The 72,089-nt window shown below is 45.7% G+C and overlaps 1 protein-coding gene across 1 annotated transcript; it reads left to right on the plus strand.

Moving 5' to 3' along the window:
• The first annotated feature begins 9,350 nt into the window (after window positions 1-9,350).
• On the plus strand, window positions 9,351-37,082 carry GPR19 (G protein-coupled receptor 19). Its single transcript, XM_068272892.1, has 2 exons — window positions 9,351-9,566; window positions 34,679-37,082. The coding sequence occupies exon 2, from the start codon at window positions 34,701-34,703 to the stop codon at window positions 35,943-35,945; it is 1,245 nt and encodes a 414-aa protein (XP_068128993.1). The 5' UTR covers window positions 9,351-9,566; window positions 34,679-34,700; the 3' UTR covers window positions 35,946-37,082.
• The last annotated feature ends 35,007 nt before the right edge of the window (window positions 37,083-72,089 follow it).

The raw sequence follows: 72,089 nt of genomic DNA on the forward strand, positions 1-72,089 counted from the left end.
TTCGATTTTGATTGGAAAGCCTTTTGCGATTTTTACATCGCAAAAAGCGAAAATGTCTTGAATGCTTGTCTCGATTCAATGTACCTTCTGATTGATTCCGATGAATGTGACAAGGATGATGTGGATCTGGTGATCTATGTATGGCAAACGATTTTGGATGAGTTGCACACACACCAACCAATTGATTCCAATAAAGAGACATCGTTGTCGGATGATTGTTCCTGCCTTTCTGGGGTAAAGCATGTGAGTCTTGACTTTGTGCAATCTGAAATGAATGAGTGTGCCGCTGTGGTTGATTCCTGTGCGAATTCTGAAGGATTCGCTCCTGACAGTGTGCAGTTTGAATCTGTGCGATCTGATGCCTGTTTCTCGGATGTTCCTGCAGATTGTGATCGGCATGAGTCTGCCGGTTTCCTCAAGGATGTGTGGGATCCTTTGTCATTTAGAAACAGATCTTTGAGATCTTCCGTCTGTGACCCTGCTATGGGAAAATTTCTCGACTATGCAGCGTCAAAAGTAAAATTATTATGCCTAATAAAGTTTATCCTGTTGATGTCGCTATTTCTTCTGCAAATGAGTCTCTGTCTCACCCTGTTAACACCTGTAAGGGCCCGTTGCCTGGGGACAGTTGCTCCAGTGTTTCGGTCCTAGATGCCTTGCAGTCTGCTCCGCAGATCACGGAGATTTGCGCTAGGGAAGCGTCAGTTTCACAACCTAAAGCGATCTTGGATTCGCAAATTTTGCGCTCTGTCTCCTTGGATTCGACATCGTTAGCCGAGTCTAAGAGTGAGACAGCACTTTGGTTTTGCGAATCTGACTCTGAAGCGTCTTTGCTGGGTCCAGAGAGGGTTTCTCTGAGCCTGCCCTGTACTATGAATAACAAAATGATGTCCAATCACACTGACATTTGGCAGTCCCTTTCTTGCTTTGAAGAAAGTTCTGACTCTCCACCCTGTACTCTGGATGAGTCAATATTGCCTTGTACAATATCTCCTGCCCTGCCCCTAGAGGCTCGTCTAGGTATTGCTGCTATTTGTACCTGTCTTTCTGCAGTTTTGGAGTTGCAAGCTAGTTTGACTGCTACGCAGAATTCTGGGTGCAGCGAGATTAAAGTTAGGGAGTCAGTGTGTGGTTCAGTGAATATTCCTGTATGTTCCACTCATGATGATGAAATTCAGTCTCAGTTTATGGTGGAACCTTCCCTGGGACATCTGCCCTGTTCTCAAAATAAAGTTCCAGTTTTGCCCTGTAACATGGATAGTACATAATCCTTCTTAGAAAACTTGAAAAATGATGTTTCTGAGGTTTTGTTTGATGTTCTGGAGGTCTCCGAGTTCCTCCCAAAGGGTGCAGAACTTGTAGGAGATGTCTCCTGCCCCCCAAGTCCTTCTGAGGTGTTACCCTCTTCCGTAGGCATTGCTGCCTTGCTGGCTACCTTTTCAGCTCTGATGGAGCTTCACTCATATGTAGTCAATGATGATATTTTTGTCACAGAAATTTCTGAATTTGTATCCGAGTCTTCTTTTGAAAGTCCAGTGCCTGTGACCTCCACTCATGATGATTCTCTGTCCGGTACTGGTTTTGGTCTTGTCGTGCCGGACTCTGAGGTTGGCAGTTCCCCGACGTCCTGAGGTTTCTCCTGTGCTGGTGTACCCCAGTGTGCTCTGTGACCCAGAAAGCCCAAGTGTGCCTCGGTTACCAGCGTACTCAGATGCTTCCTTGGTGGAGACATGCTCTGATATGGCCTGCCTGCTTGCATGCCCAGAAGTGGTCCCTGAAAGTCTTGATCTTGATGGGTGTCCTCGTAATTCTGAATCCGGAATTGTCATTGGTTCCATGGGCGTTCTTGGTAATTCTCCATGTGAGCCTGGTGATTGTTCTGCCCTCTTGGGATCTCTGTGGAGCTTCAAAAGCTTCTGGGAGATTCCGGGAGAAATTTTGATTGGTACACTGGATAAGATCAACGGTGGCTTTTGTGTTGTAAGGGACACTTCGAACAGGTATTGTGGCAGGTTTGGTATTTTCGGACGCTCCTTGGAAGGTGGTGGGTATTGTCTGGAGGGTGTCGATGGCTTCTTCTCTGGCGTTCACAGTCCTGATGGGTGTTATACTGAGACTGGTAGTACTGATGGGCATGTTTCGGTGGCTTCTGTTTACGATGAGGTCGGTTTCGGGTGGACTGACTCTGGAATTGGACCTTGTCGGGCTGCCCCGACCTTCATGAGTCTTCAGTTTGAGTCTGTTGCTAATAGCAGTTTTGAGGGTCGTCTGGAATTCGACCCTGGAGGGGGGGGGGGGGGTACTGTGATGGTTTGCTCAGCTGCCTGTGCAGGCAGGCAGCCCTTTGACCATTGTGTAGGTTTGCATGCTGCAGGACTCTGGAAAGAAGAGTTTCTGTCAGTTTTGCAGCTTGTGCTTGCAGAGGAATTTGCATACGCTGTCATGCAAATTGCCTGGCCACATTCATTGGAGGCGTGTACTATAAGTACTATGTCTTTCCCACAATGCTTCGCTGGTCATAAGGATTTCGTCCTATGTAACACTCCTGGTGGGGTGTCAGCCTTGCTCTCTGTTTGAACATTAGCTTAGAGTAATTCCTGAATCTGCGCTAGGCAGATTTCCCTAGTGCAGTTAGGATTGTATTATCTGTATTGCCTGTTCTGTCTTGTCTTGCCTGTTGCCATTGTCCAGTCCCTACGGTGGTCGACAGGAAATGGTTCTGATCTCTGTTCTTGGAGTATAGCTGGTGCAGTGGTTGCTACCAGCTATCTCTTCTGTTCTGTCTCCTGGGATCGCGCTGGCTACTTTTCGCTAGCGCTGGGGATCCTTCTGTTCTGCCTCTCCTGGGATCGCGCTAGCTACTTTTCGCTAGCGCTGGGGATCCTTCTGTTCTGTCTCCTGGGATCGCGCTAGCTACTTTTCGCTAGCGCTGGGGATCCTTCTGTTCTGTCTTCTGGGATCGCGCTGGCCACTCTTTGCTAGCGCTGGGGATCCTTCTGTTCTGCTACTCTGTACCTGGATCGCGCTAGCCACTTTTCACTAGTGCTGTGGATCCTATCTCTCGCTTGTCCCTGTTTTCGTGTGTCTGTCTTGTCTGCTACGCTTGCTGGAGGCTCGGTGAGGTAACCGTTAAGCAAGCGCTCGCGTCCTCTGTTTCATGTTTGTCTGTTAATGGTTAGTTAGGCGTGCTTGTCTCGTGGAGACCGCGCATAACCGCGTGCACTGTTGCGAATGAGTGCGGTGTTCACGGTTAGCTAGCGTTTGTTATTTTCCGTATCTCCTCATTGTTTTATGTGCTGTGCCTTTGCTACCCTCGTATTCTATTCTGATCTGCCTTGTGTCACGTCTGGCGATCGCACCTCTCGCGATCGCGTTCCTATTTCATATCTGCTGTTGTGTGTGCGCGGTCGCGGGGTGGCGACTGGATTGGCGCACACACATACAACCTGTCCCTTTGCTCATTTTCATTTGCAATCGCCTCTCTTGCGATTGCGTTCTGCGCTTCGTACAATTCCTGTCTGGCATTTGTGGAGGTACAGAGGATTGGTTCCTCTGCACTCCCCAGCGCCATCTGCCGACAGGAATTTCCCTTTACAGGTGCGTAGCACCTTCTGCTGGGTGCCTGCAATTACACGCTTGTGGAGGATTTCCGCTGTGTCAGCGCACGCGTTGTGCACTGATCATGGAGAAAGTTCCACAATCGTTACAAGGTCATAACAAATAATACAATTCAATATTCCTAATGTTAAGGTGTGAACTCCTTGATGTCAACACCTTTGTAAACTATGCTAGAACACAGAAACAGACAAGGCCTGAGTGCTACCACGTAGTGATCGCAACGACAGACAACCAGAGAATGACCAGCACCCAGTATATATACTATAGCGCTCTCCAGCGCCACCCTAAGTGCTGGACCAATGAAAAGTGGTGGAGATGTCAGCTGACCAGCTTGGTCAGCTGACCTTCTTCTGGCTGTCATATAAACTCTGCCTCTCAGCGCGCGCGCGTCATTCTGAACCTGTGTGGACTATCAGTCCCAGCCACACCAGTCACGTTTTGCAATGTCTCTGCTGGCCTGCACGCGGGGTGAGACGCACGCTATCTGCACATGCGGTGGCCTCCCCGCACCTGGTCAGACCGTCAGTAGCAGGCCTGTGCTCGCAAACCGCCGCGTCAGATGCGGCGGTTTTTCCGCGTTCCGCTATGCCAGCCGCGGAAACAGCCGCCTCATCCTGCGTCCATGCGGCGGCTTTTCCGCGTTTCTTCACAGCGGGATAACATTTCACTAGAAAATTAACGCAATGCGGGCAAACATTTCCCCAGAAAAGAAACGCAATGCGGGCAAACATTTCACCAGAAAATAAACGCAATGCGGGCAAACATTTCACTAGAAAGTAAACGCAATGCGGGCAAACATTTCATCAGAAAAGAAACGCAATGTGGGCAAACATTTCACCAGAAAAGAAACGCAATGCGGGCAAACATTTCACCAGAGAAGAAACGCAATGCGGGCAAACATTTCACCAGAAAAGAAACGCAATGCGGGCAAACATTTCACCAGAAAAGAAACGCAATGCGGGCAAACATTTCACCAGAAAAGAAACGCAATGCCTGCAAACATTTCACCAGAAAAGAAACGCAATGCCTGCAAACATTTCACCAGAAAAGAAACGCAATGCGGGCAAACATTTCACCAGAACATAAACGCAATGCGGGCAAACATTTCACCAGAAAAGAAACAATGCGGGCAAACATTTCCCCAGAAAATAAACAAAATTGCGGGCAAACATTTCACCAGAAAAAAAACGTAATGGGAGCACATTACACCTGGAAAAGAAACGCAATGCGGGCAAACATTTCACTTGGAAAAGAAAGCATTTACTCACCTGGCAGAAGTCTCCAGCCTCTGGCGCGCTGCTCCCGGGACCACCTTCCTCCTGCTCGTCTCCCGCGCTGACAGGGCGACGGCAAGATGGCGCCCGAAGCCCTGTACTGGAGACACAAATAGTCTCCAGTACAGGGCTTCGGCAGCCATCTTGCCGTAGCCCTGCTCGCCTGCCGGTGTCGGAACAGACACCGGAAGGAGGAGGCTGGAGCGGGGCTGCGGGCAATGAACTGGCACGGCGTCTATAGACGCCGCTGCCAGTTCATGAGTATAGAGTGGCCAGAGTCCCGAGGCCGGGACGTCCCGCTGCTGAAAGCGGACCGTTTCCCGGGACCTCATGCAGCCTGGGACAGCGGACCTCGAATCCAGGACGCGTCCCGGGCAATCCGGGACTTCTGGTCACTCTACTGGCTAACCTATACTGGTGCACCACCTATGCCTGGCTAACCTATACTTCAGCACCACCTATGCCTGGCTAACCTATTCTAGGGAACCCATGCTTGTTGCCTATACCGGGGGCACCTATACCTGGCTACCTATACTGAGGCACCACCTATGCCTGACTACCTATACTGGGGGCACCTATGCCTAGCTATTTATACTGGGGGCATCTATACCTGGGTAACCTATCCTTGAGCACCACCTATAGCTGGCTACCTATACTTGGGAAACTTATACCTGGCTACCTATACTGGGGCACCTATACTAGGCTACCTATATTGCGGGCACCTATACCTGGCTATCCATACTGTGGGCACCTATACCTGGCTACCTATACTGCAGACACCTAGACCTGGCTAACCTATACTGTGGCACATATACCTGGCTAACCTATACTGGGGCACTAATACATGGCTAGCCTATACTAGGACACCTATACCTGGCTGCCTATGCTGGGTGGACCTATACCTGGATACCTATAGTTGGGGTACCTATACCTGGCTAGAACAGGGCAGGGGGACAAGAGTTGACACACTGACAGAGGGGGACAAGAGATGACAAACGGGGACAAAAGAGGCACAGGGGGAACAGAGGGGACAAAAAAGGCACAGGGGGAAATGAGGTGAAACAAAGGGGGAAAAAGAGGCACGGGGGAACTGAGGTGACATAGAGGGGGACAAAAAAGGCACAGGGGGAACAGAGGAGGACAAAAGAGAACAGGTTCAGGTTAAGAATGGACCTACAGTCCCTATCTCATTTGTTAACTAGGGACCTCCTGTATTTCGCTAGTTTATTAGATACCTCTTGCTAGTACTGAGTATGACCCCTTTTGCCATCAGAACTGCCCTAATTATCAATGGCATTTGGTCCATATTGACATGATAGCATCATGCAGTTGGCTTCAGCTCCACCCACATCATGTCATGGCCATGCCCATTTTTGCTGCATTACCTTCTTTGGTGGCAAGGCCACAACCTTTTTTCACTGCAGAGCTCCCTTCTGGGGGAGGCCTCTGATTATGGGCTGCTTGGGGACACAAAAACCTTAGCTGCGCCCCTGTGTGAGGCTGAGTGAGGCTGTTGTTTCTCAAACTTGGGGGGGAATTTCAGCATACAAATTATAAATGATTTGGTGAGAGGTAAGGGTGGAGTCAGTGTAAAGTCCCAAGAGGAGTAATTTGGGGTCCACCACCATTCTCTCCCCATCACCTCTTTTATAGTGTGGGCCAGCTCAGACCAATAGTCCAAGAAGGACTGGACAACTCCAGAGCATATGAAAGAAACCCCCTATCTCCCGTTTGCATTTTGGACATGTATCAGGCTTGTCTGGGAAATACACATGTAATTTTTGTCTGGTATGATGTGCCCGGTATACCAACTTCAGATGTGCATTTACTGTATGTATCATCAGCAGCAGAGATTATAACCCTGCTCATATTCCCCAAGACATCTACCCACTCCTCATCAGATAGAGGCCCGGCATCCGAAGACCACTTAGTGCGGGCATTGTCAAGTCTGGAGGTTGATTGAGAAACCAGTCACAGATCAGTGATAACAAAGTAATCAGATTGACAGGATCGAAACGAAAAATGGATCTATTTTATTAATCTGAGTGGATTGGATAGATTTTTGGCCGTTAGTGGCCCCAAATGATCATTTCCGATTGTTCATATGAAAAATCGTTCCTTCGGCAAATTGTATCATTAGTGTCCAACTTGAGGGAGACAGTTAAAGGAGTACTGTTAGGGGATGGGGGGGGGGGGGAGAGTTGAACTTACCTGGGGCTTCTAACGGACCCCAGCAGACGTCCTGTGCCCGCCAGCCACTCACTGATGTTCCGGTCCCCGCCGCTGGTTCACTTCCGAAATTTGCGACTTTAAAGTCACAGACCACTGCGCCTGTGCGGCCATGTCCTGGCTCCCGCTGACGTCACCAGGAGCAAACTGCGGCCTTGTTCACATTATAAATCGCAGGCGCTGAGTGATTTATACTGTGATTTTTGAGCTTTTCCCTGCGATTTGTGCTTAGAAAAGCACTTTTGCTCAGCAATGGGTTTTTTTTCACTTCCTGACATCAGTAAGAAAGTGAACTCTTTAACCAGGAAATTAATAAACACAATGTATTTATTCATAAAAGCGCTCGGGAAATCGCTATACAAAGCGCTTTGCGATTTCCCTATACCTTCCATTGAGCCAATGCGCTCAGAAAATGGTACATGTAGCGTGTTTGCGATTTCAATGAAATCGAAACACTTACATGTGAACCCTGTCATAGGAAATCATTTCACAAGCACTTTTAGGGCAATTTGCTAAATCGCTAGCGCTTAAAATAATCAGCAACTGCTGATAGTGTCAACAAGCCCTTACAGTACTCCTTTAAGGCCTCGTTCACATCTAAAATCGTAATCGCAAATGCAAGCGTTTTTTTCCCCCTCCTGGTGCTCTACTGTGCGCTGTGTTCCAGTGTGGTTTTTAAATTCACTCCCTGGCGCAAGTCAGGAAGTGACCTCTATAACCTGGAAAAGAATAAACATGTATTTATTCTTAAAAAGCGAACGTTATCGCTGCACAAAGCCTTTTGTGAGCGTTTACGTTTTTTCCTATACCTTCCATTGAGGCAAAATCGCCTCAAAAATGGTACAGGCATCGCTTTGCTGAGCGGATCGGAAACGAACCGCTCAGATGTGAACTCTCTCATTGGGAGTCATTGCACAAGAGTTTTTAGGGCGATTTTGAAAATCACCTGCGCTTGAATAAAGGCCAAAAACGCCCCTAGTGTAAACGAACCCTGAGTATCTATTTCATTTTGGCACATGTGAGCTTAGTGCAGGGCGAGCCAAATTTGGCGGCTTGCTCTTCTCCAAAATAACAATATCACATTTTTCAAGATTGTGATCTTGCATTCTACCTTGCATTTTCATTCAGTATAAGGCCCGTTCACATCTGAGCGGGAATTGCGCGATTCCCGCTCACCGCAAGTGTTTTTTAAAACTGTGTAGCAAATGTTATCCAATGGCAGTGTTCTCACTACCGTGATCGTGGGCGTTTTGGGAATAGCGATAATCGCAAACATGTTACCTGCAGCATTTTGGTGGCGATTCTTGAGCGATCGCGATTAGTATGTATAGAACCGCTAATTGCGATCGTTCCCAAAACACTACTGTGTAAAGAGATTTTTCTGCGTTAATCGCAGAAAAATCACTCCCGCAAACCGCGATTTTAGATGCAAACTTAATCTCAGAATGAGATTATCTTAATCTTAGAATCTCAGTCGCCATCACTCCGAGCGCTGCAGTGTGAATTATTCCATAGACGTTGTACTACCATAGGGCTTTTCCTATCTCCAGCAATTTGCAGCACTACTAAAATCGTGCTGAAAATTCTTTAATTTGAAAGGGCCCTAGTGACTGTACCTTGCATTCTCCTTCGTATCGAAGTTTCTTGGTCTGTCTTACATAACTCCCAACTGTCCCTCTTTCGGAGGGACAGTCCCTCTTTGGGAGCCCTGTCCCTCTGTCCCTCTATCTTCCTCATTTGTCCCTCTTTCAGTCTCTTTCTGTGTAAATATATATATATGTATCTACTAAAAATGTGTTTGATTGACTGTAAACTTTATTACCATCCTTTAAATTGATATATTACTAATTTTAAAATGTTAATATGAAGGAAAATGAACCAGGATAGGAAGGACCAGTGTGGTGTGAATTATAAAACAACATAGTTTTCTTATGAAATCTTTATGGTATGCGTTATGGTATTTGGGAGGGGGGGCAGGGGTGTGGCTTACATGTCCCTCTTTCTCATCTCAAAAAGTTGGGAGGTATGGTCTTATGACTCCTCCGTATGGTCTGAGGACCTCCTACTTTACTAGCAGTACCCAAAAATAATATCGGGGGCGGAGTAGGGGCAGGAAAGTAGCCAGGGAATCCAAGGGACAGGCGGGGCTTGTTGCACAGGGGTGGGGTATTACGAAAGATGCTACTGAAGGGCGGAGTTTGCTAGGCTGCGCTAACTTTAGGGAGGACGAACACTGGAGGCTAGATTCCGCCTTTTGTGACCGGGCGGGAGGGGGTGGAATTCGCTGGGACAGCCCCGATCTTTGTTGCAGTCGTGCTATGTGCAGCTGGGGAGCGCTAATCGTAGCGTTGAGAAATGGAGGCGAGTTGATCGCGGTGGATGCAGTCTGGGGGGTTACGCTCCCCCCTCGCTTAGGAGGAGGACATGAGACGTCGAGGCCGCCAGGTTAGAGCCCGATCCGTCATCATTCTCTCATTCTGCGTTTATCAACCCCAATATAATACTCTTATCATCGGTTTCAGCATCTCTGTAGTGATAATTCTCATCATTACGTGTATCACCCTAATCATTACAGTCTCCATCATCATCATTCTCTCTCCATCTCTCTGAGCATCCTCATTCCTATTATCATCTCCGTATCTAACATCATTTCTGTCTCTTTCACCAGTTTTCCTCATCATCTCTATCCATATCATCCTTCCTCACCATTATTATTTATTATCCTCATCTCCATCCTTATCATCATCAGCATAATGTACTATCACCCTCGTTATGATTCTTTATCTTACCCTATTTACCAGCGCATCCCAATTACTAACACAGTTATCATCCTCATCATCTCCACTGCCCTCATCATCATCATCTCCATCCTCATCATCATGCCTTCAATCATCATCCTCCTCATCTCCCTGAGCATCCGTCATTTCTTTCACTCTTCTTGTTATAGCCATCATTCACCATGATTATACCTCGTTACCCTTATATTTACCATCCCCAATCCCCATCATCATCACCCTTATTCTCTCCATGTCCATTATTTATCATCTCTGTCATCTCCATCCCCATGATCATCATCACCACCTATGCGATCTCCTTTCCCATGTTTTCATCAGCTTCTATCATCTCCATCACTCACCATCCCCTTCCACTTTATCATCTCCATCCCCATAAGTGCAACACACACACACAGACATAAATCTCACATTTGAAGTGTATTATTTATTATATTACTAATATGCATGGTCTACTATCAGAGATTCATGTATATGGGTGATTTTTGGGCCCAGTGCTGTGCTGGAATAACGCTTTGTATATCTGACCTGTACAGAGAATTATATGGCATTTACTGTGCCCAAGTTTATATAGCACATGAGACCTATAAGCCAGAGATCTCAGTGCATGGGAGGTGGGATGCTTGTAGTTGATCTACATTGAGGCCCAGGGAACATTTTGCATACAAAATATAGAGAGGACATAATGCTATGGAAGATGTGAAGTATTTTGTGTAGTATAGGGGATATCTCTTGGGTTACAGGCCATCATCCCCACAATGCATGATATGGGATAACCACCATGGAAATGCTCATCTTGTACAGTGTGTAAAGTTTGGGAGCCCCAGTGGAATGTGGGATACCCTCTGTATAGTGTTAAATATAGGGAAGTGCTAATGAAAGGTATGGTTCTTTCTGAGTGGTGTAAAATATAGAGCCACACCCAATGAGAAGTGGGGAACACTCTGTAGTTACTAGAACAGGGGATGCTGGACATCCCCTGCATAGTTTATAGTATAGGTAAAGCATTATAGAAGGTGGGGTACTCTCTGTGCAATGTACAGTATAGGGATAGCTCATGGAAGGTGGGTTGCGTAATGTAGGCCCCCCATTAGGCATGGTTCCCTTTGCAGTTTGTATAGCATAAAGGAAACTCCAGTGGAAGATGTGCCTACATTTTGCACAGTTTACCTCCATAGAAGGGAGTGTGGTCCTTGCACAGTGTATTGCATGGGGGCCTCCATGGAATCTAAGCCTCCACTGCACAATGTATTATACAGCGTAGACCTGACATAGGCCGGAGACGTCTCTCATGTAGTCAGACACGTTAGTGCAATGGGGCAGTGTGCTTAGACGATCCCTAGACCTTTGAGATGGAGGGTCACGTCTGAGAACTTTGGGGGTATTTGTTACCCTGGCAATAGTAATGGAGCCTGCAGACACTCTATGTACTCCCCAAACACAGAATTGTTCCCCCAGAATCCTAGAAATGGATATGGAGCTGTAATTGTGCTTCCCTCATGAGATGAATACATAGGAGAGATGATAGTTTCCCAGTAGACAGCTGCTACAGCCAGTAATTAATAATACAGAGGAATTAACAGGCCTAATTGCACTGCCTGGCTGTAGGAGAGTATTCTATATTGTTATGTAATTAAAGGTCACTTCACCTAAATTTGATATCTCATGCAGTGGTGTACCTAGGGTATTTGACACCCCTTGCTGATTATCCCCAGACACCCCCCCCCCCCCCCAAAAAAAAAGCAAAGGATAAGTAGTGAGCGTGACAGCGAGACAGTGGTAGGATTAGATTGTGAGCTCCTCTGAGGACAGTCAGACACATGGCTATGTACTCTGTAAAGTGCTGCAGAAGATGTCAGTGCTATTATTACTATTATTTTATTATTTAGTATTTATATAGTGCTGACATCTTACGCAGCGCTGTACAGAGTATATATTGTCTTGTCACTAACCGTCCCTCAGACAGGCTCACAATCTAATCCCTACCATAGTCATATGTCTGTATCGTGTAGTTTATGTATTGTAGTCTAGGGCCAATTTTAGGGGGGAAGCCAATTAACTTATTTGTATGTTTTTGGGATGTGGGAGGAAACCTGAGTGCCCGGAGGAAACCCACACAGGCGCGGGGAGAACATACAGACTCCTTGCAGATGTTGACCTGGCTGGGATTCGAACCGGGGACCCAGCGCTGCAAGGCGAGAGCGCTAACCACTACGCCCCCGTGCTGCCCATAAATACATAATTATAATATGGAAGTACATTAGAATATGGCTATGGTAGGATTAGATTGTGAGCTCCTCTGAGGCAAAGTGGGTGTAGCCATATCTAGATGTGGGTGGAGTCACAACTATATAGCCAGATGTGGGTACCAACCCCCCAGTATAGGTGGCCAGATGTCCCATAAGTATGTAGGGTGCCCCCAGTATAGGTAGTAAGGTGTCGCCATTATAGGTGGTAATGTGTACCCAGTATAGGTAGTAAGGTGCCCCCCCCCCAGTATAGGTAGTAAGGTGACCCCCATTATAGGTAGTAAGGTGACCCGCAGTATAGGTGGTAAGGTGCCCCCGGTATAGGTGGTAAGGTGCCCCCCCAGTATAGGTGGTAAGGTGCTCCCAGTATACAGTGATGTGAAAAACTATTTGCCCCCTTCCTGATTTCTTATTCTTTTGCATGTTTGTCACACTTAAATGTTTCTGCTCATCAAAAACCGTTAACTATTAGTCAAAGATAACATAATTGAACACAAAATGCAGTTTTAAATGATGGTTTTTATTATTTAGTGAGAAAAAAAACTCAAAACCTACATGGCCCTGTGTGAAAAATAAATTGCCCCCTGAACCTAATAACTGGTTTGGCCACCCTTAGCAGCAATAACTGCAATCAAGTGTTTGCAATAACTTGCAACGAGTCTTTTACTGCGCTCTGGAGGAATTTTGGCCCACTCATCTAGGTTTTTCTAGCATGAACCGCCTTTTTAAGGTCATGCCACAACATCTCAATAGGAATCAGGTCAGGACTTTGACTAGGCTACTCCAAAGTCTTCATTTTGTTTTTCTTCAGCCATTCAGAGGTGGATTTGCTGGTGTGTTTTGGGTCATTGTCCTGCAGGAGCACCCAAGATCGCTTCAGCTTGAGTTGACGAACAGATGGCCGGACATTCTCCTTCAGGATTTTTTGGTAGACAGTAGAATTCATGGTTCCATCTATCACAGCAAGCCTTCCAGGACCTGAAGCTGCAAAACAACCCCAGGCCATCACACTGCCACCACCATATTTTACTGTTGGTATGATGTTCTTTTGCTGAAATGCTGTGTTACTTCTACGCCAGATGTAACGGGACACGCACCTTCCAAAAAGTTCAACTTTTGTCTCGTCTGTCCACAAGGTATTTTCCCAAAAGTCTTGGCAATCATTGAGATGTTTTTTAGCAAAATTGAGACGAGCCTTAATGTTCTTTTTGCTTAAAAGTGGTTTGCGCCTTGGATATCTGCCATGCAGGCCGTTTTTGCCCAGTCTCTTTCTTATGGTGGAGTCGTAAACACTGACCTTAATTGAGGCAAGTGAGGCCTACAGTTCTTTAGATGTTGTCCTGGGGTCTTTAGTGGCCTCTCGGATGAGTTTTCTGTTCCATGTTTTTGCCATTTGTGGATAATGGCTCTCACTGTGGTTCGCTGGAGTCCCAAAGCTTTAGAAATGGCTTTATAACCTTTACCAGACTGATAGATCTCAATTACTTTTGTTCTCATTTGTTCCTGAATTTCTTTGGATCTAGGCATGTCGTCTAGCTTTTGAGGTGCTTTTGGTCTACTTCTCTGTGTCAGATAGCTCCTATTTAAGTGATTTCTTGATTGAAACAGGTGTAGCAGTAATCAGGCCTGGGGGTGACTACAGAAATTTAACTCAGGTGTGATAAACCACAGTTAAGTTATTTTTTAACAAGGGGGGCAATCACTTTTTCACACAGGGCCATGTAGATTTGGAGTTTTTTTTTCTCACTAAATAATAAAAACCATCATTTAAAACTGCATTTTGTGTTCAATTATGTTATCTTTGACTAATAGTTAACGGTTTTTGATGAGCAGAAGCATTTAAGTGTGACAAACATGCAAAAGAATAAGAAATCAGGAAGGGGGCAAATAGTTTTTCACATCACTGTAGCTGGTAAAATGCCCCAGTATAGGTAGTAGGGTGTCCCCAGGCAGTGGTTGACTGGGTGGGTTGGTAGGTAGGTAGCAGTGTGTGGGGTTTTAGGTAGGTGGGTAGCAGTGTATGAGTTTTGGTAGGTAGGTAGGTAGCAGTGTGTGGGTAGGTAGGTAGCGGTATGGGGGGCTAGATTCCTCTGATAATGAGATCTCTGTATTCTGAAGTCCCCATCTTTGCACACCTGCCGCATCCACCCAGGCCTCTCCCTTCTGATGGATTCCTTAGGTTTTTTTGTAGACTCTGATGAAGAGACTTCTGCATTGTGAATTTGCACTTCTTTACTTCTGCTTTGCTCATTGCCAGGGACTCCCCTTGCTATGTTTTTAACTTATTTAATGTAATGCAATAAAGGTAGTTGGCATACCCATCAGCAACTGTCAGACACACTACAGTCTGCATGGCTCTACATACCACTAACCACCATTCAGCATCTTACTCCCGTGGCATCTAGCTGCTGTCTGTGCTGCCAGAGGTGGTTATTCTGGATATTGGCAGGTGGTCATAATAAGGTGATGTGACTGTGTACAAATGTAAGATATCTCCAATTTAAAAATTGTGCAAGAATTCATAAAATTAGGAGCTGCATGTGAACTCTCCTGCTCCTCACTGTAAGTATCAGTGCTGGGGCAGAGCCCTGACCTCCAATGTAAGCAGGGTGACTAATCTGGCCTAATAAATTAATGTCTTCATTAGCAGATTGTCTTGAAGAGAATCTGTACTGTCCGATTCGTACAATAAAAAACATACAGTACCTATCGAGTCACTGTGATCTCCTGGATCCCTCTTTGCCGTTTCCGCCGATCCCAGCCGCGATCCTGGCTTTTAATCACCAGTTTTAGGCAGTGTTTACAAACAAAAAACATGGGCGCTAACCAGGAAGTATATATATACATATATATATATATAGACACACACACATACATACACACACACAAACTAATATGTGTGTATGTAAGTATATTGTAGGGGTCATCGGGCCTGGGTGCTGGACTGGAGGTACATTTCCCCGTTATTTGGACTGTGGTCCTTTTAAAAATGAGATATGTACCTGGAAGGGAGTCCGGGTATTGTTTGGCAGGAAGCCAGTTGCTGCCTTTGTTGTTTTTTCCAAGGCCGAACTCCCAGAATGAGAGGGAAGGAAGGGCGGGCCTTCCCATTCCACCCAGGTGCACACCTGATTTTCTGTAGAGGTGAAGGGAAGCTCTAACCTATTTGCATATCACAAAGCAGCTCACATGCAGTAAGGGTGGAGTTGATGTGGAGGAGCATGTGTGCTGCTGAGCTATGCATCGCCAACTAACGCAGCTCCCCGGCCTTTTGGCTAGGGAGAGTGCGGAATTTTTATCACTCCGGCCGCAAGGTCGGGGCCAGCTTGCTGGCACCGGGGACTTCGGTTCCCACCCGGCTCCCTCTCGGGGGAGCCACCCGGACCATGTGGGATGCCACATGGCCAGGCCCTTTGGGTAACCACTGGGCACAGTTGGGGTCCTCCTCGGAGGACTCCAAGATCCTTCAACCCCTCGGGTGTTGGAGGATGCCACCCCCTGAGCCTATGGCAAAGGGGGAAGGTTCCCTTCGGGGAACAACCGGAAGGGCCCTGCTGTATTGTGGGGCCCGTGGCTACTCGTGCACGTTTTGTGGGGGTGCTTTAGGGCACTCACGCTTTTTCCGTGCACGGGGCTAATCGCCTGGCTAACCGGGACTCCTGTTGCATGCAACAGGAGCCAAGACAAGCTTATAAAAAAAAAAAAATGTGTACTGCTGAGCTCCTGACAAGTCTGTTTGGGAGACATTGCTGAGCGAGCCAAACCATACTTTGGACTGCTGTTTGTATGGCTTTGGCTTAAATGAACTGTATCTGAATAAGCTGGACTATCACTACTGCTATATGGACTACAAAGCTGATGCAAGCTTTGCCATGTATTTTCCAATTTATGCTGGAGTAAAGCTGTTTATGTTATTGCTGCAAAATAAACAGACTTTTGTTTTATACAACTGTGTACTGCAGAGCTGGGACAAGGTCCACCTGCACCCAAGGCTGAGACACCAAAGTGCGCCCCTCCATCCCTCCCACCCCAGCTGTCACACACTGAGTGCCACTTTACTAAGAGGCGTGCATAACTTGTACCTATTACAACAGAGGCAGACCATTCCTCCCTGGGTCGACAAAGAAAAGAAGATTAGATATATTACAGAGACAATGCAACTAGAAAAGGCTGCAGTAATCCAGACCACATTAGAACAGGTATAGAAACTTATAGGATAGAATATATAAGGCTGAAAATGTTGTTACAGACTCACTTTAAAGGGTATTTGAACTGACATATGACATCATGAGATTAACATGGTTACATATAATACAAAGCCTACTTAGAACCTACCTGTGGCCACTTTTTATTTTTTCTGCATCAGTAGAGTTACACACCTTTAGGGATGAAGGTTTGGCTAAGCGAATGGATTCATGAACAAACGGTCACGCTGGGATTTGTGTGTCCGCGAACCCTTGCTCGCAGGTCTGCACTCCATGAAGTGCAAAAAGTTCATCCATCAAACTGCCGGGCCGCCTGATTCCTGGCTGGCATCTCTCTGCCCCTTCCTCTATCCGCTCGCACTCAGGAAATGGGCTGACTTTACCAACCGTGGACACACTGGTGCAGAGGGTGCTGAATGGGTGGTGTGTAGGAGAGCAACCTTCTGTTTAGCTGTATGCTCAGTGAACTCAGACAGATTACTGATCTTCTGCACACTGTCCATCTTAGCCTGCCCATTCAGCTCTCTCTGCTTCCTTTGGCATGTCTTGAGCAGTGATATCAGCCCATCTCACTTGCCAGAAGTGTGAGCAGGCCAGTAGAGGCGCAGAGGGGTGCCAGTCGGTAGTTTAGAGCTCCAGCACTGTGAGGGGTAAACTTCTTGCAGTGTGCTTCATGTTTGGAGAATGCTTGCTCTTGGGTTCACCATTTGGCTGTCAAACCCACCCCACAAGGAGTTAGCCCATCTCTACACACCTTAGATTTTCCTCGCCCAAAATGTCATTCATGAAAAGATGATGTGTATACAGGTGTCCCCTTATGCTGTCGGCCTCCTTCATCTCCCTGAATGATCAGGTCTAAACATATCTGGTCACAGGAATGTGAAATGTTATCTAGCTTTAACTTCAGAATTTTAGAGAACAGGCTTTATCGAGACCCCTAAGTGTCTAAGTTAGTAGAAACTAAACTGGATCTTCTGATAGGGAAATTATAGTTTCATTATACAACTGCTATGGACATGTATCACTGTCATACATCTATTTTTGCAGTTTAAAGTGGACCTGGACTCTTGCACAGGGCAGAAGGAAAACATTGAGAAATGCATCCTGTATGTACCGTACTTAGAGAGTTTAGGCGGTCTAATTCCTCCTCATCTGTGACTAAGCACAAATGCATGATCTCTCAGCTGTGTCAGTCTAGGAATCTGGGTTGCCTTGGCAGAGCAGTTAATTTGTAAACACAGGATGTTATGGCCCATACTCACGGGCTGCAAAAGTGGCCTGTCGCCAGCACACGTGAGTGTGTGCGCGACAGGCCGGCGACAGCTCGTCGCCAGGTCCCTCCGCATACACACGGCGGAGGGACCTGGCAACTAATGCGACGGAAGCTGTCGCTGTTGTCCCCCCCCCCCCGCCGGAAGCGCCATCTATTTGCTATTATGTTGCTGTCGCTAGTCCGCGTACTCACGCGGACTAGCGACAGTTGCGGCGGAGATGCGGCGGCGACTGTCGCCAGGCGATTGACTGCGCCAATCGCCTGGCGACATCAGCGACGGGCGACAGTTCGGGGTGCGCGCCCGTGCAACGCCGCATACTCACGAGCGACCTGTCGCCGCAACACGCGCCCGCCGCATGTTGCGGCCACAATTGTAGCTCGTATGTATGGGCCATAAAACCCATGTCTGCTTCTATAAAAGCAGGAAGTAAACACACTGCAGATTTATTGCGGGACTTTTATCAGCTGTAAAAATAAGTTTTTTGTTTAAAGGCTATTATGCTGTTGCTTATCTTTTAGAGCAGAGAGGAAGTTCTGAGTTCAGGTCCGCTTTAATATTACTAAAAATTATCTTCCTATTTAAATCTGTAGCCAGCAAATAATTTGCATTGTCCAGAATTCTGAAGCAGTGCTTGAGATTTTTTTCAAAAATTTGGAAGAAGCCTATGGATTTCAATAGGCTGAGATTCTGGATCTGTACTTGTATGCATGAAATCGGGCAGAAACAGCCCTACTGGAAACGTCCCTTACAGTATACATAATTAGCTGTACAGAGCAGGAGCCATTGTTATTAATTTTCAACAATTGCACCAATACAGCTACTTTGACACTCCTGTTTACCGATGATTATTAAACATTTTGTGGAGTGATCTTATAAGAAGTGCATTTCACCCAGAATAGAATGTACTATAAATGACGTTCTCCTATGATGCTGTCACTTACAGTAGCCAGTAAAAGTCTGACCAGTCTTTTGGACTAGTGTTGGATGTCGGTCAAGCTGCCTACTCAATCTGCTTTATTTTCGCAGTTGGACTGAGAAAATGCCGTTAATGAAATGCTTTTGAAATAATAGAACCCTGATAATTCCCCATGATGGACTAGTCCAAAACCTGTCAGATGTTTACTGCTTACTGTAAGCTACAGGAGCATAGGAGAAAAGTAATGTATAGTACATTTTAATCTATGAGAAAAGTACTTCCAATAGGTATGTGTACACTTGTATTTAAATTTTTAGATTATTTTTGCAATAGTAGTACTTTAAGGCAGTCCCTGGTACTGCATAGATGAGGTAAAGGCTGGTACAGACAATGCAATTTTCTCATCAGATGGAATAGTCCAACTTCTCCAGGATAGTACTTCAATACGTGCCATTGCCAGAAGGTTTGATGTGCCTCCCTGCATGTCTTATAGCCCGTACTCACGGGCTGCAAAAGTGGCCTGTCGCCAGCACACGTGAGCGTGTGGGCGACAGGCCGGCGACAGCTCCTCGCCAGGTCCCTTTCCGTACACATGCGGAAGAGGGACCAGCGGCGCGACGGAAGCTGTCGCCGACGTTCCTCCTCCCCCCGCCGGAAGCTCCGCATACCTCAATGGAGGTTGCTGTCGCTAGTCCGCGTACTCACGCGGACTAGCGACAGTTGCGGCGGCGACTGCCACCAGGCGATTGACCGCGCCAATCGCCTGGCGACATCAGCGACGGGCGACAGTTCGGGGTGCGCGCCCGTGCGACGGCGCATACTCACGGGCGACAATTGTAGCCCGTGAGTATGGGCCATAAATGGCATGGAGTAGATAACAGGAGACAGGCAGCTACTCTATTAGCATGACCTGTATCTGCTCCTTGATGCTATGTACACACTATGAGATTTTCTGGCAGATTTACTGTCAAATCGATTATTTCCAACATGTCCGATCTGCTTTACAATCGATTTCCGAGCATCTTCCGATTGATTTCCGACTGTTTTCTGTTCACTCCAATAGGAAATCGATTGGAAAATGCTCGGAAATCGATTGTAAAGCATATTGAACATATTGGAAATAATCGATCTGACAGTAAATCTGCCAGAAAATATAATAGTGTGTACCTAGCATGAGGCCTTGGGGAACAGGATGTGCACTGCCAGAGCCCTACACAATTACCTCTAGCAGGCCTCTGGTGTGAATGTCCTTGACCAAACAATCAGAAATAGACTTCACAAGGGAAGACAGAGTGTGATGAATAGAGGAAAAGCCGCCGCATGTTCTGATTCCGCGTCTGATGCGGCGGTTTGTCCGCGTCAGCATGTGTCTGGGTTGTCTGGAACTGGTGGTGCACATGGGAGGAATGGCGTGGGGGCCGCCGCGTGTTCTGACGGTAAGGCGGCGGATTCCGTGTCCAGTGCGGCGGTTTCCCCGCAGCAACATGTGTCTGGGCTGTCTGGACCTAGTAGTGCACACAGATGGAGAGCTACACGCGCGCTGCAAGACAAGCTCTTTATACCAATAGGAGGAAGATCAGCTGATCAGGGCGGTCAGCTGATCCCTGCTCAGTCAGTGATTGGTTGATGGGAGCTGGGCGGCGCTGTGGAGCGCTTTACTATATATATCTCCTGCTGTTCAGTTGCTGGTTGTCTGGCGTTGCGAATGCCTATGTGTTAGCACTCAGACCTTAGTCAGATCCTTCAGTGTGGTGGAACCAGGAGGACCTGGGAATCCACACTTAGCCAGTTACTGTATATCATCTGTGTTATTCTCTAGCATAGTTCCAGGGTGTTGAGATCACGGCCCTCACACCCCAGACTAGGAATACGATATATCATCTGTGTTATTCTCTAGCATAGTTCAAGGGTGTTGAGATCACGGCCCTCACACCCCAGACTAGGAATACTGTATATCATCTGTGTTATTCTCTAGCATAGTTCCAGGGTGTTGAGATCACGGACCTCACACCTCAGACTAGGCCTTGTTCTGATATCTGTTATGACCTGCAGCGTTCCTGACTATTCTTCTGATCTCTGATTTGGTACTTTGCATATCTGATACTCTGTTGCCGACCCGGCCTGTCTGACCTTCTGGCTGTCACCCCCCGCAGGGTGTACAGCCTTTCCGCAGGGGTCCCCTGCTCTACAGAGGGGACACTGCTCCTTATCAGGGACTCCCTCTCCAGGTGTCCTTGACTGCAGTAGAGTCTTCTCTACTTATTGGACCACCTGCTACCCCGGTGGTCCAAAGGTTACTGTTGCACCAAAACACTTACACACTCAGGTGTCAAGAGGTTAGACATATTTGATTATTGGCGATTCTGCAGATCCCCAATAATCAGGTATATCTGTATTCTTGGGGTTACTGCAGATCGCCAAGAATCAGATTCTCTCTCTGGTTGCTGACACCTATCGTTTCACAGAGAAGCCTGACATTATCTAAGGGGCCCTGTGTTCACTGCCTGGCACCATTTATTGGATTGGCATTTGCCATAGAATGCCAGAATTGCAAAAATCTGGAGGAAACAGAAAGGATCTGGCACTATAGTTTTTAATACTGCAACAGTTGAACATGTGCTGACAAATTGTAGTGTCAAAAACACACAACAGAGAACAGAGACAGTTTCTGTCACTAATTTGTGATGTTTTTGATCAAGTATGATCGTTCTCTGTTATGTGTGTTTTTGACACTACAATTTGCCAGCACATGTTCAACTGTTGCAATATTAAAAACTATAGTGCCAGATCCTTTCTGTTTCCTCCAGATTTTTGCATAGACTTTGTCCACGATCTTGAGCACATAGTTAGTCTGGGTGTTTGAAACCGCTTTTTTACAGCATACCCCGAGTGCCTGCCAGCTCTTCCATTTACAGAATACCAGAATTGGCAGGTCTGTGCTTTTCTCAGATGGGAGCAGGTTCACCTTGAGCATATGTGACATATGTGAAAGTGTCTGGCGAAGTCATGGAGAATGTTATGCTGCTTTTAACATCATTCATCATAACTGGTTTGGTGTTGGGTGATGATCTGGGGAGGCATATCCATGCAGGGACAGACAGACCTCTGCAGGCTAGGCAATGGCACCTTTTCTGCCATTAGGTATCAGGAAGAAAATCTTGGACCCATTGTCAGACCCTATGCTGTTGCAATTCCTCCTCTTACCGTGTTTCCCCGAAAATAAGACACTGTTTTATATAAATTTTTCATAAAAATATCTGCTAGGGCCTATTTTCGGGGAGGTCTTATATTTGTGGTGGTAGCCATATCCCTCTTTAGTCAGATCCCCCAGTATATAGCCAGATCCCCTCAGTACATAGCCAGATCCCCTCAGTACATAGCCAGATCCCCCTCCCCCCACGCATATAGCCAGATCCCCTAAGTTTATAGCCAGATCCCCTAGCTAGTAGTAGCAGATAACCATCCCCCGCCACCATGCAGCCGCTGCTGCGGCCGATTTACCTCCCCTGCTTCTGCCCCTCTCCTCCAGAAACTCAGATCTCCCTGCGGGCTGTGGCTAGCGTTGTGCATAATTCAGCCTGGGCTCCAATCAGCGGTGAAGGCAGCTAAAGTTATACGGTAACAGCGCTGCCCTCTACAGGAAGTAAACAGAGATCACTTCCTGTACACGGGCTCTGTTACTGTTCAAGTTTAGCTGCTTTCACTGCAGAGGCATCTAAATTATGCACAGCGTTAGCCACAGCCTGCAGGGGGATCCAAATTTCTGGAAGAGAGGGGCAGAAGACGTAAATCAGCCACAGCGGCAGAGCGTGTGGGGGAGGGGGGAGGCGTACGAGAGGAACCGGCGCAGGAGACTTGGGCGCAGGATACAGCCGATATATGGATGATCCTGCTGCTGCACAAGTCCCGGCCGTATTAAATACTATTCTCCTTCCAGACCGCCATGGATGGTAGGGAATGAAATAATTTGGTTTATAGCAATTGCTGGAGGCCGAATTATAGTGTTTTATAAGTAACTTCAGCTCCGTCTTCTGACAGCGCTGAAGTTACTCACTGCTGCGCCCAAGTCTCCTGCGTTGGACTGAAAGTGTTCAGGGAGGGGGGGGCGAGTCTTATTTTAGGGGACGTCTTATATTTCAAGTGTGCTTGAAATATAAGATAGGTCTTATTTTAGGGGGCTGTCTTATTTTAGGGAAAAGACGGTATCAGGAAAGTTTGTTCAATAAGATACAAGTATTTTCAGCTCTATTTACTTTTCAGTGAAGTGCTGAAGTTCCACTTCTCCAACTCTACAGATAAAGCACTGGTTTATTAACCCATGCAATAAAAAATAATAAAAACGAAAACACAGGCAAAAGCTCTAAGTAGGAGTGGTACTATATATTTATCTCACTATGGGCCTGATGCACTAACTAGCAGTAATATTGCCATGCAGAAACAGTGCTAATAGCGTAACTCTCTCTGCATGGCAGTATCACCTCTAGTTAGTGCATCAGGCCCATTTCACATGCCACTGCAGATACGCTTTAACAATTTGCAAGGATTAATGACAAGCAATATTTCATATTGATTTCTTTGTTTTTACAATTCCTTGATATCACCGTTTATAGGGAGAGACGATTTGACAATTTACCGTATGCAGATAAGATGAAATGTATGCTTTTGGCCACAATTACATTGGGACGTTGCGTTGTGTTCCCTGTGTAGCAAGAATGCACCGCAATGGAACAAAAAAGGTGTACAACACATTATGGCTGCTTTGCATCGCTTACAGTGAAGCAAACAGTCAATGAAAAGTATGCTTCTTTGCACCTGTTAACATTCACGTTTTGCGGTAATGCATTGCATGCAATGTATTACCATACTGCACAGAGGATGGGAGATCTTAGAGTGGTGTTGCGGAGTTGCTGTTTGAGGAAAGTACCTGCTGGGATTGGATCAGGCCAAAACATGGGATTGGGTTAATCATAAATACCTTTGGCTGCTTCTTGGTAAGTATGGTTTAATTTCCTGACTGAGGCCTCTTACACACTGTAAATTGCAAATCCGATTTGTGATTCCGATTTTCCCTGGATGTTATCAACAAAAGAAGAAAAACGTAGAAAAAAACGCAGCTTGCAGGACCAAATCGGAATCACGTGAAATTGTGTCACAACTGGAATCGCCTGTAGTGTGCAAGAGGCCTGAAAACCTGGGAAAAGCAGGTTAATGGTTGGATTGATCACTAAGGATGAGTGGGCAGAAAATTCAGTTTTGCCTGAGTAAACACTGATCATTAGTTTACACAGGCCTTGGAACTGGGTGTAACTCACCCTGGCTGCCACTTCTGGTGCCAGCATTCCATGCTTCTCTACATTCTCCTGATACTTCTTACTTTACAGCTGGAAGGAGGAAGTATTGATAGCGGAAAAGGATGTAGAGGAGGGAATAACGCTGCCACCATAATGTATAGTCTCCATGATCTTTTAGTAATGCATTGGAATCAGGTTCCAAAGTCAACCAGGTCAGATGTGAAGAATTTTAGATGCGGATGATGAGGGCTTTACTCGCCAGGATTTATTCTCAGTGCTTGAAATCCTTGGCATTACAGGGGCATTAAAGCCCCCCCCCCCCAAGAAAAGTAACCATACAGTACAATTGTATAGGAATAAGAAAAGATCAATAGTGCTCAATAGCAATATAAAAAAATAAGCCACTTATTAAGTATGAATCAAAAAACAATTTGATCCCGTTAATTTTCCTCATAGGTGAGGAAATTTTCTACAACCCTGTATGGCTGCAGAAATGTCTTGGATAATCCTGTATGCCGGGAATACACAATGAGTTTTTTCGGCAGATTTACTGGGCAATCGTTTTTTCGTTCAATTCTCTGATTGATTTTCTGATCGTTTTTCTGAACAATTTCCGTTCACTTCTATGAAAAAATTGTTAAAAAAAATAATGAAAATCAGATCAAAACTGTCCTAAAGTATCTAGTGAGTCATCTATCTGTTGAAAAACCGCATGATGTATTCCCTAGCGTTAGAGAATCACTGAAATTTGGTACGCTGCAAAGATTCACTGAAATCTGATACTCTGCAGACATTACCTTAGGTTTGGTACTTTAAAGGGATTTCCTGAAACCTGGTACTGTACAAGAATACTCTCATATTTTGTACTCTGAGGAATGATACTCTGCAGAGATTTCGGGCCATATTCTATTGCTGAACTCGCCAGCACTAAGCACTGGCAAGTTCTTAACTTAGGCGATGGGGGCATCGCCTAATCTAATTAAACTTTAGACCCCCCAGGCGGAAAAGAACTCGCTTGGGCGATATAATTGCCCAGCGAGTTCTTACCACGGAATCCAATTACCCTTATCATGTCTCCGGGAAGCGATGCTTCCCAGCAGACATGAGCGTTAGCTTAGACCTGCAAAAAGGAGGTCTAAACTAGCTAACGCACGTCGTCGCCGCAGCATCTGGGGGTCTCCTTTAATAAGGAGACCCCCAGAGCTCCCCGTCGGGTCGCCGTACAGTTTAGAAGCCCCCGTGCATCTGCAAGCTACTTATCACCTTGAATAGGATATGGCCCTTCCTGAGATCTGGTAGAACACAGTGATTAACCAAGTTCTAAAACTCAAATCTAAAGGCATTCAGCAAGATCTGTTACCCTACAGGGATCTCCTGAGATCTCATAATGTACAGTCTAATAGTCTCATAGTGTACGTAAAGTTTTATGAAGATCTGTTGCTCTGCAAGGTTTCACCACGACCAGGTTCTCTGTAGAAATTGCTGGTATACACGGTGCAACTTGCTTTCAGAGTGACAGGTCACACAGGTTTTTTTCAACTTGACTGATCAGCTCCCGATCGATTTTGTAAAGTAATGATCTGAATATTTAAGTGTGCATAAATTCACAAGGGTCGAAATAATAATGTGGTGAATTCACATTACTCTGTTATTCAAATATAAGCATGCTTCACCTATTCTCCACATTATGAAATAACATAATTAGCCATATTTTGATTGTTTTTCTGAACAATTTTTCATAGAAGTGAACGGAAATTGTTCAGAAAAACGATCAGAGAATTGAACGGAAAAACGATCGGCCAGTAAATCTGCCGAAAAAACGAATTGTGTATTCCTGGCATAAAAGGAAAATGCAGTACTTTTGAATACAAGGAGAAAATAGTGTTATGATTTATGTCTTCCCACATTCTGGCATCCTCAGTACTCCTGTATTAATAGTGTTTTTAAATAGCTCATAAACAACGCAGTTAGAATGGGTAAATGATTTTGACTGAAGTGATCTGAGGACCTCCAGGCTAAATATTGTTTACATGTACATTCCATTACCATCAGCCTGTGCATGCTGATGGCTGTACACCAACACTACTGCAGTGCTACCCCTTTGACGAACAGCTTTCCCTGCTTCTCTCTGGAATCCTCACTAGAGTGATACCTGAATATGTGTGTGACAGTATTGCTAAGGTATCTGCTTTCTACTATGCTTACCTGGGCTGAGATCTCTGATCTTCAGACCTGATGTGTTAATAACAGACATCAAAGTGTTTCTTGGACTAAAAGTTTGAGTATTCAAGACTATAAATATGCATTCTCTGGCCGATTGTAAATATATTATGAATCAAGCTAGTTGGACTCTCTTGTATGATTGAGGGTATCTGTGCATTAATCAAAAGTCGTTTATATGAATACTGAAGGTTAGGAGGCAAATCTACAGCAGTGCTGGTGTACAGTGGAAGGAAGTGTACAGACTGCTTGTAAAGGGGAATGCATATAAGTGATAGGCAGCTTAGGGATTTTCAAATGTCTTCAGAAAACCCTGTAATGGATCATAGTTGCATTATTAGTGTGAAGGCTGCAGGGTATTGATCAAGCTTAAAGAGACCCAGAGATGAAAAGATAACATATTTATACATACCTGGGGCTTCCTCCAGCCCCATCAGCCTGGATCGCCCCCACGCCGCCTTTCTTTGCTGCCTCTGTCTGCCGGTACCGGGTCCCGTCATTTCGGCCAGTCGACGCAAGCGCAGTACGCTCCCTCCGTACTGCGCAGGCGCATGCGTACAAAGCCAGAGGGAGCCCCTGTGCATGCGGAAGACTGGCCGCATCCAGCAAAAGTGACGGGACCCGATACCGGCGTTCGAGGTAGCGGAGGACGGCGGCGTGGGAGCGATCCAATCTTATGGGGCTGGAGGAAGCCCCAGGTATGTATAACATCTTTTTTTTTTTTTTTTAATTTTTAGCATAGGTTCGTCTCTGGTTCCCTTTAATCATGTCATAACATCTATTATAGTTTAGTCATAAATGAAAATAGAGGTCTGAGGTACGCATTTAACCTCCTTGGCGGTAATCCCGAGCTGAGCTCGGGGTATGCCGCCGGAGGTCGCCGCTCAGGCCCTGCTGGGCCGATTTCAATTCTGTAAAAAGCAGCACACGCAGCCGGCACTTTGCCAGCCGCGTGTGCTGCCCGATCGCCGCCGCTCCGCGGCGATCCGCCGCGTGCAGCGGCGAAAGAGGGTCCCCCCAGCCGCCCGAGCCCAGCGCAGCCGGAACAAACAGTTCCGGCCGGCGCTAGGGGCTGGATCGGGCGGCTCTGACGTCAGGACGTCGACTGACGTCCATGACGTCACTCCGCTCGTCGCCATGGCGACGAGGAAAGCGAAACAAGATAGGCCGCTCATTGCGGCCTATCTTGTTACTTTCGATTGCCGGAGGCGATCGAAAGTACGCTTCCGGAGCGCCCTCTAGTGGGCTTTCATGCAGCCAACTTTCAGTTGGCTGCATGAAATATTTTTTTTTTTAATTTAAAAAAAACCCTCCCGCAGCCTCCCTGGCAAAATAAATAAACCGCCAGGGAGGTTAATAATTGCTCTTACTGCTGTTTCTGTGTGCACAGAGCTTGAAGAAAGTTGTATCTTATCACCTGAAACGCTGTTTTGATGAGCTGAATGATGTTCCAGCTGATCTATTAAAGTAAACTTTTGGGGCACATTCACAATGATGTTCTGCCAGCGTCAAAGTAGCCTACATGCATAGGTAAAAGAGATTGGTGTTAGGCTCAGGAGAGGAGAGGTTAGTGATAGGCACAGGAGAGGGAAGGTTAGTGTAATGCACAGGAGAGGGAGGTTAGTGTTAAGCACAGGAGAGGGGTGGCTAGTGTTAGGCACAGGAGAGGGGAGGTTAGTGTTAGGCAAAGGAGAGGGGAGGCTAGTGTTAGGCACAGGAGAGGGGAGGTTAGTATAAGGCACAGGAGAGGGGAGGTTAGTGTAAGGCACAGGAGAAGGAGGCTAGTGTTAGGCACAGGAGAGTGAGGTTAGTGTTAGGCAGAGGAGTGGGGAGGCTAGTGTTAGGCACAGGATAGGGGTGGCTAGTGTTAGGCAGAGGAGAGGGGAGGTTAGTGTTAGGCACAGGAGAGTGGAGGCTAGTGTAGGGCACAGGAGAGGGGAGGTTAGTGTTAGGCACAGGAGAGGGGAGGCTAGTGTTAGGTACAGGAGGGGAGTTTAGTGTTAGGCACAGGAGAGGGGAGGTTAGTGTTAGGCAGAGGAACGAGTAGTGATACGCAGAGGAGGGGGGGGGGTGTTAGTGTTAGGCAGAGGAGAGGGGAGGTTAGTGTTAGACACAGGAGAAATTAGTGCAACACAGAGGAGGGAGGGTGTTAGTGTTAGGCAAAGGAGAGGGGAGGTTAGTGTTAGGCATAGGAGAGATTAGTGTTATGCAGAGGAGAGGGGGGGGGGTGTTAGTGTTTGGCAGAGGAGAGGGGAGGTTAGTGCTAGGAACAGCAGAGGGCAGGTTAGTGATAGCCACAGGAGAGGGGAGGTTGGTGTTAGGCACAGGAGAGAGGAGGTTAGTGTTAGGCATAGGAGAGATTAGTGTTATGCAGAGGAGAGGGGGGGGTGTTAGTGTTTGGCAGAGGAGAGGGGAGGTTAGTGCTAGGAACAGCAGAGGGGAGGTTAGTGATAGCCACAGGAGAGGGGAGGTTAGTGTTAGGCACAGGAGAGGGGAGGTTAGTGTTAGGCACAGGAGAGAGGAGGTTAGTGTTAGGCACAGGAGAGGGGAGGTTAGTGTTAGGCACAGGAGAGAGGAGGTTAGTGTAAGGCACAGGATAGGGGGGTTAGTGTTAGGCAAAGAAGAGGGGAGGTTAGTGTCAGGCACAAGAGAGGTGGGGCTAGTGTAGGGCACAGGAGAGGGGAGGTTAGTGTTAGGCACTGGAGAGGGAAGGCTAGTGTTAGGTACAGGAGAGGGGAGGTTAGTGTTAGGCACAGGAGAGGGGAGGTTAGTGTTAGGCACCTGAGAAATGAGTGCAACACAGAGGAGGGAGGGTGTTAGGCAAAGGAGAGGGGATGTTAGTGTTAGGCATAGGAGAGATTAGTGTTATGCAGAGGAGGGGGTGTTAGTGTTAGGCAGAGGAGAGGGGAGGTTAGTGTAAGACGCAGGAGAAATTAGTGCAACGCAGGGGAGGGTGTTAGTGCTAGGAACAGCAGAGGGCAGGTTAGTTATAGCCACAGGAGAGGGGAGGTTAATGTTAGGCACAGGAGAGGGGAGGTTAGTGTAAGGCACAGGAGAGGGGAGGTTAGTGTTAGGGACAGGAGAGGGGAGGTTAGTGTAAGGCACAGGAGAGGGGAGGTTAGTGTTAGGCACAGAAGAGGGGAAGTTAGTGTCAGGCACAGGAGAGGGGGGGGGGGCTAGTGTAAGGCACAGGAGAGAGGGGAGGTTAGTGTAAGGCACAGGAGAGGGGAGGTTAGTGTTAGGCACAGAAGAGGGGAAGTTAGTGTCAGGCACAGGAGAGGGGGGGGGGGGGGCTAGTGTAAGGCACAGGAGAGAGGGGAGGTTAGTGTTAGGCACAGGAGAGAGGAGGCTAGTGTAAGGCACAGGAGAGGGGAGGTTAGTGTAAGGCACAGGAGAGGGAAGGCTAGTGTTAGGCACAGGAGAGGGGAGGCTAGTGTTAGGCACACGGGAGAAGAGGTTAGTGTTAGGCAGAGGAGAGGGGAGGTTATTGTAAGGCACAGGAGAGGGAGGCTAGTTTTAGGCATAGGAGAGGGGGGCTAGTGTTATACACAGGAGAGGGGTGGCTAGCGTTAGGCAGAGGAGAGGGGAGGTTAGTGTTAGACAGAGGAGAGGGGAGGTTAGTGTTAGGCATAGGAGAGGGGAGGTTAGTGTTAGGCAGAGGAGAGGGGAGGTTAGTGTTAGGCACAGAAGAGGAGAGGTTAATGTTAGGCAAAAGACAGGAAAGTCAGTGTAATGTATGTTAGTTCAATGATGTAGGCCACTTTGTTGGAGCACCGGCTCCTTACTTTTTACCCCATCACAATTGGCCCTCATGAGTCCAGTTTGCAACCACCAAAGTGAGACACAGCGCTGACCAGCGAAAAAATACAGAATGAATGTTAGCCAGTTCCACCCAGGGCAGGATTTTTAAATATATTTTTGTTTGTTTTTTGGGGAAGTTTTTTTTGCAGGTGCAGGTGTCCAATCACCTTATTCACTATATTTTTGTGATGGAGACAGTGTTTTATTTTTTGTTGTTGTCTTTTCTTAAGACTTATAAATCATTCAATGCCTTTCCTTTTAAAAGCACATTTGTGTTGTTTACATCTATCTGTGGGCATCTCCTGCTGCTGAAGCATTGACGCTCCCTTTGTTTTGGCTGCTAGGACTGACGTCACTGGCATGCCTGTTCAGGTCTGTAGAGCTGTGGGGGTTAATCAGCACAAGCTGGATACAGAGGGTCTTTTGGGCTAACTGTTTCAACCTCCATTCCTTCCTCCATCCTCCCCACCCTTCATCTTTATCCATACAGTCTCCAAGGTCGCATAATGACCATTGCACCGTGCTGCATTCAGGCAGCGCCATGGCAACCTGGACGTCATAGATGCAGGGTGTGTGCAGAGGACGAGCGCAGCACAGGACAGCATCCCCCGGAATAAGACTCTGTTTGCAGTCTTTTTCAGCAATTAATAAGTCAAGTACAATTGTGTTTTCTTGACAGAGCGGCATTCGCTTCCATCATTTGCTTCCATCACAGACTGAGAAATAAACAAACACACACATTTATCTATCATTATACGGTAGGAAATTATGTAGAGCCATGCACATCATTCCTTGAGGCGCTAATAGCCAACTGTACAATCCATATCGGCTGTTTTATCGCACATATACAGCTTAAACATAGAATCATTTATCCAACTGTACATCCAGATCTGCTGGATTATTTATAGAAAAGATAGAGCCTAGCTAAAGAGCTTTTTATGCAACTCTAGATTCAGAGATCCTGGTTGATACATAGCACAGAAACAGCCTAAATGTAAAGATTGAGTAATTTATCCATCTGTACAAACAGATTTATAGCACAGATGTGGAACTGATATGCAGCTCAAATGTGGAAGCATTTATCCACATGTACATCCATATCAGCTGGTTTATAGCACAGATACAACCTGAACATAGACCCATTTATCCAGCTCTACATCTGGATCTGCTGGTTTATAGCACAGATACAACCGGTTATTAGAGAGCATTGATCAATCAATCCAATATGAGTGGATGGATGTAGCTCTGTAGTTCACAATCAAGGAACTATGATCCACCTCCAATCGATAGAACTTGTTTTCTCTCTATGTCCTCCTCCGCAGTAATTGTTTCAAAGATTTAAAGTAAAAGTGGTGATCTAGTGTGGTACACATGTGTGGTCAGTGTATCAAACAGTGACCAAGCATTTATCCTGAATAGAAAACATGATTCCTTTTTTTGTAGAGGGCTCAGACTTCCTTCAAACAACTAAACAGCAATACATACCATACTCTCATAATGATCCATTCTTGTCATCTACCCTAATCACCTTTTCACTATCCTGGATACAGTATTTATCAAAAATCTCTCCCTTCCTTTACTTTACTTTCTCCAACAATCCAATTGGGACTCGCATGTACTTTAGACCTTTAGTGATAAATGTTCAATAATAGCAATGATTTTTAAAGATACATTTCTTAAAGAAAACCTGTGAGCTTGGAAAAATTAAAAATAAGATACTTACCTCAGGAGAGGGAAGCCTCTGGATCCCCCAGAGGCTTCTCCAGACCCTTCCTGAACGCAGGGGAACCCCTGGAACTTTGCGGCTGTACTCTTGCATGCGTCGTAGTACGGACCCACTCAGGCTTCATTGGAAAAAGCTAAAGTTGATTGGGACCGTGCTGATGCACAAGGGCAGGGCAGCTAGCGCCTGCACAGTAGCAGCTATCTGCCTGGCGTGCAGCAGAAAAAGCTGAGCCTGATCAGATCCGTGCTATTGCGCAAGCCCGGGCCATCAACAAGGCTTGTTAACGGTTTTCAGGTGGTCCTAGAGCTGGAATGGTCCAGTGGAGGAGGATGGGGAAAGCCCCTGAATTATCCAGAGGCTTCTCTCTACTGAGGTAAATACCCATTTGAGACACTTTTCTTCACTACAGGCACACTTTAATGGACATCTATCTCAAAAAACAATTTTTTTCTTAGTAATATTTGCCTTAATTCTCTAAAATATTCTAGTCCTTTTCTATGTAAAAACTGTTGTACTTGGTAACTCTGCTCCTCTCCCACAGTGGTGAGATGTTCCTGCTGTACTTTGCATTTCTACTCCTCCCACAGTGGTGGGATGTTCCTGCAGCACTTCGCAACTCTGCTTCTCCCACAATGGTGAAATGTTTCTGCTGTACTTTGTAACTCTGCCCCTCCCACAATGGTGAAATGTTTCTGCTGTACTTTGTAACTCTGCCCCTCCCACAATGGTGAAATGTTTCTGCTGTACTTTGTAACTCTGCCCCTCCCACAATGGTGAAATGTTTCTGCTGTACTTTGTAACTCTGCCCCTCCCACAATGGTGAAATGTTTCTGCTGTACTTTGCAACTCTGCTCCTCCAACAGTGTTCTCCCCAGGCTCTTTTAGCACGGTGCTCCACCCGGCTAGTTTTGATGAGCACCCGGCTGTCATCGGCTCACCTCTTCCTATGCTGTAAGGAGAGTTGCGCACAGAAGTAACAGCCCAGCATTTTCTCATATTTCCCCACCCGGATACTTTTTCATGCCACCGGGCTACTATTTCATACCACCCAGCAGGAAAAAAATTCTAGGGAGAACACTGTGTTCATGGTGTACTTTGTATCTCTGCCCCTCCCACACTGCTGTTATGTTCTTGCTGTAGTTTATATCTCTGCTCCTCCTACAATCATTTTAATAATACAAATTCTAACATTTGTATAGCACTTTTCTCCTGTCAGACTCAAAGAACTTAAGAGTTGCAGCCACTAAGGACGTGCTCAGTAGAGCATCCTGCAGTGTTATGGAGTCTTGCCCAAGGACTCCTTACTAATTGGGTGCTGGCTTACTGAATAAGAAGAGCAGTGCCCTTAGCCGGTACACTATCCAGCCACAAGGTTGGATATGCAACATGCAGCAGATCACTGCAGCGTGTATTGTACTTGTGGGGGGACACCTGGAGCTGATCTAAATTGGACCATAAGACGCATTTACTACTCCCCCCCCCCCCACACACACACACACTTTTTGGGGAGAAAAAGTGCATCTTAAGGCCTGAAAAATATGGTAAATTAAAAAAAAAACAGATTTGGCGAGATGGAAACATTGTAAAATGTATCTTTTTAACAAAGCAGTGAAAATGTAACATCATTTAGGGCTTGCATACATAAAAAGACATCATGAGTAGATATAATAAAATTAAAAATAACCACAGTTGGAGTGATCCTGTCTGCAGCATGTCTGCTCTCTGCAGCAGTACACTGCAACACAGCCGAGCCAGTGTGAACTGTCCCTGCAGTAGTTTGTGTCTCTACTTTTCTACAGTGGTGAGAGACACGTGGGGGAGACATTCCTGCAGTAGTCTGTGTCTCCTCTTACAGAATGTTGATTTTCCCTGCAGTAGTTTGTGTATTCATCCCAACCACAATGGTGAGTTTACCTGCAGTAGTTTTTGACTCTTTCCCTCGCACTATGTAAGTTTTCCATGCAGAAGCTTGTGCCTGCTTTCCTCCCACAATGGTGAGACTACCATGTAGAAGTTTGTGTCTCCTCCCCCTCAAAGAATGGTGAGATTTTCCTGCAGTAGCTGGAGTCTCCTCTCCTCACAGAATGGTGAGTTTCCCTGCAGTGGTTGGAGTCCCCTCCCCTTGCAGAATGGTGAGTTTCCCTGCAGTGGTTGGAATCCCCGCCCCTCGCAGAATGGTGAGTTTCCCTGCAGTTGTCTGTGTCCCTTGCCCTCACACAATGGAGAGACCTCTGTACAGCAGTTTTTCTCTCTTCTCCCACAATTGTGTGGCTTTGCTGCAATAGTTTGGGTCCCCTCCCCCTCCCACACTGATGTGTTATTCCTGCAGACTCAGGTGTTGTGTTGTTTCCATTCCCACAATGGTGAGACTTCCCTCAGCAGTTTCTGTATTCTCTCCACAGTGGCTAAATTTTCCTGCAGTTAATTTTAGTAATTATATAGGAGATATTTTGCAATGATCAGTAAAGGACACCTATTCATTTTTTTTTCTTTTTTATCTATTTTTTTTTATCCATCACTTCTTTCTTTCTGACTACCAATCCTAAAACTTCCCTCATATATCCTCTTCTCTGCACCATCTCCTTCTATCCAATGTTCTCTTTTTTTTACGTGTATCCTAATCTTTACACATTGCTAATATCCTCTTATGTATGTCCATATGCACTAATTTTCCAATGTTCTCTCTTCCGTCCCACATATCTGCCAATGCCCTCTCTTCTTTCATTTCCTCTTCCTCTGTTTATTTTCACAGTTATCCAATGCCCCTTTTTCATTTCTGCCCTTAATTCTCCCCATCTTGCAATGGCCACCCCATCTTTACTGTTTTTCTAGTATCCTCTCCTCTATTATCCAATATCCTCTTTTCCTCTAGAACTTCATCTCCACCCATTCACTATTATCCAATATACTGTCTTCTTTACTTTCATCTTTATCCGATATCTACATTTTTTGTTTCTTCATCTCTACTCATTCTTTGATGTTTTCTCACCTTCTTTTTCTCTGTCACTTTATTTTAACCTTTCCTCAAATGTTATTGTGCTCTCTTATATTCTCATCACCTCTTCTATTGCCACATTTTCCAGGCCTCTGAGCTCTTAGCTGAAGATGGTATTTGTTCATGGAATGGACACTCGGAGATCTCATCCCATCCTACCAACTGTCCTCTATCTGATGCCAAATAACAGTTTAACTACCTGCCTCATGTCTGGTGGAGAGCCGTGGATCCCTGGGCTTTTTAGAGATGGCACCACAAGAAAGAACAGCACAGTGCCAACCCAGCTTCTTTTACCTGCCGAAATAGCAGCAGCTGGCTTAGCCTTTGGCATTATATGGATCCTGTCTGTTTTTGGTAATGCCTTGGTTTGCCTTGTTATCCATCGAAGTCGAAGGACTCAGTCGACAACAAATTATTTTGTGGTTTCTCTAGCATGTGCAGACTTGCTGCTAAGCTTGGGCAGTGCCCCTTTCACACTTGTACAAGTAACTTCAGGACGGTGGGCTTTGGGCAGTGCCATGTGTAAACTGACTCGTTATTTTCACTACCTGACCCCTGGAGTGCAAATTTATGTCCTCCTTTCCATCTGTCTTGACCGTTTCTACACCATATTGTATCCGTTGAGCTTTAAAGTTTCCCGGGAAAAAGCCAAGAGAATGATTGTGGCCTCATGGCTTTTTGATGCTGCTTTTGTCTCGCCGGCCTTCTTCTTTTATGACAGTGTGGATGGGCACTGCAACTTTTTTCCACCCCCATCCTGGGATGGTGCAGTGTATGGAGTGGCCCACCTTCTAGTTGGATTTCTTGTGCCATCTGTGTTGATAATTCTATTTTACCAGAAGGTAGTAAAATATATTTGGCGCATTGGCACGGACAGGCTCAGTGTCAGAAGGACCATGAACATCGTGCCCAGGACCAAAGTCAAAACCATCAAAATGTTTCTCATGCTCAATGCTATCTTCTTGGTGTCATGGTTGCCATTTTACATTGTACAGTTGTGGCACCCAGATGAGAGAGACCGTCGGCAGTGCTGCCTGGCTTACCTGGCCATATCTTGGCTCTCTTTTGGGTCTTCAGCTGCAAAGCCAACTTTATACTCTGTGTACAATGCCAATTTTCGAAGAGGCATGAAGGAGACTTTCTGCATGTCCTCCATGAAGTGTTACAGGAGCAATGCCTACACCATCACCACCTGCTCCCGTATGGCCAAAAGGAACTATGTTGGCATTTGTGAAATGCCCATCCCTGGCAAAACTGCCATTAAAGAATCAGTGTATGACTCCTTCGACCGCCAGGCCAGGGAGAAAAAGCTAGCTTGGCCTCTTGATTCCAATCCTCCCAACACTTTTGTCTAATTGGACTTTGCACAAAACAGCGTAAAATATCAACTGTGATCAATGATCAGGCACAACACCAATACAGAGGGCTCTGGATGGAGAAAAAGAGTTTATGGGGAAAAAAATACCTGCAGCTGCGGTTTGTATGGAATCAAAATAACATATATTACTAAACTGGCTGGAATATATTTTGTAAAAAAAAAAAGTAATAAAAAAAAGAAAGAAAGAAGAAAAGAAATAAATAAATTAAGCAATATTTATTTTGACACAATAGCGGGAACTCGGAAGTGAATCTTCTCCTTCTAATGTCTGGAAACAGCCTGGCTTCTCAGTGTGTAAATAAAATCTGTCATTTTGGAGAAGTCACGCTTGGCCAGACATTCAACAAGGGTGAAGTCATCACATCATGTGATCTGTGTTATAATGCTGCATTTTCTATAAATGTGTGTTTTCAGTGTTTTTTTTTCATGGTGCATGACCCTTTTTAAAGGGTCAATAAACCTTCAAGACCAAGGTTTTTGTAAACGTATTACTACAAAAAAAACAGTCAGAAGTTGTTTTTCTTTTTTAGGTGGAGTTTGTTAGAAGCATCTGCTGGATTCTTATGTCTTTTGGGATTTCTGGCAGTGAAATCCTCTCAAATCCTTTCCATCAATGCATTCTCCTGACAACTGAAGTGAGAGGTATATGGAGGCTGCCATATTTATTTCATTTTAAACAATTCCAGTTGCCTGGTAGTCCTGCTGATCTATTTGGCTGCAGTAGTGTCTGAATAACACCAGAAACCAGCATGCAGCTAATCTTATCAGATATGACAAATAATGTCAGAAACCCCTGATCTGCTGCATGCTTGTTTAGGGTCTATGGCTAAAAGTATTAGAGGCAGAGGATCAGCAGGACAGCCAGGCAACTGGTATTGTTTATAAGGAAATAAATATCGCAGCCTCCAAATTCCTCTCTCTTCATGTTCCCTTTAAAGTGTACCTGAGATGAAAGTAGTCTCAGGTTTAATACTTACCTGGGGCTTCCTCCAGCCCTCTTGAGGCCGCTCGGTTCCTCACCATCTCCCTGGGCCGCTCCTGCCCCCCGTTGGACAGCCCAGTACTCTGGCCAAGTTGCACTTAGTCGAGCATTAGTCGCATGACCGGGAGCGTTCTGTGACAAAGCGCAACTTGGCAAGAGTACTGGGCCGTCCGACTGGGGACAGAAGTTGCCTGGGGAGAAAGTGAGGTACCAAGCGGTCTCAAGGGGGCTGGAGAAAGCCCCAGGTAAGTATAAAGGTAAAGGTAAGGTAGTACAGACTACCCAACAAGCTCATGGTGAACCAGAACTCATTGGATTGTGTAAAGGGCCTACAAAGGACCAAAAGGCCCTCTAACTAAAATGTTAAGCAAAACAAAAGGTTGCCTTCTTAAAACAGAAGGAATTTGTGATAATTCAGGTTGGAGTGAGCTTGAGATGTCTCCCAGTGCAACACTGCTGAATATATGCAAATTATCCTTTGTTGTCCCTGTAAGCTAGCCACACCTCCAGAACTGCTAGAATGTAATGATGTATCAGCTTGTTAATTGTACAGAGCCACAATAATCCAACATGCACACAGACTGTTTCGGATTGGTTGAGCCTCATCAGTGCATGGCATGGATTAGGTGTGGCTAGCTCACAGGGACAACAAAGGATAATTCGCATATTCAGCAGTGATGCATCGTGGGAAACATCGTAAACTTTCTCCAACCTGAATTATCGCAAATACCTTCTGTTTTAAGAAGGCAAACTTTTGTTTTGCTTAAAGAGAATCTGTAACTAAAAACAATCCCCTGGGGGGTACTCACCTCCATAGGGGGAAGCCTCTGGATCCGATCGAGGCTTCCCCTGTCCTTCTGTGTCCCACGGCGGTCTCGCTGTGCTCCTCCGAAAAGGGATGTAAATATTTACCTTCCCGGCTCTAGCGCAGGTGTAGTAGTGGTTCTCCACTTGGAAATAGGCAGAAATAGCCGATCTGTGTCGGTCCGCTCTACTGCACAGGCGCAAGTCTCCTTAGGCTATTTCTGAGCGGAGAGCCGCAACAGCGACCCCGCTGGAGCCAGAAAAGGTAAATATTGTACAGCCTGACAAATTGTTGGCTGTGCGTTCTGTGGCTGCAGCGAGACCACCGTGGGACACAAGAGGATGGGGGAAGCCCCAACAGGATTTGGAGGCTTCCTCTACTGAGGTGAGTACCCCCCAGGGAACTTTTTTTAGTTACAGAGTCTCTTTAACATTTTAGTTAGAGGGCTTTTTGGTCCTTTGTAGCTTCCTTACATACTCCAATGAGTTCTGGTTCACCATGAGCTTGTTGGGTACTCTGTAAACATGAGGAGAGCATAACTGTCCTATTTCTGTGTCTGGAGACACCTCCTCCCTGGCAGCCTTCATGCTGGTAGGTTCCTCTGTGCTTTGCTCCTAAGGGCCCGTTTCCACTCAGTGGGAATTCTCAACGTAACCAATGAATGTCGAGGGAGTAATTTCCATTGTATGCAAATTTTCACATGCGGTACGATGCAGAAAATATATGGATGGCATACTGCAGATTTCCGCACCACGCTTCTGTGTCTCCGATTGTTAGACGCATACAAAAAATAGCATCAACATTCGCATTAAAAAGCAAAAATTTACATATTGGAAAACAGTAGGCAAAATGTAATATCCTAGTGGAAATAGACCTTTACCAATGTCTGCAATCTTCTGTGCATAGATTGTAGCCACACCCTCTATTTCCAGACACTCCTTCATTCAGTATAATGCAGAGAGGAGTGGTGACTGGAAACTGGAGCCTGATCTATACACAGAGTCATTGCACAGCATGAACTGACCTCTCAATTTCACTACATGAAGATTGTCAGGAAATAGGTATACCGTAAGTGATGACTTGAAAATCCCCCTGGCATGCTCATTAGCTTCATCCTTGGGGTGAAATTTGCAAGCGCTGTAAAAACAGCACAGGTGATTTGGGCGAAGCCGGCACCATCGTAGGCCGTAACAGGAACTATGGCTATAGCGGCACTATACCAAACACAAATTACTACAAAAACACTATAATTCAGCCACCAGCAATAGCTGGAAGCCAAATTACATTTTTCCCCCACTCTCCATGGCGGCCTGGAGGGGAATAGTAATAAACGCTGCTGTGACTTGTGCAGGAGCAGGGTGAGCCGTTTATCGGCTTTACACTGCGCCCAAATCTACCGGAGGCTGAATCATAGGTATGTGAAATTTGGGCTTAGTAAATCATGCTCAGTGATTTGTTAACCCTAATTTCCTCTGATGCCCCCCCAACACACACACACACAACCTGAGATCCACTTTACATTTGGCAGCACATTGTTTGCGTATTCTTGAGATAAAGTAATGAGCCAATTACAAAAACAAGTTGGTAAAATTCTGTTCTGATTTAAAAAAAAATGGCTTTTACGACCCTCTACTTTAGACCAGCTTTTTTTTTTTTCTAGTGGAAGCGGGGTCTCCCTTAAAGTTGTAAATTGAATTATGTCTTTTGATTTGATCACATCATTGGTGAGAAAAGGGCTAAATTTCAATAAAATTCTTCTGTGCGATGGACTTTTCTTTGTGATTCTGGGGGTGCAGCACATGGGGGGGGGGGGGTGAGTGTGGCAGATTGGTTTTCCCTATATGCTTTCTGTCCTTGTCTCTACTGCAGGGGGGATGGGACACAGTGACAGGGGGGACGGTGTGGTGACAGCTGGAGTGTGTAGGTGGGGTTCTGCAGAAATGCTGTAAAGCTCAAGTCTATTTTTAAATGTAGCTGAATGCAGATGTACAACGAAGGCTGAGGAAGAATTACGGTAGCTCCAGCTCTATAATATTTTCTGATATTTTTACTTGCATCCAGTCAGCTTTGCCTTTAAATATTTTTTTTAAATCTGTACAAAAAAAACAAAAAAACAAATACAAATAAAAACTATTTCTGAAAGCATAACTGAAATAATAAAAAAAAAAGTTTAGATACCCAGCAGTACTAGTAGTAGTAGTCCAAAGGCTTCCCACATCCTCCTTCAGCCCTTCGTTTGAGGGCCCATTTGACAAAAGTTTGTTGAATAGGTTTCTTGTAGTCACAATACCAGGTGTGAATGAACACATCCAGACTGTTTATGCTCGAGTAAGGCCTGCGTATGCCAGAACCACTAAAACCAAGTGCTCCTGCAGGGAGGAAAAAGCTGTGCAAGAGCGGGCCTCATTCTACTGGGCCCAGTGCAGACTTACGCATGTCCAGTCCTGGAGTGAGGCCAGAAAATAAATAAGGACCTTTGCGCTGGAATGGTGGCCTCTAGGAGGATCTGGGAAGCTTCTGGGTCACACTGGTCAAATACAAGGCCTGCAGGCCGAATGTGGCTCTCCTTGGCATGTTATGTGGCCCTTGAGAGTTTTAAATGTGCATCATTGTACTAGTAAAGAATGACAGCACACTGCCTCTCCATCCAGAGGATGACAGTGTTTCTGGATAAAACACCGTCAAGTTTGAGCCTGGGTGCAGCAACAATCCATGGGACCTCCTGTGAAATGAACATGGGGCCCACTCCTTGGATCCAACTCCCCACATAACAGAGTAGTAGAGCAGTATAGTATTTATCAGCAACAATGCTGCGTCCTGTCAGTTATGTTCTTCCCAGCAGCTGCACACTCTATGCTTCTATACCTCCAACTTCCGATAACATGACATGCAGTTGGAGCCAGATGTATGCAGGATAAAGCGCGTGGCTGTCAGAAAGATTAGAGACCGAATGCAGCACTGGAGCAGTTGATTAATTAACTACTCCACTGCATCGCTCTGCAGAATGGGGAGGAGAAAGCAAACCTCACTCGGGTACCTGCTGAGTAGAGACAGGCTGTTAATTAATTGCATGTGAAAATAACTACAGAGGAGGTAACTTAAAGTGAATGGGAAGCCATACTGAAATAAAAAAGTCAGATACTCACCTAAGGAAAGGGAGGCTCTGGGTCCCATAGAGCATTCCCTCTCTCGGGCCCTGCTGTTGTGCTGGCTCCCCCGTAGCAGTATTCGACCGTTTCGGTCCTGCTGTTTCCCCGCTGAAGGGAGGCTTCAGAAACACTTTGGGAACCCGAGTGCTCCCGAAGACGGGCCGCTCTATACTGCGCATGCACGAGCGCCCTCTATGACGCAATAGCGTGTGCGCAGTATGGAGCCGCCTGTCTTCAGGAGGACTCGGCTCCCGAAGACTTCCGAAGTCCCCCCGGCGGGGGATTTGAACGGGGGAGCCAGCGCAGCACTGAGGGCACCAGGAGAGGAGAGGGAAGGCTCATGAGGACCCGAGCCTTCCCTCTCCTTAGGTGAGTATCTGACTTTTTTTATTTAGTACGAATTCCCATTGGCTTTAAGGACAGAAGTGATAAGATAACTCTCTCACTGTGAAAACTTATCTCTACACCTTAATAAGGCAAGTTCGATGTGTGGAGGTAAGTTTTCTTTTGCCTTATTATCTCCAGCATGATCTTAGTAATTGAGGCCATTATGGCCTCAATTCACTAAGACCATGCTGGAGATTGGCCTCAATTTACTAAGCTTATCTCCTGTTTTTAATAAAGTTTCTAGCGTTATCACCATGGTAATGAGGCATTTAGTATTCAGGAAACATTTTACCTCAAGCAAACCTAAAGGTAACTCTTCTATCTTTACGTTAACTCTTCAATCATTAAAATAACTCCAGAATTCTAAAGTTAAAGACAGGCTGTCAATTAACTGTGTGTGAAAATAACTACAGAGGAGGTAACTTAACTACATAGGAAGTATCTTAACTACAGAGGAGACAACTTAAAGGATACCACAACTGACATGTGGCATAATGAGATAGACATGGGTATGTACAGTGCCTAGCACACAAATAACTATGCTGTGTTTCTTTTTTTCTTTCTCTGCCTGAAAGAGGTAAATATCAGGTATGTAAGTGGCTGACTCAGTCCTGACTCAGACAGGAAGTGACTACAGTGTGACCTTCACTGATAAGAAATTCCAACTATAAAACACTTTCCTAGAAGAAAATGGCTTCTGAGAGCAAGAAAGAGATAAAAAAGGGGGAAATTCTTATCAGTGAGGGTCACACTGTAGTCACTTCCTGTCTGAGTCAGGACTGAGTCAGCCACTTACATACCTGATATTTACCTCTTTCAGACAGAGCAAGAAAAAAAGGAACACAGCATAGTTATTTGTGTGCTAGGCACTGTACATACCCATGTCTATCTCATTATGCCACATGTCAGTTGTGGTATCCTTTAAGGAATGAAGAGATAAGATAACTCTCTCACTGTGCAGCGGCAAGTTATCTCTTGCCTTATTATCTCCAGCATGATCTTAGTGAATTGAGGCCAATAAGGCAAGAGAAAACTTGCCACCACAGTGAGAGAGTTATCTTATCTCTTCATTCCTTAAGTTACCTCCTCTGTAGTTGTTACCTCCTCTGAAGTTATTTTCACATGCAGTCTTTAGCTTAAAGAGAACCAGAGACGAATAAAATAACATTTATACATACCTGGGGCTTCCTCCAGCCCCATCAGCCTGGGTCGCTCCCACGCCGCCTTTCTCCGCTGCCTCTGTCCGCCGGTACCGGGTCCCGTCATTTCGGCCAGTCAACGCAAGCGCAGTGCGCTCCCTCCGTACTGCACAGGCGCATGCGTAAAGAGCTGAAGGGAGCCCCTGTGCATGCGGAAAACCGGCGGACGTGACGGGACCCAGTACTGACGATAGAGGCAGAGGAGGATGGCGGCGTGGGAGAGATCCAAGCTTATGGGGCTGGAGGAAGCCCCAGGTATATATAACATCTTTTTTTCATTCTTAAACGTCGTTCATCTCTGGTTCCCTTTAAGAATTCTGGAGTTATTTTAAAGACAGAAGAGTTAACTTTAGGTTTGCCTGAGGTAAAATGTTTCCTGAATACTACATGCCTTATCACCATGGTGATAACTCTAGAAACTTTATTAAAGACAGGAGATAAGCTTAGTGAATTGAGGCCATTGTCAATGATCTTGAGGGACACTTGTATTTGCTCCTGCACACATTTTGGGCAACAAAAATCCTGTGTGTTTATGCAGCTTAAAGAGAAACCATAACCAAGAATTGAACTTCATCCCAATCAGTAGCTGATACCCCCTTTCCCATAAGAAATCGTTTCCTTTTTTCCAACGTATCATCAGGGTGCTCTGTATGGCTGATATTGTGGTGAAACCCCTCCCACAGTGTGATGTCAGCGCCTCACAGCACTGAGGTACTGACATCACACTGTGGGAGCCTTGTTGCATTGTGGGAAATAACAGCTCTTTCCAACTGCCAAAAAAGCAAGCAGCATCTCCTTCCAGTGACATCACCTACCAGCAGTAAAAATGGCACCATGTGATAAATATCTGAATGTAAAGATTGAAAGATTTTACAATGGGCAAACACTGACTAAATCATTTATACATAATTATTGTAAGCACCTTTTTTTTATTACATTTCACTGTAGTACCTCTTTAACATTTTAAAGGTCTATTACTTCTACAATTGATAAATATTGAACCGCCAACTAAATTTCTTGTTTTCAGAAACCAAGTTGTGTCTCCCCATAAAAGTTCCAGTGAACTTGTCCCTTACCCCATAATGGTCTTTGCAGGTGGGCGGAGCTAAGAACACTCCTCGTCACAACAGCCACTCATATATTCATATTTTTTCCATATTCAATCTGTTTACTGAATTCTCCCTTGCGAGTTTTTGACAAAGTGTAATGACTGGTGTTTGCTCTGTATCGTGGCAACCAGCAGCTTTGTGAATGGAGACTGGAGAGATATGATGATTCCGTATCCTGGCGACAATCTGCCTCTTGCTGCTCCATCCCCCATCACAATTCATGTGTGTCGCTGGTTACTTTCATTAGAAAATAGCTCAAGCTTTAATCTTAAAATATTAATTCAGCCAAATTTCAGCTGCTACTTTCAGTCCAGCACAGGAAAAACAAAACCGGAATCTAAATGGTTGGCATGGGCAATGCCCACAAAGGCATATGTTGGCTATTTTAACATGAACTGTATGAAGAAAGTGGCCAGATAATGTCTATTTAGACATTTTCAGGAAAACTAAAAGTTAAACTGTATGCTCCTGTAATGCAGAGACTGATGCAAATCAATTATTTCTGTACATAAATAAGAGACTATGTCAACTATATACAGTAAATATAAAATAATAAGTGTGTGATTATGGAGAAGACACTAAAGTGTATGCTCTTCTATGCAGAAAGAGATCAGTGATCTCAGTACAGCACTGTGGAATATGGCAGAGCTATGTAAAGATGTGAACAAATTTGTTCGGACCCCTCCATAAAAAAAACAACAACAACCCACTACAGCCTCTGAAATTACTTGAAATGTACACCTATCAGTTTTTTATTATGAATTTAACCTCTTCCAGACCTTGGTAATTGAAATATGTGTACTTTTAACTGCCTCTTTTCCCAGCCAGGGCATAGACTTTAATTAATTGGTGCCTTGCGGTCCTGATGCACTCACCGCCACTGCAGTCCGCTCGTTTTACTGTCCTAATGACAGCTGGGCTTTGTACGCCCGTCAGGAGACAATTTCATTTGCTCCAGACCCTGTGATCACTGAACCTATCGCAACTTGAAATCCAGCAAAAAAGTATTTTATGGCTGTAATTACTTATCAGTGAGGGTTATGCTATAGTCTGGCCCAATCCGACTAGGCCCCGACCCAGATAGAAACTGTCACTTGCATACCTGATGTTTAACTCTTTCAGGCAGAGAAAGAAGAAAAGGAACACAGCCTAAATATTTGTGTGCTTGGCATTATACATACCGTACTCATGTCTATCTCATCATGTCACATGTCACCACGGTTGTCCTTTAACCACTTAACCTCTGCCACGCTTATCTACGCCCCTTTAAACTTCACCTGAGTCACAGGGGCGTAGATAGGCAACTCCTGTTTATTTTGCTGCTGTGCGCGATTGCGTTCGCGTGCACGCGGATGTGCATACGCGTCGGGCACCCGCTGGTCCGTCATTGGCTGATGTGAACATGTGTTCACAAAGCCAATGACGGTCCTCATTCATGCAGAATGTGTGTAAACATTGCATCAGTCTCTATGCTGTTACAGTTACTGAGATCACTCGTGAGAGGATCTCAGATAACTAACACAGCATTAGTGACTGATCAGCATCAGTGAGGTTTTTTTTAATAAATTATACCCCCATTAAGCCCATTAACCCTTGCCTCCCTTAAATGTGAAAATTGCTGTGGTTTTTAGGTGAAAAACACTGTGGTAGAGAAGTGGTTAAAGGATACTGAGCAGTATTTTATTATTTTTCATAGAAACGAACCTCCCCAGGTTCATAATAGTGTGTGCCGCTGGGGGTTGGGGGGAGCGCCATTGCCTACCTACGGGGTGCCGCTCCTCTGGCCCCTGGCCTGTTCAGATCCTTCATCTTCTCAAGCACTGCGTTCGCAGCTCCCTGATTACATCTCTTGATATGTATTGCAGCATGTGGGCGCACGTGACCCACGCTGGAAATTACAAATGCCTTCAGAAGCTGTGGTTGGCTCAAGAAGATGGAGGATCCCAAAATGGCCAGGGGCCACAGGAGTAGTAGTGGTAAGTAATGGTGCTCCCCCCCGAGCCCCGCACCCCCTTATGGGGAGGTTCATTTTTTTAAATGAATAAAATGCTGCTCAGTACACGTTAAAGTGGTCTGAAACTCCGACATAACATTCAATAAAAATGTGTTTTCCTACTATTGTGCATAAGTAATATTGTCTGTTTACAAATTACAAGTTTCCAAATTTTAGTTTATCATACCCTGAAAGCTGGCATTGCATTTTATTCAAACTGCTTTTTATTATATAACATCATCTAATAAGCATATCTGAAGTAAGTGTGTGTGTGTGTGTGTGTGTGTGTGTGTGTCTGAAGCACAGAGAGCTCCTTTCCACTTGTTAGACTGTATTTACACACATTGTTACATCATTGGAATGTAAACAAATATAATGTTATCTATAATTTGGATGCGATTGAAGCTGAATAGCAGGACAAAATGCTTTTGTTTAACCATTTCAGTGATGTTCTGCTAAAAAAAATGTCTGGGATAGTAGCTTTCAAGCTTTTAGGCTGCTTTCACAGTAAGACATTACAGGCGCACGTTAGTGCAGCCTGTAACGCAGCCCACCGCACAGTAATGAAAAATCAATGGGCTCTTCACAGTGCCCACGTTGCGTTACCTTGTAACGCTAGACGTCAAGAGAAAGTACTGCATGCAGTACGTTATAGGCGGCTAAGCCGCGTTAGACTGCTTGCACATGCTCAGTAATGTTGGGGAGGAGGGGAGAGCGGCCAGGCACATGGCTAATTAATATTCACTGCACTCTGTGACGGTCAGTGTTTACTTCCTGGAGCGGCCGCTTTGTGCGGCGATTGGCTGGCGGGACCACGTGATGCCGCATGCGTCACAAAGTACGCATCATGGCATCACAGACGCTAGAGTGAGCTGCACAACGCGGCTCACTCTGGCGTCCACATCCAACACCACCAAGCGTTGCGTTAGGGGCACGTTATGCAACCATAATGTCCCCTAAAACGCAACGTCCTGGTGGGAAAGCAGCCTTAGAGCAAAGTAGAAATGCTGGCTTTCAGACCACTTTAAGGGGCTAGAGACAACTGGTACTGAAAGGATTAACAAAAGACAGACTTTACATAAGGACCTGAGCACACTTGCGCACTTCTGTGCATTTTATAACAATGTGTATCAGTCTGTTCTATTGATGTGTTGTGGAAAAAAATCACAAAGCGCACACGTGTGCTCAGGCCCTTAGGCTTAGTTCAACCTGCAAAATGCAACCACCGTTTTTTTTGTGTGCAATTTTGAAAGAAGCGATATGTGTGAATGATTCCTTCAAGCACAAATGCTCAAAAAAATGCTACATGCAACACGCTTGCAATTTTATACAAACAGCAACCCTGCAGTGAGAATACTTACATTGCGTTATATTTACAAAGTGCTTTGCTGATCGCTGGTGATCAGCAAAGCACTGAAATACCCCCGAAAAAACCCTGCAGTGTAAACAAGTCCTTAGAGATTTGATTGAACACAGCATTTCAAATAATAACACAAATCAAAATGGCATAGACTAAATCAGGGTTTCCCAACCCATGTGCCGTGGCAGCTTCTGCTATGTGTCGCCGCGCCGCTCTTTCACCCTGGCACGCTGCTCTGATCTGCCTCTGCTCCGTGTACAGTTAGAGCGGGGCTACAAGTAAATGGCCGCCGATGTCCACAAATGCAGGCATCTGCGGCCATTTTGTTGTAGCCCCACTGTAACTACTGTACAGTAAACACGGAGCGGAGGCAGAGCACAGAACAGGGAGTGCACAGGGAGACAGAGCAGGTGCTGAAGAAAGACGTCAGCGCTGGAATCCATGGAGCTGGTGAGTGATCCACAGCCGCCTGCACATTCTACTGGGGGCTCCTACACCTGACTTCCTATGCTGGGGGCTCCTACATCAGACTTCCCATACTGGGGGCTACTACACCAGACTTCCTATGCTGGGTGCTTCTACATCTGACTTCCTATACTGTCGGCTCCTACACCTGACTACCTATGCTGAGGGCTCCTACACCTGACTTCCTATGCTGAGGGCTCCTACACCTGACTTCCTATGCTGAGGGCTCCTACACCTGACTTCCTATGTTGGGGGCTCCTACACCTAACTTCCTATGTTGGGGGCTCTTATACCTGACTTTCTATTCTTGGGGCTCCTACACCTGACTTCCTATACTGGGGGCTCCTACAACTGACTTCCTATACTGGGGGCTCCTACACCTGACTTCCTATGATGGGGGCTCCTACACCTGACTTCCTATGCTGGGGGCTCCTACACTTGACTTCCTATGCTGGGGGCTCCTACACGTAACTTCCTATGATGGGGGCTCCTACACCTGACTTCCTATGCTGGGGGCTCTTACACCTGACTTCCTATGCTGGGGGCTCCTACACGTAACTTCCTATGCTGGGGGCTTCTACTCCTGACTTCCTGTGTTGGTGGCTCCTATACCTGATGATCTATACTAGGTGCACCTACACCTGACTTCCTATGCTGGGGGCTCCTACACCTGACTTCCTATGCTGGATACACCTACACCTGACTACCTATGCTGGGGGCTCCTACACCTGACTTTCTATACTGGGGGCTCCTACACGTGACTTCCTATACTGGTGGCTACTACACCGGACTTTGTATACAGGGGCACAGATGCTAGGCTACCTATACTGATGGCACCTACATACCTATACTGAGGGCACCTACATACCTAAACTGAGGCCCCCTTCATACCTATACTGAGTTTGAGTGCGTTTAAATGTATTTCCACCCATTTCATGGTTATTTTTATTTTATACATATGTGATGTGTCACAGAGATCTGAGCATTTGTCATGATGTGTCACAACTTAAAAAAAGTTGGGAATCACTGGACTAAATTGATGAGTCTGAAGCCTCTTTCAGTGTAGGAACACATTAGGCAGAAACATAAGGGTTGCGGAAAACGCACATAATGCAAGGCACGTTGCCCCATAAAACAGCATATCTTTGCGTTCTGAAATGTGCGTTTTTAAAAGTGCTGGTCTTGCTGCATATTTTTCCAAAACGCATTTAAAACGCACATAATGAAAGTCAATGATGGCGCAGCGGTATCGCATTTTAGTGCGTTTTTTATGTGTTTTTTTTTTTAAACAAGTTTGATGATGTATTTCCCATTCCTGTTGACTTCTGTGATTTGCAGAAAACGCATTAAAAAAGCATGCAAAACGCATATGCGATTGATGTATGCAAACCGCAAATGCATTAAATGCAAAATGCAAGAAAAACGCATGTGCGGGAAGAAACGAAAACGCACAGAAAAAAAGCACTAAAAAACGCACAAAAGCATATGCAGCAAAACTCTACCTGCAGCAACAGCTAGTTAATAGCATGTAAAGGTGCATACACACGCACTACCAGCGGCAACGACGGGACCGCCGGACCCTCCCGCTGGGCGGTCTTTTAGCCGACAGTAGTGCATGTGTACGCGCTGTCAGCGGACTGATAAGGCTGTTTCTGAACGATCTGCCGATCCGCTGGTACTGCATGTGTACGCACCTTAAGAATACATGACACCATTTTTTTTTTCATTTAGTCACTCTTCAGGAGGTTTAAACACTGTACTGTATATTTATATAGTGTGTGACTATCAGATAAATTTGTAGGCTCCTCTGGTACACTACAGAGATTGATTGAAGGGATCAGCAAGGTCAGATTAAACTTTTTGTGTGCTAGGCCAACTTTTCTTATATGTACACTTCAGACCCATTTTACATGTGTAACACCCATGTACAGCAGCCCCTCTCTTTCATGTAACAACTGCCTTGGGCGACACTTCCGCGTGTTGCTATCCATTTGCAGTCTCCCTTTTCCATATGCCGCCTCCTTTTCGATGTGCAGAAACTGCTCCTCTATGTGCAGCAGCTACCCAAGACCCAGGCCATTGTCACCTTTCCTGAAATCTGACACTGGGGATCAGTGATCTGTGTACAGCACTGTAGAACTTGTCTGAGCTATATAGCTATATAATAACAGTGTTTGATGGAGATAGTATAGTGTAAGCTGCTCTGGTGCAGAGACTGCTGTGATTGGGTCAGTGATCTCTGTACATAACCGTCTTGGCATTCTAAGTAAACAGGCATCTCTTTCCTGCAGATGTCCTGGAAGGTTGATGTTACTCCAGGGGCAGCTGATATTTATTTAGATCCTTATTGATAGTCATTTCTCTATCAGTAATTGGCAATTAGTCAGTGTTGTGGGCGCAGCATTCCATGTGATGACTCCTCCAGGAACAGGCGAATACACACACGATTACATGAGGAGGACCTAAGGGATTCGCTGCTACTACTCAGAAGGAAAGAAGAGATTGACATTTTCTGTAAATTTAAACATCAGCTCTTGAACACAATTATTAAAAAAAAAACACAAAACAAAAAAAACTTGTTGCCAGGCACAGCCAAAACTTCCCCTCCAGCTCCAATCCTGACATTGCTTGACTCCCTGCACTGTTATCAGAGCAGGTCAAAGAAAAATCTTGTGGAGTGGTCTATACCAGAATAATAGAAATAGGAATAAATGTGTAATTCAAACTTTTTATTAAAAAACAAAAAGTGCCCTCCGGCTGCTTTCACAGTGCGACGTTAAAGTCGCACGTTATAAAAAGTAATAACGCAGACTAACGCACCGCATCACAAAGTATGTGCGACATTCACAGTGCACATGTTGCGTTGTGTGTAACGTGTAGCAATATTAAGAAAGTGCTGCATGCTGTGCGTTATAAGCGTTATTAGCTGCGTTGGACTGTTAGCACATGCTCAATGTTTTTGTTTTGTTTTTTAAAATGTGATGCATGCACCGTTTTCGTTCCATCAGTATGCAACGAAAACGGCGCACCAAGAGACACATAACGCAGTTTAAAATAACGTCCAACTTCAAAACCAACATGTGTTGCGTTAGGGGCACGTTGTGCGACTTTAACGTCGCATCAAACCCAACGTCCCACTGTGAAAGAGGCCTAAATCTGCAAAAGTTTCAAGTACTCTTCAGTTGACTGTCTCATCTGTTATGCTGGGAATACACAATGCGTTTTTTCAGCAGACAGATGGGTTCGATAGATAATTTCCGACATGTCCGATCTCACGTTCAAGCGTTTTGCCGCTCGATTTATGATACAAATGAATGGAAAAAGATAAGGAAAACAAGCCGAAGATAAGAGAATGGAGTGGGGTATCGAGCACCAAAAACTATCGAGCGGAGAATCGAGCAGCAGAAACGCATCGTGTATTCCCAGCATTAGTCCGGATATAACTAGATAAACGTATCATTTTCTTTACAGTAACAATGACAATAGAATGGCTAAGAGTGCATACACACATTCCAGTTTGATTTGCCAATTACTGAATACATTTTACCACTTCCATGTAGTATGAGGGCCAACAGATCTTGAATACTATGAACAGTTTGTGTAAGTAAGCTCTCATACTACATGGACGTGGTAATATTGGCCAAAGTGGAAGGTTTGTACACACTTTCAGTTATGACTGGCCAATCACTGACCAATTTTACCACCTGCATGTAGTATACCAGGTTTAATTCCTGCCACAAAGAAACTTCTTTTCATTGCTTACACAGAAGGAGGAGGTGTTTTTTTTCAACAGAATAAATACATACTGTAAACGCTGGCGATTTTTGAAATCGCTCTAAAAGTGCTTGTGCAATGATTTCCTATGAGAGTGTTTATACTTGAGCGCTCCGCTTTCTATTGAAACGCAAGCGTGGCTCCTGTACCATTTTCTGAGTGTTTGTGTTCAATAGAAAGGATAGGGAAATCGCAAAGCACTTGAAAAAGCTTTTTGAATAGCGATTTCCCAAGCGCTTTTATGAATAAATATATTGTATTTATTTATTTCCGGGTCAAAGAGTCAGGAACGTATGAACAATCATTGCTCCACAAAAGCGCTTAGAAAATCGCTTTTCTAGGCGCAAAGTGCAGGGAAAAGTGCTTTTAAATCCACTAACCAAATCACAAGGCCTTAGGGCACATTTCCACTGAGCTGCTGCGTCGGTTTACAAAACAGAGACAGCACCAGTGCTGATGCAAACTCACAGTCCTTTGCCCTGCCATGCACGGCAATGGGTATTCGGATGCGTGCTGCGGAAACATTCATGTATCATTTTTTTTTTTGGGGGGGGGGGGGGGTACATGATTCTGATGCATCCTATTGGTTTCAAAGGTTGAAATTCTGCATGTGAATTCCCAAGTGGAGGACATCCGCAATTCACAGCTAGTGGAAATATTGATAATGAGCATAGCCGTTAATTTTCCTGAGGCAATGTTGTTTAAGCCTGTCCTCTAGTGGGAATAATGCAATATTACATTAGTAACCTGGTGACTAAATGGAAATATGCCACCCCCATTTTTTTCCCTTTCTAGTTTTGGGAAATATTTGAGCCTGTCAGGCTGTTGTGTTTGTTGAAAATTTACCCTGCAGTCCCTGTAACATACACGGGCCTGATGGTCTTTTGGAAAGAAAGTAAGCCTATGGAAGAATGGAAATCTATACCAATAAGAGCCTGACCAATTGTAACCGAATCAGGTAAAAAGGGTAAAGGAGCCCTTAAAGAAACAAGGGTTCTGTCATAGGCGCCTATGATAAAAGCCACACGATTAGCAAAAAATGGAAATTTGGGCGCTGCAATGCAGTTTCGGCAAACCCCAGGTGCCTGCGATTCTTTCAGGTTATTTGTACTGCTTTGCAGTAATCGGGCCCAAATGTAGCATATTAGCCACCTATGAGGCTTTGCGTTGGGGGAGCGGGGGTTAAGGTTAGGTATCACCAAGGGAGAGTCTTAGGGTTAGCCACCATGGTGGGAGGGGGAGGCGGTCTTAGGGTTAGCTCCACCAGGGGGATCTTAGGGTTAGGCACCACCAGGGGAGGGTTCTGTGTGTGAGTAGGGTTAGGTTTAGTTATAGTAAGTAAAATATCGGTAAACATGACCAATATTTTACTATGGGATCCAGCAGTTGAATATCACTAATTGTAGCGATATTCTACTAGCGGCAATCCCTTGCATCCTTTTTTGCAGGCGCCGTTATTTCATGTATGCCTTCTAACACTTCCCCACACAACCAGAAAAACTTTTGTTCCCCTCTGTGTGCTGAACCTAGTGGCGAGTTCCCCACACTGCGTACATTCTGAAAACGCTACACGCTATAAACCGAAAAAAAAGAAAAATTTGTCCAGGCACATAAACCAACGGTAGAATATTGGTAAATTTATTGATATTCTACTACTTAATTAACCACTTCACCTCCAAGGGTTTTTCCCCTTAAAAAAACCCAGCAATTTTCAGCACTCCTTCCATTCATTCGCCTATAACTTTATTACTATCTACTTATTACAACGAAACAATCTATATCTTGGTTTTTTTCGCCACCAATTAGGCTCTCTTTGTCTTTGGGGGGTATTTTAAGAGGAAAAATAAGGAAAAAAATGAAAAAATCCATTATTTCTCAGTTTTCGGCCATCATAGTTTTACAATAATATATTAAATATTTTATTTGGAAATAAAGGTGCATTTTTTCAGTTTTGCATCCATCACTTATTACAAGCCCATGATTGAAAAAGTAACAGTAATATACCCTCTTGACATACATTTTAAAAAAAGTTCAGTCTCTAAGGTAACTATTTATGTATTTTTTTATTGTAGATTTTTATTTTATTTTTTGTTTTTTAACCCCCCTCCCCCAAATTTGGGGTACCTATTGGGGAGTACGGGAGGTAAGGGGTTAATTTTAAATAAAAAAAAAAAAGTCTGTTAGTCTAAAACAATGTTTGTAGGCGTAATTTTACTATTTGGCCACAATATGTCCTCGCGCATAACTTCCTTATGCGTAGAATTACTACGCAAACAGGAAGCAATGCATGGACATGTAAATATCTGTTTTTGTGAATGACGCGGCCTTTTATAAGACATTCACATGGGGACTTAGATCAATGAATGGGAACGGTGTTCCCATTCATTGATCTCCCGGCTAACAATCGGCGGTGGTAACGGGGGGCGCGAACGGGAGTGCACAGCGGGGTGAGACGTAGTAGCTACAGTACATCCCTGCAAGAATATATGGGGAAATGCAGGGACGTAGTTACTCATCCCAGGAGAGGGGACGTGGTTAAAGGCAGTGGCATACCTAGGGCATTTGACACCTGGTGCTGGTATTATAAGACACCCCCCGCCCAAGAAAAATGAAAGGAGTGTGGCATACTACGCGTGCCACAGCGTGTAATGCCAGGTATAGGTGCCCCCTGTATAGGTAATATAGTTGCCCCCAGTATAGGTAGCTAGCATAGTTGCCCTCAGTATAGGTAGCTAGCTGCCCCCAGTGTAAGTACACTAGTTTGCAAAAGTATTCGGCCCACTTGAAGTTTTCCACATTTTGTCATATTACTGCCACAAACATGAATCAATTTTATTGGAATTCCATGTGAAAGACCAATACAAAGTGGTGTACACGTGAGAAGTGGAACGAAAATCATACATGATTCCAAACATTTTTTACAAATAATTAACTGAAAAGTGGGGTGTGCGTAATTATTCAGCTCCCTTTGGTCTGAGTGCAGTCAGTTGCCCATAGACATTGCCTGATGAGTGCTTATGACTAAATACAGTGCACCTGTGTGTAATCTAATGTCAGTACAAATACAGCTGCTCTGTGACTGCCTCAGAGTTTGTCTAAGAGAATATTGGGAGCAACAACACCATGAAGTCCAAAGAACACACTAGACAGGTCAGGGATAAAGTTATTGAGAAATTTAAAGCAGGCTTAGGCTACAAAAAGATTTCCAAAGCCTTGAACATCACACAGAGCACTGTTCAAGTGATCATTCAGAAATGGAAGAAGTATGGCACAACTGTAAACCTACCAAAACAAGGCCGTCTACCTAAACTCACAGGCCGAACAAGGAGAGCGCTGATCAGAAATGCAGTCAAGAGGCATATGGTGTCTCTGGACGAGCTGCAGAGATCTACAGCTTATCTGTCCATACGACAACTATTAGTTGTGCACTGCACAAAGTTGGCCTTTATGGAAGAGTGGCAAGAAGAAAGCCATTGTTAACAGAAAAGCATAAGAAGTCCCGTTTGCCACAAGCCATGTGGGGGACACTGCAAACGTGGAAGAAGGTGCTCTGGTCAGATGAGACCAAAATGGAACTTTTTGTCCAAAATGCAAAACGCTATGTGTGGCGGAAAACTGCACATCACTCTGAACACACCAACCCCACTGTCAAATATCGTAGTGGCAGCATCATGCTCTGGGGGTGCTTCTTTTCAGCAGGGACAGGGAAGCTGTTCAGAGTTGATGGGAAGATGGATGGAGCCAAATACAGGGCAAACTTGGAAGAAAACCTCTTGGAGTCTGAAAAAGACTTGAGACTGGGGCAGAGGTTCACCTTTCAGCAGGACAACGACCCTAAACATAAAGCCAGGGCAACAATGGAATGGTTTAAAACAAAACATATCCATGTGTTAGAATGGCCCAGTCAAAGTCCAGATCTAAAGCCAATCGAGAATCTGTGGCAAGATGTTAAAACTGCTATTCACAAACGCTGTCCACCTAATCTGACTGAGCTGGAGCTGTTTTTCAAAGAATGGGCAAGGATTTCAGTCTCTAGATGTGCAAAGCTGGTAGAGACATACCCTAAAAGACTGGCAGCTGTAATTTCAGCAAAGGGTGGTTCTACAAAGTATTGACTCAGGGGGCTGAATAATTACGCACACCCCACTTTGCAGTTATTTATTTGTAAAAAAAAAATGTGGAATCATGTATGATTTTCGTTCCACTTCTCACGTGTACACCACTTTGTATTGGTCTTTCACGTGGAATTCCAATAAAATTGATTCATGTTTGTGGCAGTAATATGACAAAATGTGGAAAAGTTCAAGGGGGCCGAATACTTTTGCAGACCACTGTAGTATAGTTGCCCCCAATGAAGGTAGTATACTTGCCTTCAGTATAGCTAATATAGTTACCCCAGTGTAGGTAGTATAGTTGCCCCCAGTGTAGCTGTCCCCAGTATAGCTAGTATAGTTGCCCCATTATAGGTAGTATAGCTGCTGTCCCCAATGTAGGTAGTATAGCTGCCCCCAGTGTAGCTAGTATTGTGGCCCCCAGTGTAGCTGCCACCAGTGTATGTAGTATAGTGGCCCCCAGTGTTGATAGTAAAGTTGCCCCAGGAGGGGTGGGCAGCGCATGAAGTAGAGGCAGCGGAGACAGCGGTGGGAAGGGGGGACAGATTCCCCCCCCCCCTCACCTGAGTCCCCTCCTTCTGCACTCTCTCCCTCCAAAATGCGGGCAGCAAACAGGCAGGGCAGGTGGGAGGAGAATAACGTGCCTCACTTCCACGTCCCAGCCACTAGAGAGCTGCGTCATCGTCACGTGCCACATCTCTGCCTTCAATGCTGATCACTGTGCTTCCGCTCATAAGGAAGCACAGTGGGCGGCATTGTAGGCACAGAAGTGGCACGTGACGGCGACACAGCGTTCCAGTGGCTGGAACGTGGAAGTGAGGTGAGTTATTCTCCTCCTGCCCGCCACCTGCATTTTTGAGGGGGAGAGTGCAGAATGAGGGGACCCAGCTTCTCCTCCTGCTCTGCCACCGTGCGGGGTCGTGGCGACACCCCCCTCGCTGTCAGTCACCCGGTGTGCCACGCCTTCCTTGTGCCCAATAGTAGGAACGCCCCTGGTTAAAGGAATACTATTAATTAACCTCCTTAGCGGTAACCCCGTGCTGGACATTTAGTAAGCCGCCGCGGAGGATTCCTCAGGCCCTGCTGGGCCGATTTGCATAATTTTTTTTTCAAACACGCAGCTAGCACTTTGCTAGCTGCGCGTTTGTTGCGATCGCCGCCGCACCGCTACCCGCCGCGATACAGGCCCCCCCCCCCCCCGCATACCCCTGCGCTATGGGGTGGATCGGAACTCCCTGTGACGTCACGACGCCGGCGACGTCACTCCGTTCATCGCCATGGCGACGAGGGAAGCCCTCAAGGAAATCCCATTCAGAAGGGGATTTCCTTATGGGCAAGTGGCGCCGGCGGCGATCGGTGAGTACGGGGGGACGCCGCAGGGAGGGGGGAAGCATGTAGCTAGCGCTGGGCTAGCTACATGCTAAAAAAAAAAAAAGGTAATTCTTAGGTGCTGTATGTTAGGGCACACATTACCACAAGTACTAGGAGCAATTTCCTTCCTCAGGGCTCATACAAACATCAGATAGTCTTCCAATAGTCTTTGGAAAATGAAAGATCGCAGACCAATCTTACCACCCTTCATGTAGTATGAGAGCCATACCTTCACAGTCTTCTCTATGGAGCTGAACTCCCCATCAGAAAAAAATCTTTGCAAGATGCTGCACACACAGATGCTGTACAGACACAAAAGATCAGTATCTGCAAAAGATCTGTTCCTGCCAAAAATCCGTTCCTGCAAATTGCATTCATAGTCTATGAGATCTGCAGATCATCATACACACCTTGTTTAACTGACATTCATCTGCAGATCAGACAATCATCTGCAGATCTGAAAATCCCTCCTGGTGGATCTGATCTGCAGATTAATGTCTGTTAAACAAGGTGTGCATGAGGATCTGCAGATATCATAGACTATGAATGCATTTTGCAAGAACTGATTTTTTTCAGGAACTGATCTTTTGCAGATACTGATCTGTTGAATGTGTACAGCATCTTTGTGTGCAGCATCTTGCAAAGTTTTTTTTATCTGATGGGGAGTTCAGCTCAATAGAATAGACTGTGTAGAGCAGCCTTTCTCAACCTTTTTACCTTGGAGGAACCCTGTAAATAACTTTTGGATCTCAAGGAACCCCTGCAAACAATGTTTTGGTCTCGAGGAACCCCTACATTTATTTTTCAGGAGGCATGGTCTTAACCTCTTGAGGACTGCAGGGCTAAACCCCCCTAGTGACCAGGCAATTTTTAGTTTAAAAGGCCACTGCAGCTTTAAGGTTAAGCTGCAGGGCCGCACAACATAGCACACGAGTGATTCCCCCCCCCCCTTTTCTCCCCACCAACAGAGCTCTCTGTTGGTGGGGTCTGATCGCTCCCCCCATGTTTATTTTTTTTTTTAATAAATATTTGTGTTGCCGCTTTTTTAAAAAAAAACTCTTCATTTAAATCTCTTCCCTCCTTCGCTTCCTCCCTCCCCACAGCCGGCCAATTACGGCGATCGGCTGTCATAGGCTTCTGCCTATGAGAGCCGATCGCTCTCTTGTCCCTGACACGGCTGTCCCCAGTGCAGCGCTGCTGCTGATCGCAGCGCTGCACAGAATAAATAGACGGCGATCACGCTGTCTAACAGTCTCCCGAGCGGCAATAGCCGCTCGGAGACTGAAGGCGGGGCGGAGCTCCGCCCCCCAAGCAGGAGATGCGCGCGCAGCCTGCGCGCGATCTCCTGCAAAACAGAGCCCCAGGACTTTACACCAATTGGCGGTAGGCGGTCCTGGGGCTGCCGCCGCGGCCACGCCTACCGGCGTGACGCGGTCGGCAAGAGGCTAAAGTAGATTAAGCTGCTAATTACACTATCTCCTATTACACTGCCACTCATTATACTGTCTCCTGACCCCCCAATTTAGTGCTTCTTGTTACAGTACCACCTATTATAGTGTGCTCTGTTATACTTCCCTCACGATGGGGTAAAATGCCAAGGAACCCCTGCAGAGTCCTCAAGGAACCCTGGGGTTCCAGGGAACCCTGGTTGAGAAAGCCTGGTGTAGAGTATGGCTCTCATACTACATGGAATGGGATAAAATTGGTCTGTGATCTTGCCTTTTCCAAAGACTTTTATCTTAAGTGTGTATGTAGCCTAAGGGCTGGTTCAGACGGACGTTTGGAGGCGTCGCGTTCGTTGGCGTTGCGTTCGTGATGCGTTCAGGCTTTCAGCAGCGTTCGCATTGCGTTCGGATGCGGTCGCGTTTTTTCTTCCCCTAGAGGGACATTACCCGTCGCGGTTAACCGCCCCTGGAAGCAACATGTAGCTTTCAGGGGCTCCTTGAACGCCAGTGAAAATCGGGACCCGAACGCCGCGTTTGTGCAAACGCGCGTAAAAGCTTGGTACAAACGCTCCCATTCACTTGAATGGGAGCGTTTAACGCCAAGCCCCGAACGCTGGCAGTAAACGCTCTGCAAACGTCCGTCTGAACCAGCCCTAACACAGCTCTGCCTGTCTGCTGTAAAATCATCAGCTCTGCAGGGCTAGACCATGTTCCTGCACAGGGGGGTTGCTATCAACTCCTCAGTGTATAGTTTAATAATCACCTTGCTGAAATAATCTTATTTAGATGGTGTGAAGAGGTTAAAGATTCCAGCAATGTTTGTTCCTTGTCTTCTGTTCTCTGACTCATAAAGTTCCTGATAATGCCTTTGTAAACTGTCCCTCTCTCTCCCTCTCAGCAGACACCACATAGCAGCCTAGGAAGTAGATGCAGCCTCGAGTGTATCATCACAAGCAAGCCAGTCAGTCAGTCAGTCGGGAGTAGTGTATATACATCATCCCTGAGGCGAACACAGTGAATCCAGCGCAAGAGACTTGGGCGCACAGGGAGTAACTTCTGCGCCATCAGAAGACGGAGCTGAAGTTACTTTTAAAACACAATAATTTGGCTTCCAGCAATTGCTGAAAGCCGAATTATTTCATTCCCCACCATTCATGACGACCTGGAGGGGGAATAGTATTTAACACGTCCGGGACTTGTGCAGCAGCAGGACTAGCCATTGCCATATACCGGCTGTATCCTGTGCCCAAGTCTCCTGCGCCGATACCTCTCGTACGCCCCTGAGGGCCCTTCCACACTTAAAAGTGCAAACCGGTATCGCTTAGCGCTACCATTTTGCGCGGGTGATTTTACCACGATTAGCGTGGTAAAATCATTGTACACTTCCGCAATTCCCGGCGATCGCATTCAGCACTTTTTTAAGCACTGTACCGTGATCGCTTGATAATCACGGCAAAATGCTGCAGGCAACAGGTTTTGCGATTGCTGTTAATTGCAGAATGCCTGCGATCGGCTGCAATTGCGGCAGTGAAATCACTGCCATTCAGTTATAATTGCGCTAGCGGTTTAAAAAGCACTAGCGCTTCGGCGATTAGTGGGAATCACCCGCTCGCTAATCGCCGTAGTGAGAAAGGGGCCTGACTGCTAGTTATATTACAGCAATATTACAGCACATCTAGTTACCTCCTCATGTCTCCTGCATGCTGTGACACGGTAAAGTATGTTTGTGAGCTGTGAGAGGAATGAAGGATGATTTTTAAGGGGAGAGAGAACTAGGTGAATAAATAAAGTGCCCCTAATGTCTACCCTTGAAGCTTTGAAATAGACAGCACTCCCCAATAATTAAGGTCGATGTGCCAGATCTGTAGGTCCCACAGCACTCAGGATCAACTTGTCACGAAGAAATGGAGACCGGCACCATCTAATGTATTCAGCTCGATACATTTATTGTGCAGACATCTTGACAATAAAAACGACGTTTCGGAGGTCAATCCTCCTTTTTTTTTTTTTTTTTGAAAAAACGTTTTATTGCAATTTTTCAAATATTACAAACATACAGTATATACATAATATACATAACATTGTATATTACAAATATGTCCCATCCCTACCCCCCCCCTCCCCCACACAGTCTTCCCAGCTCCCCCCCTGAGTCCTCCCATCCCTATCCTCCCATCTACTTATCTAGAGGAAAGAATCCATCACATCTCCTATTAGTATAACGCATAGTCCATTGGTCAAATGTCAATGTCAGAAGCTTCCAACCATTTCCTCCACACCTTATAGAATTTTTTAACAGAGCCACGGTTCTGGAATACATTTTTATAAATTGGTAAGTCAGAGTTAATAGCAGACCTAAATTCCGTAATAGAAGGTGCTTCTGGCTTTTTCCACGCTAGGGCAATTGCCCTCCTAGCATAGAATAGTAGAAGTTTTACCAAGAGCTGTTTGTTTTCCCCAAGAGTGATGTCCCCAAAATGATTAAGTAGCATAGCAGTAGCTGTAAATGGAACCTGTGGACCAATAATTTCTGCGATTGTGTCATGTACCTGTGACCAAAACAATTTAATCCCCCCACACTCCCAGAAAATATGGAAAAATCCCGCCCCTTCCGTTCCGCACCTCCAGCACGCATCATCAACATCAAGTCCCATCCGAGATAGCCTCCGAGGGGTATAATAAACCCTATAGAGGTATTTTAGTGCACTCAACTTATGCTTGGCTGCAATCTGAATTTTAAGAAAATCCGCTACTATTCCTTCCCAGTCTTTAAATGACAGGTCTGGGAAATCTATATTCCATGCTGCAAGAGCTTTGGCAGGAACTTGGGATGGATGTGAAATAAATATATCATATAATTGGGATACTATTCCAGTGAGGCCTGAGTGCATCAGCAGATTTTCCATGTCACTAGAGTGTAAAGCTAAAGGCCTATGACGGAACTGTGTCTCAAACGCGTGCCGCAGCTGCAGATACCTGAAGAACATAGAGTTGGGGAGAGAGAATTGAGTTTTCAGTAGATTCAATGACAAGATCCCTTGCTCGCCCACAATATCCCTTAGTTTAAGGATCCCTTTGGTTGCCCATATAGAGGGGTCAGGGACTGTAGCAAATTCCTTTAGTCTCATATTGTTCTATAAGGGAGTGTGTGGGGACCATTGATCATCGTTTAGGAGAGCATGTTGAGCTAGTTCCCAGACTTTGGCCGTGGTCTTCATTGGGGTTGTCAGGGAGGGAATGGCCTTATGTCCTCGATATGGGAGGGCAGACAGTGGCATGTATGATCCAATGTGGGTAGCTTCTAGTACTGTCGCTGGATTGTATGTAGATTGTTGAAACCACCAATAAACTGTATGAATCACTGTTGCCCAATAATACAACTTAAAGTTCGGCAGGGCCAGTCCCCCCCGTGTAACAGGTAGCTGGAGGCTAGACAGAGCAATTCGTGGTGCCGATGAGGCCCAAAGAAAGGAAGTAATTAACTTATTAATAGCAGAGAAGAAGCAGTTTGGTATGAGAACAGGTGTGTTACGGAACACATAAAGAAAGCGTGGTAATATACACATTTTAATCAAGTTGGCTCTACCTATCAGCGACAGAGGCAGTGTGCTCCAGGTACGAAATTTGGTCTTGACCTGATGTTGTAACGGCAGTACATTGAGACCATAGTACGAAGTTACCTGTGAGGTTATTTCGATTCCAAGATAGGTGAGTTGTGTGACTACCTGTAATGGTGAGGCTATGGTAGTATTTTCAGGCAGGGGATCTAGGGGTAAAAGCAAGGATTTAGTCCAATTAATCTGTAGGCCTGAGAAACTTCCAAAAGTGGAGATAAGTTCAAGTGCTGAAGACAAAGAATCATAGGGGTCTGCTAAATAAAGTAATAAATCGTCAGCGTAGAGTGACACCTTCTCCTCTATAGTGGATAGACGCAAGCCCACTATGCTACGATTAGACCGAAGGGACGCCGCCAGGGGCTCCACTGCCAGTGCAAAAAGAGCAGGTGAAAGTGGGCACCCCTGGCGCGTACCTTGGTGTAGGTTAAAAAATGAAGAAATTCTACCCCCCGTCCTCACTCGGGTCAATCCTCCTTTATCAAGTTTCTGTCTGACACTGACAGAAACTTGATAAAGGAGGATTGACCTCCGAAACGTCGTTTTTATTGTCAAGATGTCTGCACAATAAATTTATCGAGCTGAATACATTAGATGGTGCCGGTCTCCATTTCTTCCTAATGTCTACCCTAATATAGTGTATAAATAAAAAAAAAAGTTTTAACTGATAGTGTTTCTTTAAGTAAAATATTGATAGGATTTGTCAATTTTTTACTATGACCTAGCTTCTCCCTCCACAAAACCCTCCACTGGGAGGCAACTAATAACCCCCATTTTTGTTGCGCTTCTTTAAGCTGCCCTGCCCCACACCCATTTAATATGCTTGTGACCCATGCCATGCAGTCAGTGAGAAAGAGCACGTTCACATTACCTGCTGTGCTTCTGGCTGCCTCAGAGTGTGGTAGGATGCAGCCCCATTTATTACAAGTTTATGGAGTTGCCACACTTCACCGCTGCAAAATATGGCAGGAAAAATTTGTTTTTATATGGCATCACTTGACACCACCTTCTAAACAGCACAGTTTTCATAAAGCAGATCCCTGTGCAGTAGCAGTGTAGGCCAGCATAACATTGCCAAGGCTCTGTTCCCACAGCACTGGGTTCCTAGTGTGGACAGTGACCACACATAGTGGACAGTGTGGAGTGTGGACAGTGACCTCACATAGCTTACCTCACATAGCTACCAGAATTGAGCCCATTGTGTCCATCCATGGATGGACACAATGGGCTCAATTCTGGTAGCTATGTGAGGTAAATATTTTTTTGTAGGTAAAATACCTCATGAGGTATTTTCCTCTTTTATCAATTCTGAAAGATTTTTCTCCATTACCGAACATGAGGTAAAACATGAGGTAAATGCATAGAGTGAGGTAAAACACGAGGTATTTCAGTGGTAAGCCTGCAGCAAATAAGTAATAGTCTTTAACCACTTGAGGACCTAGGGCTTTCTACCCCTTAAGGACCGGACACTTTTTTTCCATTCAGACCACTGCAGCTTTCACGGTTTATTGCTCGCTCATACAACCTACCACCTAAATGAATTTTGGCTCCTTTTCTTGTCACTAATAAAGCTTTCTTTTGATGCTATTTGATTGCTCCTGCGATTTTTACTTTTTATTATATTCATCAAAAAAGACATGAATTTTGGCAAAAAAATGATTTTTTTAACTTTCTGTGCTGACATTTTTCAAATAAAGTAAAATTTCTGTATACATGCAGCGCGAAAAATGTGGACAAACATGTTTTTGATAAAAAAAAAAACCATTCAGTGTATATTTATTGGTTTGGGTAAAAGTTATAGTGTTTACAAACTATGGTGCCAAAAGTGAATTTTCCCATTTTCAAGCATCTCTGACTTTTCTGACCCCCTGTCATGTTTCATGAGGGGCTAGAATTCCAGGATAGTATAAATACCCCCCAAATGACCCCATTTTGGAAAGAAGACATCCCAAAGTATTCACTGAGAGGCATAGTGAGTTCATAGAAGATATTATTTTTTGTCACAAGTAAGCGGAAAATGACACTTTGTGAGGAAAAAAAAAAAAAAAAAAAGTTTCCATTTCTTCTAACTTGCGACAAAAAAAAATGAAATCTGCCACGGACTCACCATGCCCCTCTCTGAATACCTTGAAGGGTCTACTTTCCAAAATGGGATCATTTGTGGGGTGTGTTTACTGTCCTGACATTTTGGGGGGTGCTAAATTGTAAGCACCCCTGTAAAGCCTAAAGGTGCTCATTGGACTTTGGACCCCTTAGCGCAGTTAGGCTGCAAAAAAGTGCCACACATGTGGTATTGCCGTACTCAGGAGAAGTAGTATAATGTGTTTTGGGGTGTATTTTTACACATACCCATGCTGGGTGGGAGAAATATCTCTGTAAATGACAATTTGTTAATTTTTTTTACACACAATTGTCCATTTACAGAGATATTTCTCCCACTCAGCATGGGTATGTGTAAAAATACACCACAAAACACATTATACTACTTCTCCTGAGTACGGCGATACCACATGTGTGGCACTTTTTTGCACCCTAACTGCGCTAAAGGGCCCAAAGTCCAATGAGTACCTTTAGGATTTCACAGGTCATTTTGAGAAATTTCGTTTCAAGACTACTCCTCACGGTTTAGGGCCCCTAAAATGCCAGGGCAGTATAGGAACCCCACAAATGACCCCATTTTAGAAAGAAGACACCCCAAGGTATTCCGTTAGTAGTATGGCGAGTTCATAGAAGATTTTATTTTTTGTCACAAGTTAGCGGAAAATGACACTTTGTGAAAAAACACAATTAAAATCAATTTCCGCTAACTTTTGACAAAAAATAAAATCTTCTATGAACTCACCATACTCCTAACGGAATACCTTGGGGTGTCTTCTTTCTAAAATGGGGTCATTTGTGGGGTTCCTATACTGCCCTGGCATTTTAGGGGCCCTAAACCGTGAGGAGTAGTCTTGAAACGAAATTTCTCAAAATGACCTGTGAAATCCTAAAGGTACTCATTGGACTTTGGGCCCTTTAGCGCAGTTAGGGTGCAAAAAAGTGCCACACATGTGGTATCGCCATACTCGGGAGAAGTAGTACAATGTGTTTTGGGGTGTATTTTTACACATACCCATGCTGGGTGGGAGAAATACCTCTGTAAATAGACAATTGTGTGTAAAAAAATCAAAAGATTGTCATTTACAGAGGTATTTCTCCCACCCAGCATGGGTATGTGTAAAAATACACCCCAAAACACATTGTACTACTTCTCCCGAGTACGGCGATACCACATGTGTGGCACTTTTTTGCACCCTAACTGCACTAAGGGGCCCAAAGTCCAATGAGTACCTTTAGGATTTCACAGGTCATTTTTGTTTCAAGACTACTCCTCACGGTTTAGGGCCCCTAAAATGCCAGGGCAGTATAGGAACCCCACTAATGACCCCATTTTAGAAAGAAGACACCCCAAGGTATTCCGTTAGGAGTATGGTGAGTTCATAGAAGTTTTTATTTTTTTGTCACAAGTTAGCGGAAATTGATTTTAATAGTTTTTTTTCACAAAGTGTCATTTTCCGCTAACTTGTGACAAAAAATAAAATCTTCTATGAACTCACCATACTCCGTACGGAATACCTTTGGGTGTCTTCTTTCTAGAATGGGGTCATTTGTGGGGTTCCTATACTGCCCTGGCATTTTAGGGGCCCTAAACCGTGAGGAGTAGTCTTGAAACCAAATGTCGCAAAATGACCTGTGAAATCCTAAAGGTACTCATTGGACTTTGGGCCCCTTAGCGTACTTAGGGTGTAAAAAAGTGCCACACATGTGGTACCGCTGTACTCAGGAGAAGTAGTATAATGCGTTTTGGGGTGTATTTTTACACATACCCATGCTAAGTGGGAGAAATATCTCTGTAAATGACAATTGTTTGATTTTTTTACACACAATTGTCCATTTACATAGAAATTTCTCCCACCCAGCATGGGTATGTGTAAAAATACACCCCAAAACACATTATACTACTTTTCCTGAGTACGGCGGTACCACATGTGTGACACTTTTTTGCAGCCTAGGTGCGCTAAGGGGCCCAACGTCCTATTCACGGGTCATTTTGAAGCATTTGTTTTCTAGACTACTCCTCGCGGTTTAGGGCCCCTAAAATGCCAGGGCAGTATAGGAACCCCACAAGTGACCCCATTTTAGAAAGAAGACACCCCAAGGTATTCCGTTAGGTGTATGGCGAGTTCATAGAAGATTTTATTTTTTGTCACAAGTTAGTGAAAAATGACACTTTGTGAAAAAAAACCAATAAAAATTAATTTCCGCTAACTTTTGACAAAAAATTAAATCTTCTATGAACTCGTCATACACCTAACATAATACCTTGGGGTGTCTTTTTTTTCTAAAATGGGGTCACTTGTGGGGTTCCTATACCGCCCTGGCATTTTACAGGCCCAAAACCGTGAGTAGTCTGGAAACCAAATGTCTCAAAATGACTGTTCAGGGGTATAAGCATCTGCAAATTTTGATGACAGGTGGTCTATGAGGGGGCGAATTTTGTGGAACCGGTCATAAGCAGGGTGGCCTTTTAGATGACAGGTTGTATTGGGCCTGATCTGATGGATAGGAGTGCTAGGGGGGTGACAGGAGGTGATTGATGGGTGTCTCAGGGGGTGGTTAGAGGGGAAAATAGATGCAATCCATGCACTGGGGAGGTGATCGGAAGGGGGTCTGAGGGTTTGGCCGAGTGATCAGGAGCCCACACGGGGCAAATTGGGTCCTGATCTGATGGGTAGGTGTGCTAGGGGGTGACAGGAGGTGATTGATGGGTGTCTCAAGGTGTGATTAGAGGGGGGAATGGATGCAAGCAATGCACTGGCGAGGTGATCAGGGCTGGGGTCTGAGGGCATGGGCGGGTGATTGAGTGCCCTAGGGGCAGATAGGGGTCTAATCTGATAGGTAGCAGTGACAGGGGGTGATTGATGGGTAATTAGTGGGTGTTTAGGGTAGAGAATGGATGGAAACACTGCGCTTGGGTGGTGATCTGATGTCGGATCTGCGGGCGATCTATTGGTGTGGGTGGGTGATCAGTTTGCCCGCAAGGGGCAGGTTAGGGGCTGATTGATGGGTGGCAGTGACAGCGGGTGATTGATGGGTGGCAGTGACAGCGGGTGATTGATGGGTGGCAGTGACAGGGGGTGATTGATGGGTGGCAGTGACAGGGGGTGATTGATGGGTGATTGATAGGTGATTGACAGGTAATCAGTGGGTTATTACAGGGGAGAACAGATGTAAATATTGCACTGGCGAATTGATAAGGGGGGGTCTGAGGGCAATCTGAGCGTGTAGGCGGTCGATTGGGTGCCCGCAAGGGGCAGATTAGGGTCTGATCTGATAGGTAACAGTGACAGGTGGTGATAGGGAGTGATTGATGGGTGATTGATGGGTAATTAGTGGGTGTTTAGAGGAGAGAATAGATGGAAACACTGCGCTTGGGTGGTGATCTGATGTCGGATCTGCGGGCGATCTATTGGTGTGGGTGGGTGATCAGATTGCCCGCAAGGGGCAGGTTAGGGGCTGATTGTTGGGTGGCAGTGACAGGGGGTGATTGATGGGTGATAGGTGATTGGCAGGTGATTGACAGGTGATCAGTGGGTTATTACAGGGAAGGACAGATGTAATTAATGCACTGGCGAATTGATAAGGGGGGGGGGGGTCTGAGGGCAATCTGAGCGTGTGGGCGGGTGATTGGGTGCCCGCAAGGGGCAGATTAGGGTCTGATCTGATAGGTAACAGTGACAGGTGGTGATAGGGGGTGATTGATGGGTAATTAGTGGGTGTTTAGAGAAGATAACAGATGTAAACGATACATTTGGGAGGTAATCTGACGGCGGGTTTGCGGGCGATCTAATGGTGTGGGTGGGTGATCAGATTGCCCGCAAGGGGCAGGTTAGGGGCTGATTGATGGGTGGCAGTGACAGGGGGTGACAGGGGGTGATTGATGGGTGATAGGTGATTGGCAGGTGATTGACAGGTGATCAGTGGGTTATTACAGGGAAGAACAGATGTAATTAATGCACTGGTGAATTGATAAGGGGGGGTCAGAGGGCAATCTGAGCGTGTGGGCGGGTGATTGGGTGCCCGCAAGGGGCAGATTAGGGTCTGATCTGATAGGTAACAGTGACAGGTGGTGATAGGGGGTGATTGATGGGTAATTAGTGGGTGTTTAGAGAAGATAAAAGATGTAAACGATACATTTGGGAGGTAATCTGACGGCGGGTTTGCGGGCGATCTAATGGTGTGGGTGGGTGATCAGATTGCCCGCAAGGGGCAGGTTAGGGGCTGATTGATGGGTGGCAGTGACAGGGGGTGATTGATGGGTGATAGGTGATTGGCAGGTGATTGACAGGTGATCAGTGGGTTATTACAGGGAAGAACAGATGTAATTAATGCACTGGTGAATTGATAAGGGGGGGTCAGAGGGCAATCTGAGCGTGTGGGCGGGTGATTGGGTGCCCGCAAGGGGCAGATTAGGGTCTGATCTGATAGGTAAAAGTGACAAGTGGTGATAGGGGGTGATTGATGGGTGATTGATGGGTAATTAGTGGGTGTTTAGAGGAGAGAATAGATGTAAACAATGGATTTGGGAGGTGATCTGATGTCGGATCTGTGGGCGATCTATTGGTGTGGGGGGGTGATCAGATTGCCCGCAAGGGGCAGGTTAGGGGCTGATTGATGGGTGGCAGTGACAGGGGGTGATTGATGGGTGATTGATGGGTGATTGACGGGTGATTGACAGGTGATTGACAGGTGATTGACAGGTGATCAGGGGGATAGATGCATACAGTAAACAGGGGGGGGGTGGTCTGGGGGGGGGGTCTGGGGAGAATCTGAGGGGTGGGGGGTGATCAGGAGGGGGCAGGGAGCAGGGGGGGGGGATAAAAAAAAAATAGCGTTGACAGATAGTGACAGGGAGTGATTGATGGGTGATTAGGGGGGTGATTGGGTGCAAACAGGGGTCTGGGGGGTGGGCAGGGGGGGGGTCTGATGGGTGCTGTGGGCGATCTGGGGCAGGGGGGGGAGAAATCAGTGTGCTTGGGTGCAGACTAGGGTGGCTGCAGCCTGCCCTGGTGGTCCCTCGGACACTGGGACCACCAGGGCAGGAGGCAGCCTGTATAATACACTTTGTAAACATTACAAAGTGTATTATACACTTTGTATGCGGCGATCGCGGGGTTAACATCCCGCCGGCGCTTCCGTATAGCCGGCGGGATGTTGCGGCGAGCGAGCGGTGACAGGCGCCGGCGGAGGATCGCGTCACGGATGACGCGATCGCTCCGCCCATGCCCTTAAATGGACCGCCGCCTCTGTGGGTGAGGCCGTCCTGCAGGGCTCCACTTCCCCGCCGCCCCTGTGTAGTGGGCGGTCGGGAAGTGGTTAATCGTCTTCCATAAGTTAGGATAATCTTGGGAATCTTTGGAAGGAGGGTGCAGGGCCGGGCCGAGGCATAGGCTGGAGAGGCTCCAGCCTCAGGGCGCAGTGTAGGAGGGGGCGCACAATTCATTCAGCTGTCATTCCTAATTGTGTTTGAAGCAGAAAGAAATAAGAAAAGGGGATACATAGCAGTGACTGCAAGCCAGATAACTAGATATTAAGGTGCTGGGGAGGTTGTGGACCCTGTGGCCCTCTTAGTCTAATAGCAATCAGTGTGTGACAGCTGGGGTGGGAGGGATGGAGGGGCGCACTTTGGTGTCTCAGCCTTGGGTGCTGGAGGACCTTGTCCCAGCTCTGGGAGGGTGTATTTGATTATGTAGCAAAGTATGAAAAGTAAATTTATAAATTTATAGGCATCCATTATTTATATATATTATATAAAAAAAATCCAGCTCATTTACCTTTGGGGGGGGGGGGGGGGGTAGGAGCACTTTTAGAGGCTGGGGGAGGGGTCAGCACTTTTAGAGACTGGGGGTGTGAGTACCTTTACTTTTAGAGGCTGGGGCTCTGGAGGGGGGGTTATAGCACTTTTACTTTTCGAGGCTGCTGGGGGGGGCCTCGGGCACTTTTAACCAGAGGAGGGGAATGGCAATGTTGAGGGGGGGGGGGGGGGGCAGATGAAGGATTGTACAGGGTTTGGAGCACTTTTTCTTTTTTAAAACAAAATGGAAGCTGGGGGGGGGGGGGGGGATTCGTTGGTCAGATCACTTTTACTTATTTCAGTTGACAGATGTTATGTGACAGATATCACAATTCTGTCACAGCACTGCATTTATCATGTGGTAGAGGTAGGTTTAATTATGTGAGGTGAAAGAAATGCAAATACGCACCTTATTTCACTTCAGAATTCAAGTGTGAGGTATTTCACTACTAAATACCACACATTTTAGTAGAAAATTACCACATGAATTACCTTGTGAAATTACATGAGGTAAAACTTCAATTAAACTACCAGAATTCAAAAGTTGATTTCCCTCATGAGGTAAACCCAATTTCATGAGGTAATTATTTACTATACGCTACCAGAATTGAGCCCATTGTGTCCATCCATGTTAGCATGCGGTCTGGCGTGACACACATGTAATAGATACTACAGTATGTTATCTATGACATGTCCTTGTTCGATGCAATGTCATTCAAGACGGAACTTTGTGAATGTCTGTTGTGGTAGCGGAACACAAAAGACGTCTGAACAAATATAGGTAATATAGGATCTGGTGGCATGTCAATGTGTGTCCATTGCAAAAAATCTGATTTTGTCCCGCAATATGAACCTAATCTAATAGTAGCTGTTCCGCAAACACAGCGATATGCCAATGGTTATGGGGCAATGAATGCAGAGATTAAGCTCCCTAGCACGTAACGGCTACCCTGATGTGTGTAAATGGTGAAAGCCCATTAAAACTGGCTAATACACATGCAATGTGGTTACCCCTGGTTGCTACAACCTAAACATTTAAAGAGACACTGAAGCAAAAAAAAAATAAAAAAAATGTATGATAATGATTTGTATGTGTAGTACAGCTAAGAAATAAAACTTTAGGAGCAGAGACATAAATCTAATATTGTTTCCAGTACAGGAAGAGTTATGAAACTCCAGTTATCTATGCAAAAAAAAAAAAAGCCATTCCATCAGTCAGAGCCAGTCTGATGTAAGAGAAGTGCGCCCTCTACGTATCTCTCCAGCAGCTGCTGGAGAGATACGCAAAGAGCGCACTTCTCCTGCATAGACTGGCTCTGACTGACGGAAGTGCGGGGACCCGGTACCGGCGCTGCAGATGACCGAAGACGGCGGCGTGGGAACGGCGTATGGGGCTGGAGGAAGGCCCAGGTATGTATAAATCTATTTTCAAGAGCTCAGAGTCCCTTTAAAGGGAACCTAAACTTAAAAGGATATGGATTTTTCCTTTTAAAATAATACCAGTTTCCTGACTCTCCTGCTGATCCTGTGTCTCTAATACTCTTAAAGTGGACCCAAATTAAAAATACAAGATTTCAGAAATAAAATCTATTTTCTAAATTATAATAATAAATAGCAGCCTTTTTTCAGCTGCATGATGACAAATATAAAATATTTTACATTTATTGGAGGAACCCCTCCCTTCCTTTCAAATTGCCGGGATTTTTCCGGCAAACTGGTGGAGTAGATGGTGTCTGGCAATGGAGGAATTGCTAATGGCTGCCCCCAGTATAACCCTAGCTATGAAAAGAGAAGGATGAAAAGGATGCACTGAAATGCTCATAGGCTTGAAGGAGTGTTTATTTATCTTTGTATGTGTCAGAGTGGTGCAACTAAATATTTTTAATTAAAAAAATGTTTGGTTTGGGTCCGCTTTAACCACAGCCCTTCAACAAGCATGCAGATCAGGTGCTCTGACTGAAGTCAGACTGGATTAGCTGCATGCTTGTTTCAGATGTGTGATCCAGCCACTACTGCAGCTAAAGAGGTCAGCAGGACTGCCAGGCAACTGGTATTGTTTAACCTCCTCAGCGGTATGGACGACTCTACACGTCCATCACCGCCGGAGGTCGCCGCTCAGGCCCTGCTGGGCCGATTTGAGCAAAATAAAAAGCAGCACACGCAGCCGGCACTTTGCCAGCCGCGTGTGCTGCCTGATCGCCGCCGCTCTGCGGCGATCCGCCGCGAGCAGCGGCAAAAGAGGGTCCCCCCAGCCGCCCGAGCCCTGCGCAGCCGGAACAAAAGTTCCGGCCAGCGCTAAGGGCTGGATCGGAGGCGGCTGACGTCCATGACGTCACTCCGCTCGTCGCTATGGCGACGATGTAAGCAAAACAAGGAAGGCTGCTCATTGCGGCCTTCCTTGTTTATTCTGGGCGCCGGAGGCGATCGGAAGAACGCCTCCGGAGCGCCCTCTAGTGGGCTTT

Source organism: Hyperolius riggenbachi, chromosome 3 (assembly GCF_040937935.1).
Source record: "Hyperolius riggenbachi isolate aHypRig1 chromosome 3, aHypRig1.pri, whole genome shotgun sequence".
In the NCBI taxonomy this organism is placed as follows: Eukaryota; Metazoa; Chordata; class Amphibia; order Anura; family Hyperoliidae; genus Hyperolius; species Hyperolius riggenbachi.

Coding starts and splice junctions, on each gene's coding strand:
- GPR19 (XM_068272892.1), top strand. CDS start 34,701: ATGGTATTTGTTCATGGAATGGACACTCGGAGATCTCATCCCATCCTA.